Genomic DNA, 72089 nt, shown 5'->3' with positions numbered 1-72089 from the left:
CATCAATAGCACAGTGTAGAGATCAAGACTAGTGTCCTCGTGTCTTCACAGAACAGTCATCACAAACAATACAAGACATCCTAACCAGCCTGTGAACTGTGGAGGGGATATGAAGGGAAACAACAGAGAAAATTCAAGAGCATCTGAAGTTACACATTACTCAGGAAGCTGCAGGTAGGAAGGCAGTATACATGGTAACTTAAGTCGAACTGCACTATGCATTACAGGGGTCTAGGGTTATGAAAGTTGGGCTGAGGACTACAATTCAACACATATTTGCTTTATTTACGAGGGAAATACTTTTAAACTGTCACTTCTACAAGATCCTTAATTCACTTATATGCAGTTTTATGAGAAAGTTCAGTATCAGGTGGTTGTCTTGTTAGCTATTCTGCCATTTTAAATATAACCCGTTTTGATATTCATATATGTAGTCATATATTAAAGGGAAATTAGAATTTCTGAATGAGTAATAAAGATGTTAGCTGTTTTTTTCCTTTAAGGAGGACAAAGCAGAATCATTTTTATCTAAGTGATTTTTTTTTTTTTGGTTTTTTAGAGACAGGGTGTTGTAATAAGGCCACTCCTACTACAACAGGGTTTCTCTGTAGCTTTGGAGCCTGTCCTGGCACTAGCTCTTGTAGACCAGGCTGGCCTCGAACTCACTGAGATCCATCTGCCTCTACCTCCTGAGTGCTGGGATTAAAGGCGTGCGCCACCACCACCTGAGTGAATCATTTCTAAGTGATGGTTTTGGTATGAGCATAAATACACAGAAAAGAGGCTACTCTTCTCAGACAAAAACCAACAGCCAATTTGGTTCATTAAGATACATTTTACAGCCACGTTGATGTGTCTGACATTGATTCCAGAAAATTCTAGTGCTTCACTGGATCTCCCAGTTTGAGGCACCCCCATCACTGTCAGCTGATGAACTATGATGTTAGGCTCATAGAGACCACTGCACAGACAGCTTCCCCAATGCCACCTGGGAAAAAAGGAATATTAGCATCTTTTCTGCAAATGGCTAGTAAGCCTTAAAAGTCCTGTGATATACTTTTAAATCTGCTGGTTTTGGGGCAAAGTACTTTCACTAGTCATTGATTCAGCCAACTTGTCATGCTCCAACTGGCTTAAAAAGTTTTCACTCCTAATTTCACATCTCCTAATCCCCCCCCCCCCACACACAGCAAGGGGATAATTTCGACCTGGTCTCCAGTAAATTGGTGTGTGTGTGTGTGTGTGGAAACTAAGACTCTTAAAGTTTCCAGAGATCTGAAAAGCACTAAACACAATGAACCATGTTGAAGAGAAGTAACAGGCTGCTAGCTTGATAGGGTGGCTCTTGGCTGGTACAAGTATCCTCTCTCTCTTCGTGGGGTAGCCCTTGTGCCTAGAATATGTGTACAAACAGTGAAGACTATGACATGTAGTAATAAGAGTGGCGGGGGGCTGCGTCCCTGGCACCCCAGCCGCCTGCTCGGCTAGCTTATGCCCCGAAATAACAACACACAAACTGTATTCATTTAAACACTGCTTGGCCCTTTAGCTCTAGCCCTTACTGGCTAATTCTGATATCCTGATCAACCCATCTCTAATAATCTGTGAGAACTGGTCTTACCGGGAAGATTCTAGCCTAGTCCATCCTGGGTCGGAGCTTCATGGCGTGTGTCTGCCCGGGAGCGGGGCATGGTGTCTCTCTCAGGCATCTGCTCCCGAGAGGAGAGCTGTGGAGTCTGACCTCACTTTCTCTTCCTCCCAGCATTTTGTTCTGTTTACTCCACCCACAGGGCCAAGCCGTTTCTTTATTGCTTAACCAATGAAATCAACAGATTGATATATGACACTCCCACATCAATGACATATGTCCACTTTTCTGCCAGGAGTCAGGTGGATTTTGGTATAAATGTCTGGCAGAAAATGCCAACACTACCAGCTCTCAACAGAATCATGGGGTGTCCAGTCTATATGTACCCTTGGACAGACATGGACTTTGTGGGAAGTGTTCTTTGTGACCTTCATGGGGATAGGTATTTCTCCCATCTCTACCAGAGGTTTCCATATTTGCACGCTGGATCTGGGAGCCCTTCCAGAGAAATACCCAATGAGATGTGGTCTTAGGGCCTTGTGTCATTAAAATCAGAATGTTGTCTCCTACCTATTTTCTAGACCCAAATATAGCCCAAGCCTTAGCTCCCTGAAATACACTTACATTTTGCCATTTGCTCTTTTGTTTGAAAGGATCCAGTTGTTTTTGAGAGAGGTCTATGTATCCCTATGTATTGGCTGGTTTTGTACATCAACTTGACACAGAGTCATCAGACAGAAAGGCACCCCAGTTGAGGAATTGCTTCCATAAGATCTAGCTGTAAGGCATTTTCTCAATTAGTGACCAATGGGGGAGAGCACAGCCCATTGTGGGTGCTGCTATTCCCTGGGCTTGTGGTCCTGGGTTCTATAAGAAAGCAGGCTGATAGGCAGTTTGAATGCTCACCTTACGAGACCTGGATAGAGGTGGGCAGTCCTTGGGCTTCCCACAGGTCAGGGAACCCTGATTGCTCTTCGAGCAGATGAGGGGGGGGGGGACTTGATCGGGGGAGGGGGAGGGAAATGGGAAGCGGTTGTGGGGACGAGGCAGAAATCCTTAATAAATAAATAAATTAAAAAAAAAAAAAGAAGTGAAAAAAAAAAAAAAGAAAGCAGGCTGAGCAAGCCATGGGAAGAAAGCCAGTAAGCAGCACCCTCCATGGCATCTGTATCAGCTCCTGCCTTCAGGATCCTGCCCTGTTTAAATTCCTGTCCTGACTTCCTTTGGTGATGAGCAGCAATGTGGAAGTGTAAGCTGAATAAACCCTTTCCGCCCCAACCTGCTTTTTAGTCATGGTGTTTTTGTCACAGGAATAGAAACCCTAACTAAGACAAACTGGTACCAGCATAGTGGGATGTTACTGTGACACACCTGATCATGATTTTGGGAGGACTGTGGAAGGATGCTCACCTTCCTAGACCTGCATGGAGGGGGGAGGACCTTGGATTTCCCACAGGGCAGGGAACCTTGGCTGTTCTTTGGACTGGAGAGGGAGGGGGAAAGGAATGGGGGGAGGGGGAGAGGAGTGGGTGGAGGGGAAATGAGTGGGAGGAGGGGGAGGGAAATGGGAGGCAGGGAGGAGGCGGAAATTTTTTTCATTAAAAAAATAAAATAATAAAAAGGAAAAAAAGAAAAAATACAACAAAAGAGATTCCATTTAGAAAGAAGTACAGATCTATCAGGCAAAGATCACAACAGATTTAGTAAAGAAAAAGCAACCAAAAAATTGCAAGGGTTAGTTAGAATGGCTCTCTTTACATAATGGATACTGGACAACACAGGAAAACTTATGCCCTTACCTTGGCCTGTCCAATCTGAAAGGTTTCTTGAGTAGTGTAAATAACTACAGTTTCTGCTTGGCTAGTATGAATGAAACTCATTTCCTGTGGCATAAGTGAAAACCAGAACAATAGTTAGAAAAATCAAACTGCAACAGATGGAGATCTTTACAGAAAACCACAACCAAACAAAATTCAGGGCTGTGGAGACTAGTTCCAATGGATACATCTACCAAACACTCCCAAATGTAAGCTTCAGAGAACATTAAGGAAGGGGGTGTGTGTGAAGACTGTAAGAGCCAGAGGAACAGTGTGTTATGAGACTGTCTCCTAGGAATGTCACAAGTTATACTTATAAAGTATTACCAACATGACTGCCAAAACATGAACTGAACAAGGACAACTATAGATGAGTTAATGTGAATGAGGGTGGAGAAGCCCAGGATGCCTCAACCCAACACAAAGAACTAAGGAATGCAGAGAGTGGGAGGAGCACACTAATTAGCTATCCAATACCAAATGACCAGTCCTGAAAACATAAATGTACAAGTAACATTATACAGACTGTGTAGGTTTACAAATAACAACAACAATTAATGGAAAAAGGGGCCATGAATTTGAAAGTGAGTAAGAAGGGGCATATGAGAAGGTTTGGAGAGAGGAAAGAGAAGGGAGAAATGTTATAATTTCAAAAATTAAAAAAAGATAATTAAACCAAACCATAACTTTTCAAGTAACAAGTCATTAAACATTAGAAAAGAGGAGTGAAGAATTCTTCATACTAACAACAAAATGCATTCTCTGAAGTGAGGGAGAAGCTCAACTACCAGTGAACAGGTTACACACCTGACTGTGCTACTGAGAGAGAAATATCTCAAGCAGGATCCTGGTGATATTCTCAGTGATAAATTCGCCATGTTGTCCCATTTTTGATTTGGGAAGATTTCTAAAATATGCACTGACTATTCCTGTCCTCGTGGAACAAAAATTTAGGGCAGGGGCACTGACTCATGATGACAAGAAACCAAAAACACATTAAAAATTAATTCTACCACAATATAGTTTGTAATGATTCACCCTTAGAAAGACTTTAAATATGTGAATATGAAGTGGCTCAGCCATTTCCAAAGAGAAGGTGTAAATATAACTTTATTGTCAACTTGAATGGGTACATTTTCAAGTCCAAGTACTAGGATTAAAGGTTTTTATCAACACACCTGGCTCCCTGTCCAATTTTTATGTGAATTCTAGAGATCTAAATTCTAGTACTCATGCTTGTGTAGCAAGCTTTTTATCCACTGAGCCATCTCTCTAGCCCTATGGTAAGCTTTGCATGTTTTACAATCCTAATGCATTCACGTGCACAGTCACCTGTTGTTAGGGTCCCATGAATCCTAAGCTTGCTTAAAACTATTAATATAGCTGAAGGTGACCTTGAAATATTGACCTTCCTGGCTCCATCTCCTAAATGCTAAGATTTTAGGTGTGTACTACTATGACCAGTTTATATGGTGCAGGGGATCAAACCCAGGGCCTCATGCATCCTAGGTAAATACACTAGCACCCTCAGCATCTAGAACCAAATTTTATATTTTATGCTAGGAAAACAAACAGACAAAACTCTCATCAGTTCAAAACTAGTAGTAAAGCCCAGAAGCATTTTCTGATTTGGCATTCTTTAAACATATCTTAGGATTGGCTGCCCAAACAGCATGCTCTGTGGAGATGGCATCACTTGGATAGAAAACAGTGCAGTGAGGAATTGCTCAGAACATGGCCAGGTCTTCCAGGCCACGTGGTAAGGGTTGTCACCCCTTGAAAAAACCACAGACCAACAAAACATGAACACAACATTATCAGGAACCCACCTTCAACTCCATCATTTTTGAGAAGCTGTTACTCTTACTGCTCCAAAGCACCCTGTACTACAGCAAAGCCCTGCATGGTTCAACCCTTGCTGTAATTTGCATAACAATATTCCTTGAAAGCTCACTAAAATATTCTAGGTTAGACTATCAAATGATCTTTCAGATCAGATTTCAGTTGGCTGGTCACACAGTAGTAGTAGTAGTAGTAGTAGTAGTAGTAGTAGTAGTAGTAGTAGTAGTAGTAGTAGTAGTAGTACTGTTCAAGTTAATCCAATGCTCTTTTTTCCCCTAAATGTTACTGGCTGGAGTCAGCCCTGCCCAGTCTCTGATCCTGTGTCCATCTCTTCTTAAAAGCACCCTAAGGCATTTCTGGCATTTATTCTACTTCTCATCCTCAAGAAAACAGATTTTTCTAGATTGAAGTGTCTTATTCATTTTGGCAGGCCTTTCAAGTACCAGATAACATACTTTTGGTATACCCTAGGATGCTGCTGTGACTAAGAATGCTTTGAGTATGTGGGCTCAGTGTATAGAAATCACAATGTACTCTAGAGGGAGTCTATCTCTTCCTGGGAGGAGTGTCCTGTGTACACCGTGTTGCCTAGGACAACTGTCTAATCTCAGAAGTCCAGATCCTCTCTACATTAGATACACTTGTCTCTGTAGCTGTCCTGATTTTCAAATTCTCAATGAACCCAGTTTTGGTTAAAGATTTTAGGGCACTTTCTCAGGCTGCTATCCCTGCCCAAACTAAAGTGCTGCTATGTCTCAGCTGACTTGTCTTTCAGTTATACTTGTTCCCTGGACTACTGTTTGTGTCTCACTTCACATTCACTTAGCTATCTTCACAGCCAGCTCTAGCCAGAGCTACTTTCTACAGTTTAGTTCTCTGAGGTAGTCACTTGTGCAGTTCCTGAGTGTACATCAGCAGCATTCTAGCTGCAAATGTAAGCGGCCCAACTCTCTAGATGACTTGGCCCACAAGCTGAATCATCTTTCCCACGTAATTTCTGTAATTCATGAATAGGATTTCCTGCCATCTGTAAACCGAGAAACTCCTGGATACTTGTTTTTTTTCTTTTTATCTAACTCCAGATCCTTCCAGTAGTCAGCAACACTTATTCTTTTCTTACTCTTTCAGGACCACCTTTGCTTTTCTACTCTCTTGCTAGTTCCCACTTTTCTTCAATCCTATCTTAGACTTTCCTGTTTCCAACAATCCCTGGCAGGTTACTGATACTAGAATGAAGTTTTCATTAGCATAATTTCCTGCATTATATTCCTCAAAGGTTCCCATTGCACAAAGCAAAAAGGTGGAACAGCAATTCTGCTCTGCTTCAAACTAAATGTGTGTTCAGCTGGTCACAATTTTCCCTTCTCTCTACTCATGTTGCTTATTCCAATTAGCTTGTGACCAAACAGAGCACAGAAAGCAATTCTGGGATGTATGTGTCTCAGATCAATGTAATAAGATGGCCGTGGGTCAAGCCTGGGGCCTTCCCTGAACTGGAAATTGGGTGACAAAGATAAGGATGACACCCACTGCCACAAAATCCACAGTATGGTGATGGCAAGTGGAGCTTTTAGAACACAGAGGAAGGAACCTAAGTGCAAAACAGAAAATATAAAGCATTTTTATAGTCTTTGGTCTACCTGTGCACAAGTCAGATGATAAATTTTTTGAGAATATGGGTTTTTAACTATAAACACAAAAGCATTTGAGTATTCTAGGCAGTGCCAATGTTTGTGACTAACTTTCTGTCACTCTACTTCCCCTTGGCTAATATCTGTCACTCTATATACAGCAGGTTACTAGTATTCCATGGGGAGAATGTATTCTCCTACAGGATGAAAATCCATGCCAAAATGCTGCTGCTTTGGTGGGAGACACCTTGCTCCTAAGCTTCCAGACACACAAAATTTATTTGTTGCCACTATTCACCAAGGACAGGAGCAGATGTGAAGTGGTGTAAACCTGAGCCTAGGAGACAAACTGCAAGTGCTGCAGATGCCAGAATTCAGGAGGTGGAGCTACCCAAGCCCTCTGGAGCCAGAGGATTGTATTATGAGTGACTGAGATAATGGACATTGAGCTACAGGATTTGACGTATACTGCTTAATTTTAATTTTGGGTTTTGTTTTCACTGTTTCTATGTCCTGGTTCTCCCTTTTAGAGGAAGAAAGTATATACCTTTTTTTTTTTTTTTTTTTTTTTTACTTTGTAGGATCCCAGTTAAGAGACATTGATCTTTTAAAGAGACACTGAACTTGTAAAGTGTTGGAAGGTGACTTGTAAAGTTGTACTGTATTTTATAATGTGATATTAACGTGAACGCTAGGAAACAAACAAGAAAGGAAAAGTTATGGTTTAACAGTGACATGTTTGTGTCAAGTTAAGAGATGGAGCATGCTGGTTAGTTTTTATTGTCAAGTTGATAACTTAGTGTCATCTAAGAAGGAGCCTCAATTAAAGAATTGCCTCAGTAAGACTGACCCATTTCTATGTCTGATATAGACTATTTTGATTGATGATTGATTTTGGAAGGCCCAGCTGCACCCCACTGTTGGCAGTACCATCCCCAGGCAAGGGGATCTAGATTGTGTATGAAAGCTATCTGTGTATGAGTCAGAGAGGAAAGCAAGCCAGTAAAGCAGCTTGAGTTTCTGTTTTGACTTCTTTAAATGATAGGCTGTGACCTAGAAGTTGAAGTCAAATAAATCCTTTCCCCTGAAGTTGTTTTTGGCCAGAGTATTTCATTAGCAACAGAAAAACAGCTCGAGTAAGAAGCCCTGGCTTCCAGATGTCTTACATGCCCTTGGAGCACAGACCTACAATATCTCTGCTTCCTCCTAGCTGTGGAGCAAGAAGACAAATAAGTCTTAGGACTTCATCTTTTGGCATGGAGTCAGAGCCCCCACTCAGGAGTAGGAGATTATAGGACAGATTGAGACTGGGTGTGGTGCCAGTAAGAAGCCTGATGTGGCACAAGGGTCCAAAAAGGATTTTTACCCCCCATTTTTTGATATGCTATTTTTTGTAGCCCAGTCTGGCCTGGAGCTACACAGTTTAGGCTGGCCTCAAACTTGGTAATTTTCCTGTCTCAGCTGCCAGAGTGTATAGATTACAGGTATGTGTCATATCCAGATAGGGTTTTCTTTTTCTTATCAAGTACTATGCATTGAGAGGTACAACTCAGTGGTAGCAACTAGAATAAAGGTATGGACACTCCCACGGGGAAGAATTTGCTTCCAGGGAGTGCTTATCTTTGTTCCAGCACCAAGTAGTTTTCAAGAAGTTGTTCATACAAAGATCTTTTGGCTACTCCTCAGGCTTGCTTAGTTAAAAAAAAGACAAAGACAAAAACAAAATAAAAACAAAAAAAGAGAAAACTTGTGAAACTGAAAGCTCTTCAGTTTTGGGTTGATGCTTCTCCTAAGTCATCTTTAGTTTTCTGCAAGTTCAGCAAGGCAGATTTATTGAAGTCACCTACCTCTCAAAGCAGCACAGAGAAAAGTCCTTCGTGCCGTACATGTCATATGGCTCCAAATGGGCCTCACTAGAACAATTCTGTACTGTGAATAAAAAAAGACAACAAAATAGCAAATGGCCCATTTTAAGGGCCCATTTCAAAAGACATCTATTGCCATATGGTGCCTTTAAAGTGTAGTTTAAGAAGCAAGCATCAAGCAAGGTACACAACTCTAATTCCAGAACTCAGAGGTAGGAAGATAAGGATTTATGGTCAGTCTGGGTTACATGGAGTTGGAGGCTAGCTAGGGCGACACAAGCCCTTGTCTCAGAATGTAACAAAACAAAGAAAAACCCCACCCCTGAAAAAAACAACAACAAGCAGCAGTATTCCCCTGTCATGAAAGGCAAACACAAGTCATTTCTCACAGGCAAATGTGCGTACCTTGTACTTTTTTTTTTAATTTTATTTATTTATTTATTTATTTATTTAGGATTTCTGCCTCCTCCCCGCAACCGCTTCCCATTTCCCTCCCCCTCCCCCATCAAGTCCCTCTCCCTCATCTGCTCGAAGAGCAATCAGGGTTCCCTGACCTGTGGGAAGCCCAAGGACCGCCCACCTCTATCCAGGTCTCGTAAGGTGAGCATCCAAACTGCCTAGGCTCCCCCAAAGCCAGTACGTGCAGTAGGATCAAAAACCCACTGCGATTGTTCTTGAGTTCTCAGTATTCCTCATTGTCCGCTATGTTCAGCTAGTCCGGATTTATCCCATGCTTTTTCAGGCCTAGGCCCGTACCTTGTACTTTCATGTATAGCAAAAGAACACTGTGTCTTTGAACTAAACGCAGCAGTCATTTCCCTACCCTGACTGAATTCAACCAAGCATCAGAGATGCTGCGTCATGGCTTTTTATGCCTGAGGCACTAAAGGCTATTTGAGAGGCCAATGACTTCCCAATATTTCTCTCTACACAGTGATACACTCTTCTATCAGAGGAGCATCATGCACTTGGGCTTAGTTCAATTTGTTATTGATTTGAGTATTCTCTTCCTCATATGCTATCATATGCAGAACTTCCATATGCTTCACTCTATCAGAACCATCACACAGATTCCATTTTACTACCTAAAATGAATTTAGAGATTTATTTATTTATATACTTTATGTATATGGGTGTTTTTGTTGGCATGTACATGTAAACACCAGAAGAGGGCATCAGATCCCATGGAATTGTAGTTAGATGGTTGTGAGCCAACATGTGGATTCTGGGAATTGAATTCAAGAACTATGAAAGAGCAGTCAGTGCTCTTAACCACTGAGCGAATTCTCCTGCCCTTCCTTCCTTCCTTCCTTCCTTTCTTCCTTCCTTCCTTCCTTCCTCCCTCCCTCATTCCCTCCCTCCCTCCCTCCTTTCTTTTTTTCTTTTTTGAGATAAGGTTTTTCTGTAGCTTTGGAGCCTGTCCTGGCACTAGCTCTTGTTGTAGACCAGGCTGGCCTCGAACTCACAGAGATTCTGAGTGCTGGTATTAAAGGTGTGAGCCACCACTGCCTGGCTCTAAAATGAATTTCTTATAGGGGAGAGAGAACCTACTCCCTGAAAAGATTTCCCAACTATTCATTTGACAAAGCATTAACATTTGAAAGATGAGGAACTCAAAACTTTAGCAACTAATTAAACTGAGTAAATAATCTAAACAGATTTTTCAAAGAAAGAAGTGTGTAAGGCCAACAAGTTTATAAAAATATCGGCAGAGGCAGAGAGGCCAATCTCTGTGAGTTAGAGATCAGCCTGTTCTACAGAGTGAGTTTCAAGATAGCCAGGGTTACACAGCAAAACCCTGTCGTGAAAAAAAAATAGCATCATTAGTTACCAAGAACATGTAAATATAAACTACAATCATGGTGACTGATACCTGTAATCCTAGGATTCAAGAGGCTGAGGCTGGAAGCCAGCTTAGTGATAGAGTGTTGCCTAGCAGGTGGGTGATCAAGATCTATCCCTACCATCACAAAAATCAAACAAGCAAACAACTCTGATGAAATACCATCTCACCTCAGCCAAAAAAAAAAACAAAGCCGGAACTTGGGAGCTACTTTTATCAGTAAAGAGTTTGCCAATTACCACCAGAACCCATGCTTTAAAAAACAAAAAACAAACAAAACAAAACAAACAAACAAAACCCAAACCAAAACCATACCAAAAAAACAACAACAACAAAAAAACTGGAGCAACTTCTGTTTTATTTAATGATCTATCTACTTTAAGGTAAGATAGACAAGCTGGGTAGTGATGGGTACACTCCTTTAATACCAGCACTTGGGAGGCAGAGGCAGTTGGAAAAACCAAAAAAAGAAAGAAAGAAAGAAAGAAAGAAAGAAAAGATAAAATAGACTTGTAACAAGCATTTCTGTCTATCTACCTATCTATCTACTTATTTATTTGAGACAGGGTTTCACTGAGCATTTCTTTTAAAATGAGTGTCCTGGAACTAACTCTGTAGACCAGGCTGCCTTCCAAATCAGAGATCTATCTGCCTCTGCCTCCCAAGTGCTGGGATTAAAGGCATGTGCCAGTATGCTCTGCTAATATTTGTCTTCTTAAATCTGTTTCTCTGTATTTGATAAAATTAAAAGACATAAATAAACATTATTTGCTTCATTAAAAAAAAGCCTGGTGTTATACCCTGTAATTGTAACCTCAGCAGGGGTGGTGGTGAATAACATTAAGATGACAATGTGACTGTATTTAAGACCCATAAAACAAAACAAAATCTTGTGTCTTTTTTTCTCCCCCATGAGACAGGGTTTCCTTGTGTAGCCCTGGCTGTCCTGGAACTCACTCTGTAGACCAGGCTGGCCTCCGTCTCAGACATCAACCTGCCTCTGCCTCCCAAGTGCTGGGATTAGAGGTGTTTGGCACCACCACCTAGCTCAATCTTGTGTCTTAAAATGCAACTACATTGTCCTCTTAATGTCATAGTTCAGGTTTCAGTTTGCAGTGCTGGGGGCTAGGGTCTTGCCCGTGGTAGGCAAATAGTCTACTACTGAGCTGCACTCTGAACACCAAGGCAGAATAAAAAGGAAAAACCATGCAAAGTACTTTGTGACTACAAGGACAGAAAAACAGAAAACTGTAGTGATATTTTGTTTGTGTTTTAACAAATAAAGTTTGCCTGAAGATCAGAAGAAAAGCAAAGCGGTCAGCCACTAAAGAGTTCTTACTGCTACCAATGTTCAGACCAAAGGGGCAATCCCATCCTCTGACTGCATCTCCAGACTGTATCTGTCTCCACCAAACCCCAGGCTGCATCCAAGGTCCTGCCTCTTCCTGCCTTATAGTCCCCTCTCCTCCCAGCCATATCCCTTTCTGTCTCCACCTTCCTAGTGCTAGGATTAAAGGTGTGAGTCGTCACTGTCTGGCCTTTAGTAGCTTGGTTCTGCACTCTGATCTTCAGGCAAGCTTTATTTGTTAAAACACAAACAAAATATCACTACATAAAACATCCAACAGACTTGTGGAAATTAAATAATGAACTCTTATACAAACTAAAGGAAAAATATTACAAGGAAAATCAGAAACAGATGCACAAAAGCAAAAATCCAAAACCTATGCAGCAAAAGCAGCTCTAAGCAAAATGTAAAGCTAAAACTTATTTTAAATAATTTCTAATCAACAACCTAACTACAAAAGAACTAAACCAAAATCCTTTAAGAAAGGAAAGAATAATAAAGATCATAGCAGAAATAAAAAAGAGTGTAGCAAAAGAGGCAGAAAATCTAATAAACTAAACTTAGTTCCTTTTTGTGCAGTGATAATTATCAAGGCCAAGGTATACTAGGCAAGTGATTTGCACTGAAGTACAACCCACAGTATCCAAAGTTGGCTCTTGCAAAATATTAACAGAGCTTTAGCTAGACAGGCAAAGCTGTGAAAAGACTGAAATAATCCAGAAAATAAAAATGAGGCTATTCTTGTCACCCTTAAAGAAATGAAAAGGAATTTTTAAAAAATAATGTGGACAATTGTATCTTAAAATCTTGTTAATCAAAATAACTGAAAAAATTCTATAAAGAGAAAATCTAACAGGACCTAATCAGTATTAGGAAGCTGAATAGACATACAGCTAGTAGTTTAGTCATTGAAAAACTGTAGAGAAGTTGGGTATAGTTGTGCATGCTTTGCTTTAATCCCAGCACTCAGCAGGCAGAGGCAAGCGAATCTTTGTGAGTTCAAAGTCAGCCTGGCCTACACTTCAAATTTTAGGACAGCCAGGGCTATGTAGAGCAACATCTATCTCAAAACACAAATACCAAACCCCCAAACAAACAAGCCTCAAAAAGAGAGAGAAGGAGAGAACTGTGGACAAGCAGCTTTATAGTCCTTAATTCCAAATTTTGGGGAGGCAGGAGACTTCCTTGTATCCACTTCAGTACCAGTCTGGACTATAGACCCCTCCCTAACCTTTGTCAATATCGGTGCAAAATTACCTTCAACAAACAACAAACACCAGCAAATCCATTAACCGATTTTTTTTTTCAAGCCATCAACTACTTCTTTTGGAAAGCACACCTGTTGTGTGTTGCCTCTCATATTTCCTCTCCCTCCTCACCTCTTGGAGCACTACCTTTTCCCACAGAGCATGGTTTGTTTGTTTTTCACCCTAATATCCTGAGTAAGGGTCCGCTCGACCACGACCACCCCCAATTCCATTGCAACTTACACACAAAACTCCATTCCCTGCTAAAATGCCAAATTAGAACTACCCTAATAAATACCAGGAAATACTGCTCACTCAGTCAACCGAGTTCTAGATTTTTCCTTACTAAGGAGGTCTTGTAGGCTTCCAGAACCTTGGCCACAAAGTAGTCAGGGGAGTGCTCCTGCGACCAGGGCTGAAGAAGACAGTACTTCATGGGCATCTAGCAGCAGTAGGTGATCCCAGAAGGCAGAAAATGGAGGATAACGGCAGGTTCCATTCACCTCACAACTTCAATAAGGACCGGAAGAACTGCATGGTAAGGTACTCCCAGGCAGCAGGTAGAGGGACTTATGGCCCTGATGGAACAGATTGGCAGGCGGTTGGCCATGTCCCAGCATCGCGGGCCATCCCACCACCGGCCTCAGCTTCTGACACACTACCAAAGCATCATGCTCCGCAGCATTAAATGGCTGCCTCAGCCTGTGACTCTCTGGAACTAGCTGATCCCTCCGCACGTATGCCATAGGCTTATGCCTCAACTCTACAAGTCCATTCCTCCGCCACAAGTCTGTGACTCAGTTATAAGTCTATCCAGGTTATATATCTATCCCTCCAAGTATGTATATATATATCCCTCCACCATACATGTACTCTTTTGTTGTTGCACATATAGTCTTCTACCGCACTGCACGTGTAGTCTTCTGTTTTTGCACGTGCATTACCACATCACATGTATCCTTCCGCTTTCCACAGCTGCGTCTGCTTTTCACTGTAGGTTTATCCCTCCGCCACACGCCTATATGCTGCTTCTGTGTGGCCATTTCTAAAGAATTTTGAAATCTATCACTTGAATTTTCAGTTCTCTACAGACTAATTCTATTTTTTTAAAAATATTTTTCTTTGTGTTATCAATTCTTCTCCATGTTCAGGTAGAGTTTTTCTTCGGGGGTGATGAAAAAAGTTCTGTAATTAGAGGATAGTTGTGACTGGAGATGTAGAGAACATAGTGAACGTTGTAAAACTGAAGCTTGCAATTTAAAATAGTTATAATTGTGAACTCGATATTCACAATTTATCACCATATTAAAAAGTACACCTCGAAATGCCAACATTTTTGGGTGGTCACTCCTCACATACAGTAGCCCAGCCTCCAAGAGGTTTTTTAGCTGGTGATGTGAGCTGGCCATCATAAGACTTTAAGATGTTTCTGAGCTATTTTCCTTTTTAGAACGTTCTGTCCAACAAGCCCGGAGTGACTGTTTTTTTTTTATTTTTTAAATTTATTTATTTATTAAGGATTTCTGCCTCGTCCCCACAACCGCTTCCCATTTCCCTCCCCCTCCCCCGATCAAGTCCCCCTCCCTCATCTGCTCGAAGAGCAATCAGGGTTCCCTGACCTGTGGGAAGCCCAAGGACTGCCCACCTCTATCCAGGTCTCGTAAGGTGAGCATTCAAACTGCCTAGGCTCCCACAAAGCCAGTACGTGCAGTAGGATCAAAAACCCACTGCAATTGTTCTTGAATTCTCAGTATTCCTCATTGTCCGCTATGTTCAGCTAGTCCGGATTTATCCCATAGTGACTGTTTAGTCCAAATCTGTCCTGTAACTTGACCGTGGAGCCTGACTTGGGTGAGTTTCCCTTATAGTAGACTGTGTACACTTTTTCTGTGAACTTTTGGGACGAGTCTCTTTCACACCAGCATGGCACCCAGTGGTGTGCTGAGATTCAGTAACATGGGAGTCCAAATGCAGTATCTTGAAACAAAAGTTATGAGTTCCGGTGTAAGAGCTCCAAAGTTATCACCCGATTGCCACTGGACTTTGCTGTTCTTGCTAGGTTAAAAGATTCCTGCGTTTAATTTTCAGTAGATGCTGCCTTATTTAGCATGGTAAAGAATCTGAACTGATCTTATTTTCAGAGTATGTGAGTATTCTTTTCCTTACATTCTCATAACTACTGGATATTATTAGTGCTTTTAATTTTTGGCAACCTCATGGATAAGTGAATGGTATTTAATTAATGCTTTGATTTGCAAATTGCTAATCAATTTTTAGTGTTTTTAATTTTTTTTAATTTTTTCTGTGTATGAATGTTTTGCCTGCATATGTGTATGTGCACCCTATATATGTCTGGTGTCTGAAGAAGTCAGAAGAGGGCTTTGAATCTCCTGAAACAGGAATTATGAATGGCTGTGAGCCACCTTCTGGGTTCTGGGAATCCAACCAAGATCTTCTTTCTGTAAGAGTAGCAAGTGCTCTTAACCATTGCACAGTTTCTCCAACCCCCTTATTATTTTTTTTTTGTGAAGTATTTGTTTTTCATCCGAAGTTCAGCCTATCTGAAGTATGTGGTACTATCTTTTGATGTTTTATTGTTCTTAGATTACTAATTTGTATGATTTCCTTAAATATGATGTTAATTAATCCTTTACTACATATATTTAATCTTTGTCACTCAATCTATATCTGTTTTTAGTTTTTAATGGTAAGGTAGATATTTTATTTTTTTAAAAAAGTGAAAAAACCCTAAATTTTATCTTTTTTCTTCCTTCCATACAGTAGGTTATTAAGAGTTTTTAAGGTAATAAAATATGTAAATCTTTTTTCATGACATTTAGGCCTGAACATTGCTTAGAAAGGTCTTCTCTATTCAAAAATTGTAAAATGTTTATTATATACTTTTATTTTTAAATTATCCATTTAATTAATTTATTTTATGTGTATGAGAGTTTTGCCTGCATGTATGTGTTTGCTTCACATGCATGCTTAGTGCCTAAGGAGATCAGAATAAGGGATCAGATCCCCTGGAACTGGAGTTACAGATGGTTGTAAGAGTTACCATGTGGGTGTTGAGAACTGAACCCAGGTCCTCTGGAAGAGCAACAAATGCTTTTAACTGCTAAGCATCCCTCCACCCACCTCTTTAAAAATATTTTTAATACCTTAGTGGTTGTGTTTATTATGTTTAGTTCTTTATTCTTTCTGTATTATATTCTTGTACTATAAGTAGCACTCTTGAGTAGCCTAAGACTCTAATTCAGTATTTTTTCCCAATTTTCTTAGCTTCTTTGCATTTTCTCTTCTAAACTTTGAAATCAGTTAATTTAACTCTCAAGATATTCTCATTTGATGTTTTTGCTTATTTGGTTGGCTTTCTTTCTTTCTTTCTTTCTTTCTTTCTTTCTTTCTTTCTTTCTTTCTTTCTTTCTTTCTTTTTTTGAAATAGGATCTCACTGTGTGGCCCAGGCTGACCTTGAATTCTTTCTGCTGCCTTCGAAGTAATGGGATTGCAGGTATGTGCCTGCAATCTATACATGGTATACACTATACATGATACCATTTGATTTTTAATTGTCATTTCATGGAATGTAGAAATTAGTAAATGGCTGGGATATTTATAATATTAAGTAATCTCCCCAAGATCATGATATATAGCTATTTATAATTACAGTTTATTAACATCCTATTTTATATTTTTTTGGTGGTGATGGAGATCAAACATTAGGCCCCATAAATCCCAGGTAAGTGCTCTATTACTAAGATACATTCCAGCTCTTTAAAAAAATCCATTTAGTATGTATATGCATGTGTGTGTAGGTGAGGGGACAACTTTATGGAGTTAGCTGTCTTCTACTTTTTTGTGAGTTTAGGGATTTGAACTCAGGTCTATAGGCTTTCATGGCAGGCAACCTCACCCACTGAGCTGTCTTTATGGCTCCTCTTGTGGATTTTTTAAACACCTGGTTTCAGTAACCTAGGCTGACCTGAAACTGGAGATCCTCATTTCTCAGTTTCCCAATTGCTGGGGTTACAGGTGCCACTAGGCTATGCTTTCTTTTTTATATTTTTATTTACAGTGATATTACTACTACTACTTCTATTACTATTTTGTTTTTAGAGACAGGGATTTTCTGTGCAACAGTCCTGGCTCTCCTGAAACTCCTCTGTAGACCAGGCTAGCCTTGAACTCACAGAGTTCTGCCTGTAGTGCTGGGATTAATGGTGTATGCCACTACTGCTTGGTTTACACTTTATTATTATTATTAGTAGTATGGTGTGTGTGTGTGTGTGTGTGTGTGTGTGTGTGTGTGTGAGAGAGAGAGAGAGAGAGAGAGAGAGAGAGAGAGAGAGAGAGAGAGAGAGAGAGAGAGAGAGATATGCATGTGTGATGCATGTGTACATGCTTGCATTTGAATACAAATGCAGGAATATATAGATACACAAACACACATATATGGTGCATGTGTGCGGGTGTGAGAGGACAACTTTCAGTAGTTGGCTCTTTCTACTATAAGTTCTGAGGATCCAAGTTAGGTTGTCAGGCTTTGAAGCAAGAACTTTTACCCACTAAGGCATTTCTGCCAATCCTTACCCTGAATTTTTTTTGCTTTTACTTTTCTTCCTAATTATTTCTTTATTTCATGTGCATTGGTATTTTGCTTGCATTTATGAGGGTGTTAGATCCCCTGGAATTACAGTTGTGAGCTGCTATGTGGGTGCTGGGAATTGAACCCAGGTCATCTGGAAGTACAAGCAGTGCTCTTAACTACTGAGCCATCTCTCCAGTCTCCTTTCTTTGCTTTTTAAATTATAGAAGCAGGGACAATTTCTTAAGAGACAGTATACTTCCAAGGGAGAGGAAGCAGGGCAGAGCAAATAAAGTTTTAATTCCTTTCCTTTTTTTTTGTTTTATTTTCTTTGTGTTTTGTTATTTTGTTTGTTTACATTTAGGTTGAACTTTACTTTTGTTGATTTGAGACAGGGTCTAATGTGGCCAAGGTGGGACTCAAGCTGGCTGAGGCCAAGGTTGAGCTTGAAGTTTGCTCCTCCAGCTTCCTCTTTTTGGAGGTGCTGGGATTAAAGGCCTATGTGCCTGTATCACCTCATTTTAAGCAATGCTGGAATCTAACCCAAGGCCTTTAGTGTGCTAGATGGGCCCTCTGAGCAACATTCCCAGCACTTTCTTTTAGTTACTTATTTGTGTATGTGTGTGTGGGGTCATGTGAGTGTTCGCATGTCATACACAAAGTGGAGGCCAAAGGATAACTCAGTGGGAATTAGTTTTCTTCTTCCACCATGTAGGTTCCACGAATGGAACTCAGGTTATCAGCTTGGTGGCAACCACTGTTACCCTAGGAGCCATCTCACTAGCCTGTTTTTTAAATATAAATTTATTATTATTGTGTGTGTGGCAGTATGTACGAAGGTCAGAGAGCAATTAATTGGAATCAGCTCTTTTTTTCCACCTTTATGTGGGTTCTGGGGATTGAACTCAGATTGTCAGGTTGTACAGCAAGTGCTTTATACCCATTAAACCATCTTGCTGGCCTCTGTTTTGTTTGCTTTTTTGAGAAAAGGTCTTGCTATGTGCCCCTAAACTTCTAGGCTTAGACAACTGAGGGGCTGGGACTATACTGTGTGTACCTCATGACTGGTTCCTTTCTTTTTTCTGGACCAAGCAAGTTCCATTTTTTTCCTTCTTGATTGTTTGGATGTTATATATTCTGTTTCTGTTCTAGTAGTCAGTGATTACTTTTAAGTTTGTATGTGCGTGGTGTAGCATGTGTGGTACATATATACATATGCATTGTGTATATGCATATATGTGTGCATACAGTAGTGCATACACGCAAAGCTAGAGGAGGCTGTCTAATTTCCTGTTCTATCACTCTTCACCTTCTTTTTTGATACCAGGTCTTTCACTGAACCTACACTGGTGACCAGTAAGCCCAAGCGATCCTCCTATTTCCACACTTCCACAGCACTGGGGTTACAGGTACAAGTATGGCCATTCTCACTTTTTAACATAGGTACCATGATCTGAAATCAGGTTCTCATGTTTTTGTAATTACCCACTGAACCATCTCTCCAGTCCCTTACTTTGCATTTTTTACACCAACATATTTCTTCTCAATTTTGAGTCTTATATTGTGTCTATAAAATTCCCTCTAGAAAAGTTTATAAGCAAATTTTTATTCTTCATATTTACAACTCGCTCCTTGAGAAATTATTCAGTTTGTTCACTTGCCAAAGGTATACATGAACATAGTTTAAGTGTAGGTCAACAAAGTTTTCTATAAATAGCCAGATAGCATTTATAGAAAACTTAGGAGCCTTAGGTTGTGGGGAAGTAAATAAAATGGCTCTGGGAAAATAACTTTCTTTTTATGAATATCGAGGTTTCTTTCTTGATTTTCTTTTTTTTTTAAATGTAGCCCTGGCCATCCTGGAACTAGCTCTGTAGACCAGGCTGGCCTCGAACTCAGATTTGCTTTCTCTATCTCCTAAGTGCCAGGCTTAAAGGTATGTGCCACCACTATCCAGTTGAATACTGAGGTTTCAATGCCATGTAATTTTTATATGTTCTGAATTGTCCCATTTCTTTTCAAATATTTAAAAGGTATAAATATGAGCCATGCAGGAGGCAGAGGCAGGCACATATCTGTAAATCCAAGGCTAGCCTGTTCTACATAGAAAGTTCCATGGCTACATAGAAAGAACCTATCTCAAAAAAAAAAAAAGGGTATGCATGCCGTTAAAAACCAGGTAGTGGACCTATAGGGTAGATTTTGTCAATTCTTGGTGCTAGAGTTAAATATTTCTACTAAGCTTATTAACCAAAACTTAGCAACTTGATTTTTTAATTAAAGGATGATATCATTTAACATTAAAAATTAGCAACATCAAGGCTCCAACTACACCCTGTCCACTCTTCAGAATCAAACAATTTTCAACATTTTTGCTGTTTTACCTGTCACTTGCCTCAAGTTACCTAAACAATTTGATGATATAATCCTGCTTAATTGTCTTTTTGTATTTTAGGAACTGATGTTAACTTCTTAAAGAAAAGATGATGATATAGCTCTTTCACATACCTTCTCTCTATCCAACACACACTTCATCTTTGGCCTTCCTTCCTGCACAGTACACAGTGATGATTTCAGGTGCAACATTTCTTGGGATTTACATGGCCAAATCTTCAAATTCAAGGGGATACTAGTTAGAAATGAATAATTAGTGTGATTTATTCTCTCTCTCTCTCTCTCTCTCTCTCTCTCTCTCTCTCTCTCTCTCTCTCTCTCTCTCCCTCCCTCCCTCCCTCCCTCCCTCCCTCCCTCCCTCCCTCCCTCCCTCCCTTTTTGTTTTCTCAAGACAGGGTTTCTCTGTGTAGCTCTGGCTGTCCTGGAACTCACTCTGTAGACCAGACTGGCCTGTGCTTCTGCCTCCTGGGTGTTGGGATTAAAGGCATGTGGCACGACTGCCAGCTTTTTTTTGAATTATTTATTTATAGTGTTCTGCCTGATTGTATGCCTGCACTCCTGAAGAGGGTACCAGATTTCATTATAGATGACCCATCATGTGGTTGCTGGGAGTTGAACTCAGGACCTTTAGAAGAGCAGCCATTGCTTTTTACCTCTGAGCCATCTCTCCAGCATGTGATTTATTTTCTTTCCTTGTTTAACATTTTCTTTTCCTTGGAGTCAATATTTGTACCCCCTTCTGCTTGTCCCCTATTACCTGTATTGAGTTCAGCACTTCCACCAACTGTATATACAAAAATCTTCTACCTATGTATTAAAATTTTTCTGACATTCTACTCACTTGGTTCCCAGTAGTTCTCTGAAGGAACTTTGTTTGTATGTGTGCAGGCTAGGAGTAGATGTCAGGATGTCTTCCTCTATCTCTCCCCTATATTTTTTTATAACTTTTATTTAATAATTACCTTATGTATATGCATGTTTTGCCTGCTTGTATGTATGTGCACCATATGCGTTCCTGGTACCAGCAGAAGGCTGAAGTAGGCATCAGGTCTCCCGGAACTGGAGTTATGGATATTTGTAAACTATCATGTGGGTGCTAAGAACCGAACCCTGGTCCTCTGAAAGAACAAATGCTTTTAAACATTGAGCCATCTCTAGCCCCTCCGACTTCTTCTTAATTCCTTCCTTCCTTCCTTCCTTCCTTCCTTCCTTCCTTCCTTCCTTCCTTCCTTCCTTCCTTCCTTCCTTCCTTCCTTCCTTCCTTCCTTCCTTCCTTCCTTCTTCCTTCCTTTTTGAGACAAGGTCTTTCTCTCAACCTGGAGCTCACCAATTAGGCTAGGCTGGCTGACCAATGAGCCACTGCTATTCTTCTGTTTTTACCCCTCAGCACTGGGGTTACAGATGTTGGGGATCCAAACTTAGGCCCTCAATTTATCCACTGATCCACTTCCCCAGCCCCAAAGGAGCCTTTAATTTGCTTTCCAGGCCTGTTGCCCAATTATGAACACAGGCTCTCCTTTTGTCATCTGGGAAATAAAAAATGTTTGCTTTTCTACTTCCTCCTTCCCCTCTCCATCCCTTCATCTAGTACCCTGTTTTCTAAATCCCTTGTTCATTGTAGTGGTTCACTATATGTGTCAGAAAAAATCTGGAGAAAGATTGAAGAGGAAGTAAACTACTTTGGTTCTGTCATGTCTAAAAATGTTTCACTGTACATTCACAGTTAGGGTTGGGAATGTGAGCAACAAGTTTTACCTCATTTGAGGACTTGGGTTCAATACCTAGAATGGGAAAGGGTGAAGGAAAGTAGAGGTAGGAGAGACAACAGAAAAGAAGGCAAAGGAAATGGAAGGGAGAAAAGGAAGGAAAAGGGAAAAGAAGACTCCTTAACTCAGAGAATGGCATTGTTATAAAATCATTTACCTTTCAAGCTTTGAAGGCATTTCTTCATTGGCTAGTGGTTGTGCTGAAGACATTCTGATTTCCAATTCTTTGAATCTGACTTGATTTATGTTTCTCCAACAGCATATCTCTTACGGTACTGAAGAACTGTTCAGCCATATTCTTGATTTTACTGATGCTATTAAGAAGTCAGATTGCAGGCTAAACGTCATGGTTTTAAAGGTAATATGTTTTTACCTCTCTAATACCTTGTCTCTTGATACAGATCTATTTCTGAGTTTGTTTTGTTCTACTTGGAATTTACTAAGCTTCTTAATGTGTTTATTTGTCACCTTTATTAGTTCTAGAAAGTTTTTATGGATTACCTTGTAATATTCATTCTATCTTCTCACTCTGGTACAGTGAGAAGATTTTTATTAGGCCTCCCCATCCTGTCTTCTGTTTCTACTTCAAAAAGTTTCTGTTTCTTTATATCTCTGTGCTGGATTCCAGATACTTTTTTTCAGCTCTGTTTTACTATTTAGCAACTTTATCTAATCATATAAAATCTGCTATTAAATCCATCTATTGAACACTTAAAACATTTTTTTTAAATCGCAGAATCTGGCATATGCGCACAAAGGTGCAGAAAACATAAACATGTATCTTAAGAAATAATAAGTAACTGCTATCAAGCACCACAGTCTCCACCTGCCTTACAGTCACAATCCCCTTCAGGGAATTCTTCCTCCTGATGCTTGTACTCCTCATGACTAGGTTTTGCCTTTATAGTTTGTCGTCTATGTAGACATCCCTATACAACCTCACTGCATTTTGCATGTTCTTGAAATTTATCCAAATAGAACAAAGCACAATGTGGTTTTCTATTCAACATTATGCTTGTTAAGATTCCTTCCTGTTTCTCAAGGATGCAGTTTATTTCCTTTGTTGTGTAGTGTATTGCCCTCATTTGACTCCCTGGCTATTTTGTCTCATTAATGCTCAGAAAATAATGTGTGGGGCAAATGATTTTAAGAGTGGATAAACCTGTTAGCATAGAAATTTTTCTAACTACCATTTCCTCAGAAGTAGCAATACAGAAAGCCATATGGATTAATGGGAAGAAATTTACTGCTACTTTAAAAGAACAGCCCCTAATTAGTGAGAGACGTAACTCATAATTCTTGGAAGAGATAATAGGAAGATAGGTTCAAGGCCAGGTGAGGCAGATGTAGAGGACAAATTTTACCCATTTGAGTTTGTAGTAAGTTATGGGCAAGGAGTTAAGTGTTTAAAAGGCAGGAGTTCAGGGCCTAAGAAATGAACTCCATTTCCACACAGTCTGTGTTTGGTCCATCTTGAATACACAAGCCTTGTACACATCACTGTCTATGCACACATGCATTTTTTTCTGAAGTGACTCCATACATTTTCAAATCTTCTATTTGAAGCTCACAGAGGACCCGTTGCATATTTTATTGTTTCCCAATGCAGGTGGAAAGCAACAAGAGCTCAAGTGCAACCCTCCCTCCGAACATGCCCTCCTACAAGTCCCTGTCCTCCCGTGAGGATTGCCCTAGCAGTCACACCAGCTTCTCGGATGGTGAGCTTGCCCGTAATGTGACGGAAGGTGTCAAGCATCGAATCTTCTACCTCTCAGAGCAGCTGAGAGTGGAGAAGGCCAGTAGGGATGAGAATACCATGAGCTACTTCAAGCTGGTATCCAAAGCTGACCGACACCAGGCCCCACATATCCGGCAGGCCTTTGAGAGGGTGAACCAGCGCACCTCTGCCACTATTGCTCACATAGAACGGAAGCTCTATCAGTGCCACCTGCAGCTGAAGGAACTGGAAGAGGGCTGCAACCCTACAAGCTCAGTGCTGAATGTGGAAAATGCTGTGGACAATCATAAGCAGCCTGGTGAGAAGGTCACATATTCCAAGTTGTCCAAGACAGGTGGGAAAGATAACCTGCCCCTAAACATAGCTAGGCCCTCCACTCTGGAGAGTCACTTGACAGGCATGCACCAGAGGAAATTCTCAGACAAAACGTATGTGGCTCAGCAACGAAAGCTACTGTTGCAGAAGATGAAAGAAGAACTGACAGAAGCGAGGAAGGTCCATGCTGGCCTTCAGGTCTCCCATCAAAGCTTCAAGGAAAGTCATGTGACTGATGTTCGGGAGATACTGGAGTCCCTCCAGGAAAAGAAAACCAGGTGAGGAAAACCCCTTTTTACACCTTGACTCCCAAGACATGAAACAGTCGAGATAATCTGAGATCCACCTAAGAAGGGTTGAGAAGGAGAAGGTGAGAAAAGCAGGTCTGTGCTTCTCTTTGATGCCTGTTACCTATAGTGGAATGAGTGGTTCTTTTTGCCTCCTGCCCCACACCAACCTTTACCCCTTGCTGGTTAAATAGGCTGTAGCTAGGGTGCCTGCTATGCAGTCTGCTTGGTGCAATGGAACAATAGAGGCATCCATGTGCAGTGGGAGCCTGACAGACTGCTAGTATTAGAGAGGTAATGTCCCCTAGGTCCCATTTGCTAGAAAACTTTGTTGGGACTTAAATCTAAACTGGAGTATAATGTCAAGCACTGGATGTATTGGATATTCAGTTTGAAAGTGACTACCTTTTGTGGGTGCTTTCTCTTCAGTATGGTGTGGCTTGAATTTATTTTTACCTCTGACAAAAAAGGGATTTAACATTTTAAAATAGATGCAAACTATGAATTTGCTATCTTGTGCTTTCAAGGCCAGCCTTTGATACATAGTGAGACCCTGTCTCAAAACAACAACAAACAACAAAACATAAATGTAGACTTTCAATGGTTCCATTCCACTCCCATTGTACTCCTTCTTTGGTTCCCAACCAGCCTTGGATACCTTGACCCCTCTGATGTCACTGTCAAAACATTTATCATAGTCAATGACAAATTAATTCAAATACACTTAACATCCTAGCAAGAGAGGGAGAGGTTGCGTTCAATAATCCAAGAGTCCCAGCATATTCATGAAAATAAGGACTCTGTTGTCATTTTAGTGCCTACGCACATTAGGAGGAAAATGCAAATGGAACCATTGTCTTGAATTTTCCCAAGGACTACTAGGAGCATTTATTGTAACATGGACAAGCCTGGCTTGTTTGTTGTTGGGGTTTTCTGTCCCGCCCTGTACCCCACAACTGTTTAGCCCCAAAGAAAATCACACATAGATCTCTGTAAGTTATAAAGCTGATTGGCCCATTAGCTCTAGCCTCTCACTGGCTAACTCTCACATCTTGATTAACCCATTTTTCTGATCTATGTTAGCCATGTGACTCAGTACCTTTTTTCAGTGGGGCAGATCATATCCTGCTGCTTCAGTGGTCTGGGCATAAGTGGGAGGAGTCATCTTCCTCCTTCCCAGAATTTTCCTGTTCTTATTGTATCATTTTTATTTCCTGTCTGGTTTTCCCGCCTATACTTTCTGCCTGGCCAATAAGCATTTATTTAAAACATGATTGACAGAATGCAGACAATTCGCCCACACCAATTTATATATTTTAAGAATCTGTGAGTGAAAATTAGTGTCATAAAGAAGCCTATCATTAAGTAAGTAAACTAGCCACTGAGAAATACAGGTTTCATTATTATTATTTTTATTGTGTCTATTCATAGACACATATTTCTACTTTAATTTTACATATACATATGTGATTTTATGCATTTTTAGCTCTTTATTTTTTGTTTTTATTCTCTTCCATTTTTTTTTGAGACAGTGTTTCTCTGTGTAGTCTTGGCTGTCCTAGAACTCACTCTGTAGACCAGGCTGGCCTCAAACTCAGAGATCTGTCTGCCTCTGCCTCCCAGGTGCTGGAATTAAAGGTGTACACTAATATACATCTCTGTTTTTAGTTTTTTTTTTTGAAAACCTCCTAACTGATGATCTCCATAGTAGCTGGGACTAGTCTTATATTCCAACCAGAGATATAAAAAGAGTCCTTTTTTGTCCACATCCTCACCAGAATCTATTGTTATTTGTTTTGTTCTTCTGACAGTCATTCGGGGCTTTCAGTGTACTTATTATTTGCTTTGAGGTGGAATACCTTTTATATGTTTCTTGGCTATTTATGTTTTATCTTTTGAGAACCATCTGTTCATTAACCAATTTATTGAGTTGTTTTTAATGTTTTAATTTATGCATTTGTGGGTGTGTGGGTGTGTGCATGTGTGTACAGCACACAAGTAGAGGTCTGTAAACAGATTGTTCCCTGTCCCACCTGTCTGTTCCCAAATAATTGACTAAGAGGCTTAATATAAATTATAAATGCTTGGCCAGTAGCTCAGGCTTATTAATAACTAGCTCTTACATTTTAATTTAACCAGTATTCCTTATTTACAATCTGCCATGTTTTAGTATATTGTTAACATGACACGTTCATCTGCTCCCTCTACATCTGCCTGGTGACTCCAGATTCTGCTCTTCTCCTTCCCAGCATTCTCAATTTGGCTCTCCCGCCTAACTTAATCTTGTTCATCTATTGGCCAGTCAGCTTCTTTATAAGCCAATAACAGCAACAAATCTTCACAGTGTACAAAAGAGTATTCCACATTACTCTTTTTTTTTTTTTTTTTTTTTTTTTTTTTTTTTTTTATTTATTTATTATGTATACAATATTCTGTCTGTATGCCTGAAGGCCAGAAGAGGGCGCCAGACCTCTTTACAGATGGTTGTGAGCCACCATGTGGTTGCTGGGAATTGAACTCAGAACCTTTGGAAGAGCAGGCAATGCTCTTAACCACTGAGCCATCTCTCCAGCCCGCCACATTACTCTTACACTTAAATTAACCCATAATTCTTATCACTGCTTAGTCTTGTGGCTTGGTACCTTTCCTCAGTACAGCATTCTCATCTTGCTTCTCTGCAATTGCTGATTCTCTGACTCTGCACTTCCTCTTCCCAGAATTCTCAGTTTGGCTTTTCAACCTAACTTCCTGCCAAGCTACTGGCCTGTCAGCTTTTTAAAAATTTATTAGATTAAAAAAATACCAACCCAAGTTCCCACTCCCCCCTCCTCCCATTCCCTTCACAGCCCTCCCACCGCACTCCCATCAAATCCTCAGAGAGGGTAAGGCACATTGCTTTGGAGAAGGTCCAAGGCCCTCCCTACTATATCCAGGCTGAGCAAGGTATCCATCCAAAGAGAATAGGATCCCAAAAAGCCAGTACATGCAATATGGATAAATCCTGGTGCCATTGCCAGTGGCCTCTCACTCTGGCTAGCCATGCAACTGTCAACCACATTCATAAGTTTGGTCCTATGCTTTTTCCTTCCCAGTCCAGCTTGAGTTGGTGACCTCCTGTTAGCTCAGGTAAACTATTTCAGTGGGTGAACCCATCATGGTCTTGACCTCTTTGCTCATATTCTCATTCCTTCCACTCTTCAGCTGGACTTTGGGAGCTCAGTCCAGTGCTCCAATGTGGGTCTCTGCCTCTGTTTCCATCAGTTGCTGGATGTAGGTTCTATGGTAATATTTCAGATAATCATCAGTCTGACTAGAGGGCAAGTCAAGATCGGACCCCTCTCCTCTATTTCTTAGGGTTTTAGCTGGGATCATCCTTGTGGATTCCTGGGAATTTTTCTAAAGCCAGGTTTCTGCTAACCCTATAATGGCTCTCTCAATCAAGATATCTCTTTTCTTGCTCTTATCTTTGTCCTTCCTCCAACTCGACTATCCCATTCCCTCAAGTTCGCCTCAACCCTCCCCTTCTCCCCTCCTATTCCCCTAACCCTTCCTTCTCCTCCCACCCCTATGCTCCCAATTTTCTCAGGCAATTTTGTCTGTTTCCAATTTCCAGGTGGATCTATCTGTGTTTTTCATTGGGCTCACATTATTACTTAGCTTCTCTAGGATCATGAATTATCGGCTTAATGTCCTTTGTTTATAGCTAGTATCTACTTAAGAGTGAGTACATACAATATTTTGGGGTCTGGGTACTCACTCAGGATAGTGTTTTCTAATTCTATCCATTTGCACACAAAATTCAAGATGTCATTGGTTTTTTGTTTATCTGAGTAGTATTCTAATGTGTAAATGTGCCACATTTTCTTTATCCATTCTTCAGTTGAAGGACATCTAGGTTGTTTCCAGGTTTTGGCTATTACAAATAATCCTGCTATGAACATAGTTGAACAAAGGCTTTTATAGTATGATTGAGCATCTTTTTGGTATATGCCCAAGAGTGGTATTGCTGGATCTTGAGGTAGGTTGACTCCCAATGTTCTGAGAAACAGCCATATTGATTTCCAAAGTGGTTGTATGAAGGCGTAAGTCACAAACAATGCCACACCAGTTTGGAATTATGATTAATAGGGTGGTATTTATTTAAAGGGGAAAAAACTTACAGATCGCCGTCCCAGACAACAGCCCTCTATGCAACCAGGAAGGGAGTCGAGTCGCCAGCAGAGCAGGAAGTGAAGAGAGAGAAGAGAGGGAAGTGGCCGCTTTTTTAAAGGGAGAGAGACCACGCCCCAATGGGCTGGTATCTCAGCGGCTATAGGCTGGAGGAGTGGGAGGACCTCCCCGCAACACCTCCCCCTTTTGTTTAAATAAGAGAGTTCTAAACCTACTATGAAATTATATACAATAAGTACAAATATCCTATTCTAACTAGCTTAGGTCTTGTATAATAAATAACTTGGCCAAGTCATGAGAGAAAGTAACTACATTTATATAGTCTTCAACCCCATCAAAGATCTGAGAAGGGAAATAATGTTACCTGGGTAGTTAGGAAGTTCAGTAAAACAACTTCCAAAACATGCAACAAATCACAGAGACAACTAACTACCTGGGCAATCACCAAAAGTCACGTTAGCAGCGTTGAAGCGACCAACTTTGGCTAAGGCCTAACATAACTGACATACCATTTTCAAAGGCAAGCAACTTTTCAAAACTACCTTACCCTGTCTTGGCAGAATATGACAGTCCTGTTTTATCCATTGATGCATGCTCTGTATCTCTGTCAGTGGTTGAGGTATGGGCATTTCTTTGCCCAAAGGCCAGTTCTGCCAAAAAGAAAGGCTCCAGGTGGAGTGTCTTTGGTGCTCAACATTCTCTCCGAATAGAGTGGTGTTGCCAGGAGCAATTGTGTCTCACTACCACAAAACTCTGAGTTAGATTAAAGGCTATTTTCTACAGCTCTTTGAAGAAGTTGAAGATTATCTATACTGAGTATAATCTCTATATATCTAAAGAACCTGATTAGTCTAATTATAAATGACAAACTTAGATGACTATTAATCTATATAATTCTCAATATCTATCTAATTTAAAGACTAAGAAAATAAACGACTGTGAAACAAATGAGGACAATGACCTCCAAATATAAACAATGTACAAATATACATTGCAGTAGGTAAATATATATCAATACACAAACATTATATAAGTATCTTAATCAGAGGTAGAAATGTACACTGCAATATGGTAAATATTTACAATATCAATACAATATATGTCAATACATAAAAAATGTTTTAAATAGAGGTAGAAACATGCATGCATACAATAGTCAATATAATTTAACTTTGTATCAATATACAAGAATCAATACCAATATGTTTGTTTAAAAACAGTAACTCACAATTATAAATCTATTATCCCATCATCCCTCTTTTTTTTTTCAAAATGATCCCTGAGCTTATAAAATTCCTCCCCCAACCCTCAATCATATACTAATTATAATCAACCCCTAAATGATGTCCCTAACCCAAGGGCAAACTTTACTGGGAGAGGGGACGTCGTCCTCTAGAATTACTTCCAGCTGTTCTGGGTGCGACATTCTTTCTGGGGGATCCTGTGAAAGTAAAATGATGGTTAAATTTCAAGATCAATGTCTTTTAAAATTGCAAATAGTCTCTGAGTATTTTGTGCAGGTCTGGCCAAAATGTTGTATAAGATGTGCACCATTTCAGCTAACCAAGTTGGAACTGTCTTGTGCAGCTGGTACCCAAAGCAGGTCTTGTAGTAGCACTATCAGTATATGACGTCATATCAACCAGGTGGAGTTGTTGTTATAGGGCCCCATCTTCTTCCTGGAAACTTCAAATGTCACTTCAGGAAAAACTCATTGTTCATTGTGAAAAACTTAAGCATTAATCATATAGACATATATAGACATATATGTATATATTCACTGAAAGGCATGATAGATACATTCAATGAAAAGTATGATAGATATGAAGAAAAGCAAAGATGTTTTCTAAACTCATATTTCTTTCTGTCCCATATCATGGCTCTTGACATGAGACAGAAACTCCAGAAACTCTGGGTTTTTCTCTTACTAACAGGCTTGGAATTGGAGAGGGACTGAGCCAGAGTCCAACTTCAAAACCAGCTTTATAAATTTAGAAATATGGTTTAATATTACTTACACAACCCATTCAGTTTTCTTGATATTTCCTATTGGGCAGGTATTTTTCCATCTGTCAGTAGCCAAACATCCAGGGTCCCTTGAATTTTTCCAAAGATGAGTGTTTTCCTGTGGAGATAAGAACAGAACCCTGCCCCCATTCTATATGTTTTTCTTATCACCTGTATGAATATCATCATTGTGGATGAGTTGTCATTTCTCCTTTCCAAAAGGTTTCTCCTCTTCAAATAGAAACTTTATTAATTTTGATGGTATCCACAATTTTTCTTCTCCTGTGGAAACAAGAGCAAAACCCCTTCCCCAACGTAGCACATCTCCTGGCTTCCATTGAGAGGTCAGCACATCTTTGAAATAAATCGGTTGATTTAGTTCAGCAGACTTTTCCATTATCCAATGTCTTTCTGCTGTTGTAGTTCCTTTCTCATTAGCGTTAAGAAAATTCAAGGTTAATAAAGCATTATGTAATCTATTTCTGGGGGTATTTTCGGTCCCTTTCTGTTTGTTCAGCATATCCTTTATAGTACGATTTGATCTTTCTATAACTGCCTGACCTGTAGGATTATTTGGTATACCTGTAATGTGTTTTATATTATAATAATCAAAAAAGCGTTTCATTTTCTTAGATACATATGCTGGACCATTATCTGTCTTTATTTGTGCAGGTATACCCATGATGGCCATAACTTCCAATAAATGTGTGATTACTGAATCAGCCTTTTCTGAGCTCAGGGCAGTAGCCCATTGAAAACCTGAATACGTGTCTATGGTGTGGTGTACATATTTTAATTTACCAAATTCCATAAAGTGGAACACATCCATCTGCCAGATTTCATTTCTCTTAGTACCCTTTGGGTTACTCCCTGCAGGCAACGGTGTTTGATTATAGAAAGAACAAGTAGGACATCTCTTTATAATGTCCTTAGCTTGTTGCCAAGTAATGGAAAATTCTTTCTTTAGGCCTTTACTATTGACATGATGCTTCTTATGAAATTCTGAGGCCTGCAACACACTTCCAATCAATAATTGATCAATCTCAGCGTTGCCTTGGGCTAGAGGACCAGGCAGACCTGTATGGGACCGGATGTGTGTTATGTACATCGGACAAAGCCTGTTCCTGATTATGTCTTGTACATGGATAAACAATGAAGTCAACTCTGTGTCATCTGGTATAAATTCAGTGGTTTCAATATGCAAGATAACTCTTTCTGCATATTGTGAATCTGTAACTATATTAAGAGGTTCTTTAAAATCCCTTAGCACCATAAGAATGGCATATAATTCTGCCTTCTGGACAGAATTATAAGGGCTTTGTTCCACCTTACTCAATTCATCTGACTTGTAACCTGCTTTCCCTGATTTATTTGCATCAGTATAGAACGTACGGGCTCCAGTTATTGGAGCATCACGTACAATTCTAGGAAGAATCCAAGAAGTTCTTTTTATGAGGTTAAGTCTACCACTTTTGGGATAGTTGCTATTAATTTCTCCCAAAAAATTAGCACAAGCTCTTTGCCACGGTTCATTGTCTTCCCATAACTTTTTTTATTTCTTCAGTAGTAAAAGGCACTATAATTTCTGCTGGGTCTATACCTGCTAGTTGACGAAGTCTCAGCTTACCTTTTATAATTAATTCAGAGACTTTTTCCACATAAGTTTTTAATTTTTTACTTGGTTTATTAGGTATAAATATCCACTCTAAAATAATATATTCCCTCTGCATTAGAATCCCTGTAGGAGAAATTCTGGAAGGCAATATGACTAGGATGCAGCTAAGATTTGGGTTCACCCTATCCATATGTGCCTCCTGTAATTTTTCCTCAATCATTGTCAGTTCCTTTTCTGCTTCAGCTGTCAGTTTTCTTGGACTATTCAAATCTTTATCACCATCTAAGGTTTTGTTTAAATGAACTATTAGATCAGGTGTTATCCCAACAGCTGGTCGTAGACTGGAAATGTCTCCTAACAATCTTTGGAAGTCATTAAGAGTCTTTAACTGATTTCTCCTAATTTGTGCCTTTTGCGTTTTAATTTTCTCTAACCCTATTCTGTAACCTAGGTAATTAATAGAATTTCCTCTTTGAATCTTTTCAGGGGCAATTTGTAATCCCCATCTAGGCAAGACTTTCTTTTTTTTTAATTTATTTATTTATTAAGGATTTCTGCCTCCTCCCCGCAACCGCTTCCCATTTCCCTCCCCCTCCCCCGATCAAGTCCCCCTCCCTCATCTGCTCGAAGAGCAATCAGGGTTCCTTGACCTGTGGGAAGCCCAAGGACCGCCCACCACTATCCAGGTCTCGTAAGGTGAGCATCCAAACTGCCTAGGCTCCCTTCAACGGAAGAATGGATGAAGACTTTCTTTACTTCTTCAAACATCCTTTCTAAAGTATCTTTATTTGAATCAGATAACAAGATGTCATCCATGTAATGATAAATTATGGACTTGGGGAATTATTTACGAATTATTTCCAATGGCTTACTTACAAAATATTGGCACAATGTAGGACTATTGAGCATACGCTGTGGGAGGATAGTCCATTGATATCTCCTATTAGGCTGAGAATTATTATAAGTAGGCACTGTGAAGGCAAATTTTTCTCTATCCTTTTCTTGTAACGGTATAGTGAAAAAACAATCTTTCAAATCAATAACTATAAGAGGCCATCCTTTTGGTAACAGAGAAGGCAAAGGAATTCCAGTTTGTAGTGGGCCCATAGGTTGAATTACTTTGTTGACAGCTCTTAGATCTGTCACCATTCTCCATTTACCAGATTTCTTTTTTACAACAAACACAGAAGAATTCCAAGGGCTGGTTGATTCTTCAATATGGTGAGCATCTAGTTGCTCTTGCACCAGCTGTTCCAATGCCTGTAATTTATCTTCAGCTAGAGGCCACTGTTTGATCCATATTGGCTTCTCAGTTAGCCATTTTAAAGGTAGGGCTGTTGGTACCTCTAAAGGTTTGGTATTTGCTGTATGTTCTTGTACAGCCTGAATGGCTGGTGACCTTTTTCCATAATACCTCATCATATCTTTCCCAGAATTATGAGTTCCTGGAACTACAGGAATGTTAATCTGGGTATTCCATTGTTGTAGCAGGTCACGGCCCCATAAATTTATGGCAATATTGGCTATATATGGCCTTAGTCTTCCTATTTGCCCTTCGGGCCCTATGCATTCAACCCATCTTGTGCTTGGTTTTACACGAGATAGGGTTCCAATTCCCAGGAACTGAACATCTACCTCTTGACGAGGCCAATTTGGATGCCAAGATTCTGGGGTAATGATACTTACATCCGCACCTGTGTCTAATAAGCCTTCAATAAAAGTGTCATTTATACAGACTCTTAGCTTTGGTCTTTGATCATTAATAGAAGTCTGCCAAAATATACGTTTACTCTGTCCTACTGGGTTTTTTGACTCATCCTCCACACGTAATTCATCATTTAGACCAGTATTACTTTTTACAGCAGAAATTGGAGCTTTTAATTTTCTTGGTGAGGCACGTTTTCCACTGTGACTGGGAATGACTGGGCCACTGTTGGCTTGGGGGCCTGCGAGAGGCCCTCCAAGGAGTTTCCCGATGATATCGGATTGCCCCGTCTGTCTGTTGTTGACCTACATTCGTTGGACCAATGCTGGCCTTTACCACATCTCCTACATATACCTGAAGGCCGAGGTCTCCTATTTTTGTCATTCCCAGAAGAGATATTATTCCTAGAAATTCTTTGCCTGCAATACCTTTGCAAATGTCCTAATTTACCACAATTAAAACACCTGGCAGTTTGATGTCTCCTCATTGCTTTGGAAATCGCTTCTCCTACCCAAGATTCATTATAGCTAAACGTCTCAACATTCATCGTATGCTGAATCCATTCATCCATAGGTGCTGATCTAGACTTTAAAGGCCCAACTATCTTTTTGCATTCTATGTTTGCAATCTCAAAAGCTAGAGATTCAAGAAGTATTCGTCTAGCTTCTGGGTCTGTTACCCCTATGTCCAGAGCCTTAATTAATCTTTGCAAAAAGTCAATAAAGGGTTCTCTCTGTCCCTGCCTTATTCTGGTATATGATTCAACCCTTTTTGCTGGATCTTGTATCCTATTCCAAGCATTTAAAGCTGCTTGGTGACATAGACACAGTACTTCATCGTCATAAAGAGCTTGGACCTGTGGATCAGCATATTCTCCTGCACCAAGAATTTGATCTTGGGAAACCTCAACACCCTTTGCTCTTCCTTGCTGTTCCATATGTTTGGATTCTTCTCTGAAATAAATTCCAAACATCAAGGAAGGTCCATTATCTAAAACTGCAGACACTAACTGATGGAAATCTTGGGGGGTAGCTCTAGCATTAGAAGCCCAAGTCCTTATCATTTCCTTTACATATGCATTGTGCAAGCCAAAATTAACAACAGCTTGCTTAATTTCTTTCAGATCATTCATTGCTATTGGCATCCATCTAGCTTCTCTGACTCCCTTTGAGCCTTTAGAAGTTGATGCTTTGTAAGAATTAAGTATAGGGTATGTCGCTAGAACTCTGGGTAAGCCAGTTCTAATAGCTGGTGGAGGCATTGTATCCTGTCCTTGTGCCTCCTTACTCTGTTCACCAGCTGCAATAATTTCTCCAATCTTTTCAAATCTTTTTATTATTGTCTCTCTTAAATCCTGAATCTCCTGACCTGTATATATTTCCAGTGATTTCACTGAGGCATCAATTTTTTGGTCCCCATTCTGCACCTGTGATTCCAAAGCTTTAATTTTTTTCTTCAAAGATAACATGTCCTCCTTAAACTTTTCTTGTATATCATGTAGATTCCCATCTTGGAGGTACATTCTGTCTGTTACCTTATCAAAACTTTGTGTTAAAGTCTGAACGTCAAATTCAACAGCCTGAACCCTTTCAGGTAACTTTCTAATACCCTTGGATATGGAGTCAATTTTGTCTGTCATAGTATCCACTTGTTCAGATAACCTCTGATTTTCAATAATTTTAATCCTGTCAATTAGTTGTTCATTATTAGTTTGTAAAGATTCTATCGTTCTTAGGAGTGCCATATTCTTCTGTTCATTATTAGTACGTAAAGATTCAATCGTTCTTAGGAGTGCCATATTCTTCCTTAATGATAGAATATGGAAAAGAAAACTGAAACCTAGTAACAAGCAAATTAAGGTATCCCCATAATCATATAAACCTTGTATGATGTAATCCATTGTATTAGTAAATATAAATTTACTAATCCATTGTATTAGTGAAAACAAAGCAGTAAAATTTGCATTAGAAATGAAAACTGCAATATTACCTATTATCCAGCAGGTGGCGCTGTTGCCGAGTCGCGATGAAAACGGGGTCCTGTTTCAGTGCCTTAGTAGATGTTAAAAACTGGAAAATGCAAGTTTCTCAACAAAGTAAATGTAATTAAATCAATTCCAGAGACGGAACCAGAAACCCAGAATCCAGGGGTAGAGAAGAGCAACCTGGAAGCCGCTTATGCCTCCACGTGACAGAGTCACCCTGAGGAGGTTGCAGCTTTCAGCAACCGCATGCTCTGGTTCACGCCACTTAAGAGCTGTGCTTGCAAGGGAGATTTAAAAACGACTCAGAAAAGAGCAAACCACGTGGGCAGAGACTACGTAGGCCTGTGGAGTTTAAATCCACGTGGGGAGGTAGACGATAGGGTGCATGGGGACTGGAAGTATTAAGCTGCTGGCTCCATGCATAAGACACAGGCCACAAGGCTGCCGTCAACAAGGCCACTGCCAACAAGGCCACGGCTGAGGAAGGGAGGCTTGCGCCAAGCCGAACTCGCGGCCGGCAGCCGAGCGGGGAAAGGAGAGGTTCTAAAACCAAACGTTGGGTGCCAACTGAAGGCGTAAGTCACAAACAATGCCACACCAGTTTGGAATTATGATTAATAGAGTGGTATTTATTTAAAGGGGAAAAAACTTACAGATCACTGTCCTGCCACATCACTGAAGGTATTTATCAGCTATAGAAGTTCTCTGGTAGAGTTTTTGGGGTCACTTATATACACTATCATGTATATAATGAAAATTTGACTTTTTCCTTTCCAATTTGAATCTCCTTGATCTCCTTTTGTTGTCTTATTGCTATTGCTAAAACTTCAAGAACTATGTTGAAGAGATATGGAAAGAGTGGACAGCCTTGTATTGTTCCTGATTTTAGTGGGATGGCTTTGAGTTTCTCTCCATTAAATTTGATGTTGGCTGCCGGCTTGCTGTATATTGCTTTTATTATGTTTAGATATATTTTTTATATCCCTGATCTCTCCAAGACCTTTATCATGAAGGGCTGTTGGAATTTGTCAAATGCTTTTCCAGCATCTAATGAAATGATCACATGGTTTTTCTTTCAGCTTATTTATATAATGGATTACATTGATAGATTTTTGTATGTTGAACCAGCCCTGCATCTCTGGGATGAAGCCTACTTGATCATGATGGATAATTTTTTTTGATGTATTCTTGGATTCAGTTTGCCAGTATTTTATTGAGAATTTTTCATCAATGTTCATGAGTGAGATTGGTCTGTAATTCTCTTTCTTGGTTGAGTCTTTGTGTGGTTTTGGTATCAGAGTAACTGTAGCCTCGTAAGAAGAGTTTGGTAATGTCCCTTCTGTTTCTATTATGTGGAACACTTTGAGGAGTATAGGTATTAGATGTTCTTGGTAGTTCTGGTAGAATTCTCCACTAAAACCATCCAGCCCTGGGCTTTTTTTGGTTGGGAGGTTTTTGATGACAGCTTCTATTTCCTTGCAGTTTATAGGTCTATTTAAATTGCCCACCTGGTCTTGATTTAATTTTGGTATATGGAATCTATCTAAAAATTTGTCCATTTCTTTTACATTTTCCAACTTTGTGGAGTACAGAGTTTTTTTTTGTAGTATGATCTAATTATTCTCTGAATTTCCTCATTGTTATTATGTCCCCCTCTTCATTTCTGATTTTGTTAATTTGGATGTTCTCTCTCTGCCTTTTGATTAGTTTGAATTAGGGTGTATCTATCTTGTTGATTTTCTCAAAGAACCAGCTCTTTGTTTCACTGATTCTTTGGATTGTTTTCTTTGTTTCTATTTTGTTGATTTCAGCCCTCAATTTGATTACTTCCTGTCTTCTACTCCTCCTTGGTGAGTCAGCTTCTTTTTGTTCTAGAGCTTTCAGATGTGCTGTTAAGTCAATAATGTGAGCTCTCTCCATTTTCTTTATTTGGGCACTTAGTGCTGTGAACTTTCCTCTTATCACTGCTTTCATAGTGTCCCATAGGTTTGGGTATGTTGTGTCTTTATTTTCATTGAATTCAAGGAAGACTTTAATTTCTTTCTTTATTTTTTCCTTGACCCAGGGTTGGTTCAGCAGTTCACTGTTCAATTGCCATGAATTTGTAGGTTTTCTGAAAGTAGTATTGTTGTTAAATTCTAAATTTAATCCGTTGTGATCTTATAAGACACAGGGGGTTACTCCAATTTTTTTGGTGTCTGTGAAGGTTTGCTTTGTTACTGAGTATGTGATCAATTTTAGAGAAGGTTCCATGTGGTGCTGAGAAGAACGTATATTCTTTTGTGTTTGGGTGGAATGTTCTATAACTGTCTGTTAAGTCCATTTGATTCATGACATCTGTTAGTTCTCTTATTTCTCTGTTAAGTTTCTGTTTGGTTGACCTGTTCAAGAAGAGTGCTGAAGTCTCCTACTATTAGAATGTGGGCTTTGATGTGTGATTTAAGCTTTAGTGAAGTTTCTTTCACATATGTGGGTGCTCTTTGTAGCGGCGTAAATGAATGCAGACAGATTGTAAAAAATATACACAGCTTTAATGGGGAAATAGACTTACAGTACCACGGTTCCCGCGGAGAACAGGAAGCAGAGGGGCAGCTGGGCACATGCCCAGCAGATTTATAGGTAAACATTAGCCCAAGGCAAACACGCCCCCTAAGGCTGGGCTTAACCCTACATCTCCCCCTTTTGTCTAAATAAGACAGAACTAAACCAAATACAACTATATACAATAATAACAAATAGTAAATATAACAAACAATATTGAGAACAAAAGTTTTGCTAGACATTCTATCTCAAGGAGTCTAAATAATGTAGAGAGTAACTACACTTATATAATCTTCAACTCCGTCAAAGATCTGAGAAGGGAATAAATATTACTTAACAAACGAGAGATATCCAAAATGTGCAACAATTGAAAGAGACAACTGACTACCTGGACAATCACCCAAAGTCTCGTTTGCAATGTTGAGTCAACCAACTTTGGCTAAGGCCTAACATAAATGACATACCATTTATAAATGCAAAGAACTTTCTTAGAATTATCCTACCCTGTCTTGGCAAGATAAGACAATCCTGTTTCGTATCTTTGTCAGTAGTTGAGGTATGGGCTTTTCTTAACCCAAAGGCCAGTTCTGCCAAGAAGACAAGCTCCCAGTAGAGTGTCTTTGGTGCTCAACGTTCTCTCGGGAGTAGAGTGGCGTTGCCAGGAGTAATTGTGTCTCATTGGCACAGAATTCTAGGTTAGATTAAAGGCCATTTTCTACAGCTCTTCGAAGAGGCTGAAGATTATACTATCTATACTAAATATAATCTCTATGTATCTAAAAGACCTGATTAACCTAAAAATAAATATGACAAACATATAATTCTCAATACCTATCTAACTTGAAGACTAAAGGAATAAACAACTGTGCAATATATGAAGACATGATCTTCAACTGTAAACAATGTTATTATATAAATAATATCAGAGGTAGAAATGTACATTGTAATATGGTAGCTGTATCAATACAATATAGACAAAGTTATAAGCATACTCTTACACAAAAATAGAGGTAGGAACACTCACATTCATTATTCACTATATCAATATACAGGAAATAGTACCAATACAATTTTCTAAAAACAGTAATTCACAAATACCAATCTTCCCATCAAACCAGTTAATCCCTTTTTTTTTTTCGAAAATACCCCTAATTCCATAAAATATCTCTCCATCCCCTCAACCCTGAACCAACCACTAAAAGATGTCCCTAACCCTGAGGGCAAACTCTGTTGGGAGAAGGGACTTCGTCCTCTAAAATTGCTTCTAGCTGACATGGGGGTGACGTTCTTCTTAGGGGCTCCTGTGAAAGCAAATGATGGTAAAATTCCCAAATTAACCTTTGACCTAAGAAAATTATAACTAGTCTCTGAGAGTTTTGAGAAGGTCTGGCCAGAGTGTTGTCAAAAATGTGCACCATTCGAAATGGTGCAGCTGGTACCAAAAAACAGGTCTAATTTTAGCGCTTAAAAAAATATTCATGACGTCATAAAAACCAGACTGAGTTGATGTCGTGGGGCCCCATCTTCATCCTGGAAACCTTAATGATTACTGTAGGGAAAGTTGTTGCTTGTTATGGGAAATTTAAACATTAACAACAAGGACATATACTGACATATAAAAAAAAGGCACAGATATGAGGAAAGGAAAGAAAGTTTATCAAGTATATAATTATTCTTATTCTGTCCCATTTCATGGCTCCAAGAAGTTCTCTTTATGATCCTTTTCATATGACCCATTTTGCCACAATTAAAACATTTGGTATTCTGGTGTCTCCTTTTACCATTGGAAATTGCTTCTTCTACCCTTGCTTCAGTGCCATAGTCAAATGTATCAACATTCAGTGTATGTAAGACCCATTCTTCCAAGGGCGCTGATCTGAGCTTTAAAGGCCCCCAAATCCTTTTGCATTCTACATTTGCATTTTCATAAGCCAAAGACTCAATCATTATACGTCTTGCTTCTGGGTCAGATATCCCTATTTGTACATCTTTAGTTAGTCTTTGTAAAAAGTCACTAAAGGGTTCTCTCTGACCCTGTTTAACTCTGACAAATGATTCCATTCTCTGTCTTGGGTCTTGTACCCTGTCCCAAGCCCTTAAGGCTGCTGTAGTACACATGGAGAGTGTGTTTTCATCCAAATTAGCTTGTTCCTGAGGGTCGGAAAAGAGCCCTTCACCTAAAATTTTATCTAGGGAAATGTCAATTCCCTTCGCTTTTTCCTGCTGTTCTAAGAGTCTAGCCTCTTGCCTGAATAAGCATTTCCACTTCAATTGCGGTCCACTCTCAAGTACCGCAGAGCTCAGCTGAAGCCAGTCTGAGGGGGTTGCTCTGCTTGTTGTGGCCCAAGATTTTAGCATCTCTTTAACAAAAGAGGCTTGCATCCCAAAAGTCATGACAGCCTGTTTAATTTCTTTGAGATCATTCATACGGACAGGCTCCCATGTATCTTCCTTGATGACCCTAGGGTTTCTGGAACCAATCACCTTCTCTGTTGTTATTACGGGCAAGGCAGGTAGAGCTGTAGGTAGAGCTTTATGGAAATTGTCCCGGAGGGATTTACCTACAGATGTAGTTAAAATTTGCCTTTCTACCCTTTGCTCTTCTTCATCAGAATTTAGAAATTCCTCAATCTTTTCAATTTTATTCACCATTGCCTTCTGCAATGTCTGAATCTCCTGTCCAGAATTATGTTCCAAAGCCTTCATTGAGGATTTTAAAGTATGAAGTTTGTCCATTAGAGATAACTTCTCATCTTTGGCCATAATTTTTATGGCATAAACCGTGCCTTCTTGTATTGACAATCTTTCCGCCAATCTGTCATAAGCTTTAGACAAAATTCGATTGTCACATTCAGCAGTTTTGATTCTCTCAGTTAATGTTTCATTTCCTACAGAAAGGGACTGAAGCTTACGATCCCAATCAGCTGTTCCTTGTTCCATAGTAATGAATTTCTCCTTAACATCAGCCTGTACCTTTTCTAAATTTTGCTCAGTTGACCAAGTCATGTTAAACAAAGATCTGTTCTCTTCCTGGAGAACTTCAAACTGATTCTTGAGATGATTGTTGTCTTTCTCAATTGTTTTTAAGCGTTCAACCTCTGCCTTAAGAATCCTGGATTCGTCTTGTAAAGACTTTATCATATTTCTATTATCAAACCACATAGTACCAAGGAAAACTACGAATCCCAGAAAGATCCATAGATGTGGGATGACAGACACCTCCTGTAAAATTTCCCACATGGTACACTCAAAAATGCTGTTAAAGTCTTGAATAGTAACGTTTTTCAGACATTTTATTTATAAAAGAAAAAATTTTTTTACCTGCAATGACCGGTTCCTGCCAGTGGTGGCAAAAGAGTCCACTTGAGTCCACGTGTCCTAAGTCCAAAACACTTGACTCAAAACCGAAAGTTGGAGCAGACACCAGGCTGATAAATAGCAATTGGGGGGGAAGGCCAGGAAGCCCGGCATAGCCAAGGCCGAACTAAGCCACCCGCAGGGTGGGGGACGCAGAGCATTTACATTTAAAGTTGTTTTCTTCTACTTCTTCTGGGTTAGGATGATCAAGTCTTCCTGTTGTGTTACCACTGGGTTCTGGTGTTACCATGTTGTTTTTTAGGTTGCTGAAGGAATTCTTGCATTGACACCTACCCATGTCTTCCTTCAAATGTGGTGAGCAGTGTCTTTGATTCTTGGTCCAATCCTTGCAGTGGCTGTCTGAGTGTTTGGGAGTCCCCCCCCCCCCCCCCCCCCCCCCCCCGGTCTGCTCTGTACTGTCAATGTCTGTTTCAGAAAGCTTCTGAGGTCTCTATAGGCCTGGTCTCTTGGTCTTCTCTCCTGGTTTGCTCTTTTGGTGCTCTTTCTTAATCCCCTCAGTGTTACAGCTATTGGTCTCCTCAGTTTTATAGCAAGCTCTCAGCTCTTAGGCGGGGTGTGGTTAGTCACTTGGGGGGTCCATTGATTGGGTTTGGGTTTTGGGGGAGCCTAGCTGCAGGAAACTCTCTGCTGGCTAGCTAGAAAACCCAAGGGAGTTGGGGAGGGGCCTGGGGTTTTGTCCCACTGTGAAGGTCCTATAGAGTGGGGTGTCCTGATGTGTGGCTGTTCACTTGCCTCTTAAGTCCCCTCAAGCCGGGCGATGGTGGCACACGCCTTTAATCCCAGCACTTGGGAGGCAGAGGCAGGCGGATCTCTGGGAGTTCGAGACCAGCCTGGTCTACAGAGCTAGTTCCAGGATAGGCTCCAAAGCCACAGAGAATCCCTGTCTTGAAAAAACAAACAAAAAAAAAGTCCCCACAATATTGGAGAGAGATTGCAGGAGGATAGGTGGGTTTGGGGTGGGGTGTGGCTAGTAGTTTGGATGGACACTGGATGTGTTTCGGTTTTGGGGGAGCCCAGCTGTAGGAAACTCTCTGCTGGCTGGCTAGAAAAGCCGAGGGAGGTGGGGGAGGAGCCCGGGGGTTTGTCCCACTGTGTAGGTCCTAGAGAGTGGGGCATCCTGTCCTGTGGCTGTTTACTCACCTCTTAAGTCCCTTCAGTATTGGAGCAAGCTGTGTCAGAGTTCCACCAAAGCTGCAGGAGGATGCTGTCAGCTTTTTTTTTTTTTTTTTTTTTTTTTTAACCAATGAGAATAATAGTCATAGTTTGAAAAAGATTGTTCCACAGCAGAGGTCAGAAGACAATTTGCAAGAGTTTGTTCTCTTCCTTCCACCATGTAGGTCCCAGAGCTCCAATAGGGGAGTGCTTGTTTACCAAGCGCCCTCATCAACACCGATTGAATTGTTTGATTTCTTCTAAGTTTTTTTTTTTTAAATTCATTGTAGGCTGGGTGGTGGTGGTGCAAACCTTTAATCCTAGCACTTGAGAGACAGAGACAGGCAGACTTCTGTGAGTTAGAGGCCAGTCTGGTCTAAAGAGCTAGTGCCAGGATAGCCAGGGTTACTCAAAGAAACCCTGACTCAAAAAGCCAAAAAAAAATCATTGTTTATTACAGATACTAATCATCTGTCAGATGTATATCTAGCAAAGATCTCCCATTCTACAGGCTATATCTTCACTCAATTACTCTCTCTTTTGCTGTATAGAAAGCCTTTTAATTTTAAGAAGTCCCATTTGTCATTTGTTTACATTATTTTTTTCCAGAATTATGGTCTTATTCAGAAAGACCTCGACTATGTATCTTTTTTAAAAACAATTTATTTAACTTTATTTTATGTGCATGAGAGTATTATATCTCCTGGATCTGGAGTTACAGACAGTTGTGAGACACCATGTGGGTGCTGGGAATTGAACCCCGGTCCTCTGTAAGAACAGCCAGTGCTTTAACCACTAGGCCATTTCTCTAGTCCCCCCTATGTCTATGTCTTAAAGCATTTTCTTTACCCTTTCCTTTTGTAGTTTTAGTCTTATATTACGGTTTTTGATCTATTTGAGATTGACTTTTTAAAAACTGGATGAGAGATAGGAACCTAGTTTCATTATTCTAATTTTCACAGCACCATTTGTTGAAGAGGCTCTTTTTCTTTTCTTTCTTTTTTTTTTTTTTGGATTTTTCGAGTCAGGGTTTCTCCGTAGCTTTTGGTTCCTGTCCTGGAACTAGCTCTTGTAGACCAGGCTGGCCTCGAACTCACAGAGATCCGCCTGTGTCTGCCTCCCGAGTCCTGGGATTAAAGGCGTGCGCCACCACCGCCAGGCTAAGAGGTTCTTTTTCTAACATAAGATTTTTTTTTGCATTTTTGTCAAAATCAAATGTCTATAACTGCATGGGTTTATATCTGAGTCTTTTATCCTATTCCATTGATATCTGTTTCTATATGGTACCATCTTGTTTTTCTTACTATAGCTCTGTAATGCATTCCTTATAATCAGGTGTGGTGATACCTTCAACATTCTTTTTTTTTTAAATCAAGATTGCTTTGTCTATGTGGGGTCTTTCATACTTCCATATAAATAATGACATTGTTTATTTAATGGGCCAGGGAGATGGCTCAGTGGGTAAAGTACTTGCTGTTGAAGTATGAAGGCCTGAGTTCAGATCCTCAGCAATCAGATAAAAATCTGGGCATGGTGGTGCATTCCTATAATCCCAGTATTGGGATAACAGAGACAGAAGAATCACTAGGGCTTGGTGACCAGGTAGTGTTACAAAATCAGTGAGTTCTAGGTTCAGTGACAGACCCTGTGTTCTAGTTTATTTTCTGTTGCTATAAAAAAAAAACCCATTCTAACCAAAACTACCCTAGAGGAAGTAAGAATTCATGTGGCTTACATTGCCAGGTTAGACACAATCTGTCATTGAGGAAAGTGAGGGTAGGAACTCAAACAGGAGCTTAAAGCAGAAATCATGAAAGAATGCTGTTGTCTGTGGTTTCTGTCCTGCCCAGTTCCCGCAGCCGTTTAGTAGCAAAGAAATCATACAGAGGTCTACATTAGTTATAAACTGACCTAGTAGCTCAGACTTCTTATTAACTCTTTTAACTTATATTAACCCATTATTCTTGTCTATGCTAGCCATGTGGCTTGGTACCTTATTCAGCAAGGCAGTCACATCTTGCTTCTTCTGTGGTGAGGTCACAACTGCAGAGGAATGGGGTTCCTTTTCCCCAGAATTCCCTTGTTCTCATTGACCCGCCTCTACTTCCTGTTTAGTTGTCCTGCCTATACTTCCTGCCTGGCTACTGGCAAATCAACATTTATTTAAAATGTAATTGACAGAATACAGACCCCTTTCCCACACCAGAATGCTGCTCATTGACTTGCTTGAAGACTTATGCTATATGCTACACTGGCTTTCTTTTTCTTTTTTTAAAAATTTATGTGAATAGATGTCTGCATATATGTCTGTGCACCATATATATGCAGTGGACATGGAGGCCAGAAGACGGCATCAGATCCCCTGGAACTAGGTTGTTAACCACCATGTAGGTGCTGGCTATCTGGACATGGATCCTCTGGAAGAGTGGTTAGTACTCTTAACCATTGAGCCAGCTCCACTCAGCCCAACTAAAATTTTTTAAACTGAAAGTTCTGTAACATTTAACAAAGTTAAATCTGTACTCAAAAGGAGCTATTGTCTGAAAGGATTTTCTGTATTTAAGACTGGCCCCAAACTTGTAGCTGAAGATGATCTTGAGTTCCTGATCCTCCATCTCTACCTTTTAAGTGCTGAAGTTACACCACAGGCAACTGCAGCTACAGTAATGTTTATCATTGTAGTTGTTTTTCCTCTTATAATTTGGTATTAAGGTATCTGTTAAGTGTTGCCCTAAGCCAAGTGTGGTTGTTCACACTTATAATCCTAGAACTTGGGCACAGGCAAGATAATCACTATGACTTTGAGGCCAACTGGGTTGACATAGCGAGACTCAAAATGAAACAAAACCAAGAGTGGCAATAAGCTAAAATAACCATTCTCTAGGAGATGTTGGGGTTCTTGTGTCAGGGAATACCTAAAGAGAAGATGAAACTAAAATTTAGCAGAAAGCAGAGGAATTTCATTACACATAGGTGAGGTGTACTGGCTGGAAGTAGCAGGGAGCCAGCCCCTGACCCTCTGTGCCCTCTCTGGCACTGTAAGCTGATTGGTACTACACATGGCTTCTACATACCAGATGCCAATAGCACCATCCTACCTTGGCTTCCTTTTGTTGCCATCACATAATGCTCCAACTTGGTGCTTTAAATAATCTGAATTTATTCTCTCACAGTTTTATAGGCTAGACATCTAAAATTAGTTTTACTAAGCAAGGTTGCACTGCCTTCTCTGCTTTCTGGTGGTGCTACATACCTTAATTTGTGGTCATATCTCCAAGACTGGAATCACTCTTCATTTCTCTGTTTCCCCTCTCTATGTCTCTCCCCTCCTCTCCTTTCTTTTCATTTTCTGTCTTCCTTGTTTTGACTTTCTGAGACACAGTTTCACATCTCTCAGACTGCTCTTAAACTTGCTATGTAGTTGAGGATGACCCTGAAACTTCTGGTCCTCCTGCCTCTGCCTGCCAAGTTTTGGGAATAGAGAATACCGCTACACATAGCCCTTCAAAGTTCTCATTTCTTTGTCTTCACAAGACCTTCTCTATGTGTGTTTAATCTCTATCTTCCCAAGACTGCATGTGAACTAGTGGTTTAGCTTTATGGTAGAGCACTTGCACATCACACATAATCCTTGGACTCCATCTCCAGTGCTACACACAAAGAAAAGAATTCTCATGATTACATTTAGGGTCCACCCACATAATTTCCACATCTCAGTATCTTTAACTATATAATTTCTAGAAGGACTCTTTTGGGGATTAAGACATGGCTATCTTTTAGGGAACCATTTTTAGCCTGCCAGTTCTCTTCAGTTTGTGACAAGCAAAGATTTCTCCAGACATTTCCAAGTATTACATGAGGAACAAATTGCCTCCTAGAGCCATTACCCTAAGTATATGAGAAGAGAAGTTGTAACTTAACATTTCAATCTCTAGTTATTGGTGATGTCGAGCCTTTTTTATCTGCTTATGGCCATTTGTACATTTTTCTTTATCAAATTCCTATTGAAGTCTTTAGCTTATTTTCAGGCTGTATAGTTTTGTCTTTCTCTTGTTGAATTATAAGAGCTCTTTATATCTTTTTATAAATACTAATCCTGTCAGATAGGCAATTTGAGATCCCCAATCACTCAGGAAAGGATCCTGGATTTAGGTCAGGTCTAGCATCCTCTCTGCTAGAGCTGAATAGCTTTAGTCAAAGATTAAAATAGCAATACTTGTTTCCAAGCTGGTTTTTCTTTATTTTATATTTAAAAGCCACATATGAGTGAATATATATGATATTTGTCTTTCTGGGTCTGGGTTACCTCACTCAATATGATGTTTTCTAGATCGATCCATTTTTATACAAATTTCAAGATGTCATTCTTTTCCTCTATGTAGTACTCCAATGTGTAAATGTACCACATTTTCCTTATCCATTCTTCGGTTGAGGGGCATCTAGGTTGTTTCCAGGATCTTTTTTTTGGAGTTTACAGGATTCTGTTTTGAGACAGGGTTTCTCTGTGTAGACCTGACTATCCTGGAAGTTGCTCTGTTTTGGTGGTCAAAGGTTTTGCTGTGATGATGCTGTGTATGATTTTAATCACCTTCAGCCCTGCTTTTTAAATGTTGTTCTTTCTATGAATCCTTTGGTTTTCTTCTTGTTCTTTTGCTGATTTCTTCTACTTTCTATGACCTTTACAAGTGGGAATATGTCAGCCAAGTTCTGTAGCTCATTCTTCCTCACACTACCTCAAGATGTTACAAATGTTGCTTAATGAAATTCTGGATTTCTCAAACAAAGCTCAGTAGGCACAAGCTGATGATTGGAACATCTAAGACAGTAATGAGGGAGAAGAGAGAACAGAGAAGGTTGGATTGATTAATCTGCTGCCAGTTGACATGGAACCCCTATGTGGGGTAAAGAGAGGTAGCACAGTCTGGCAGGGTTATTATTCAGAGCCAAATGGGGTTGAAGGGACAAGAATCCCATTAGACACTTTGGACCTGACCTCTACTCCATTCCTGTTAGCTAATTGCACCATAGTCACAGCAGAAACTTTGCCAGCCCTTCATGATGTTTCGTTTTCCTGGCATCTTCAAGCTCTGAGTTATCTTGTCACTGCCCTTGCCTAAATTCCCAGAGTTTTTCATCCCTGTGTTATCTGTTCATTAGTCTTCATTAACCCACTGAGATCTTTATCTTGCCACTTCATAGTAATGATAATTTAGCAAACTTTTTAATTACTTAATATTACACATTGTTATCAATATTCTCACCCTTCTAAACACAAACTAATTCAATGACTTGTCTAACCAAGTGTTGGAGATACTTTATCCTATGGTGAAATGATCACAGAACCAGTCCTGAACCATTTCTCCAAATCTATCGATTTATTTTTATGTATTTTTCTTATTTATTATGAATTTATGTATCTTAATTATATTCATTCCTCACTATTTCCCCATCTCTTCCTAGATGCACTCTCTCTCCAACCCGTTGTTTTTTTTTCTTTTTTCTTTTTAAAGGAGAGACTATCTTGAATCACCCGTTTTAGTCCTCAGACTCTTAAAATTTTCTGCCACTTCTTCCACCATGTTCCCTGAGGCTTAAGTGTAAGGATAGTGTTGCAGTGTATTAGTTGGGGACAAGCACCTACCATCAGTTGATCTCTGCTTTTTGAGTAGTTGTGGCTTTTTGCAATGATCTGAATCTACTTCAAAAAGAAGCTTCATTAATGAAGGATAGGAGCTAGATTTTATTTTTTTATTTTATGTGTATGGGTGTTTTGCCTGTGTGAATTCCCGTGCATCATGTAGTGCAGTCTTCAGGGAGGTGTCAGATCTCATGGATTTGGAGTTACAGAGAGTTGTGAGCTACCATGTGGGTTCTGAGAACCAAACCTTGGCCCTCTAGAAGAGCAGATTGAATAGACTCTCTCTGACCTTGGGTAACAAGAGTAGTATCTGCTTTTCGAGCCTGTTAGGCTCCTTAGAGATATATTTGTTTTGAGACGGTTCTCATTATGTGACCCAGGCTGTCTTTTAAATTTATCCTACTGTCTTAGCCTTCCAAGTACTGGAATCGGAGAGGTGTGACACCACATGGGCTTGGAGATATTAGGCATCCTGTGTTTTTCATGTGACTGCCATTCCACATACTTTATTGGATTCTATTAGTCCACAGACAGACTACTGATGAGTTGTTTCCACCCACCCTTATGACTTTCTATCCAACCACTCCACCCCCAGTCTTCAGTTTTCCAGCCTTCACTCCGCTTCTCCTGTATAATCACCTGCCTCAGGCTCCTAAGTGGTGTTCTTCCTAGTCTTGTCAGCACTATGTCCATTGCTGATTTCACTATCCAGTTATATTTGATGCTTGTTATTATTATACCCTTTCAGACACCTTCTAACCTGGGCTCCTAGGTGAGTCAACTATCATGGGACCTCTCTTGTCTTACATGACTTTTCTTTTACTCCCTATGGCTTTACTTTGACCTTGGTTCAGAGTGACACTACTATGCCTGTTCTACATGGCCCTTTCTGTATCTAGCTTTCTGTTTTTAACTTGCTCCAGGGTGAAAGCCACTGGGTTCTAATTCAACATGCCAATAGCCAGTTCTCAGAAATGGCCAAGACTGTATTTCTGAAATAAATTGTGTTAGACAGAGTGATTTTTTTTTGAAAATTTTGTTTTGATTGTTTGTGGTACTAGAGATAGAATCCAGGGCCTAGCATGCAAGAGTATGACTCCCTTCCCTGACCTCACAGGGTGGCAACCCTGCCTTCCTATGGGCTTCATGGAGGAGTCACCAATTCTAACTCAGATCAGACTTTCCTTTGATCTGCCTGGAATGAAAGGATCAGGGAGTCCTCTTTGGTAGCCTGTTTTCTGTTTTCTGGCCTGTCCTTCATGGGGTCCAGAAGAGGAACTTCAAAAAAGTTTTTCTGTTGTAAATAAAATCTTAACACTTGCCACACATTTCCTTCAAAGCCTTTTAAAAAGAAGAAATAAAACTTCAAAAGATTCAGTTGTATGAGCTAGGATGTAGTTCAATGGTCAGGTGCTTGCCTAGTTTGTGCAAGACTCCAGGTTTCATCCACAGTAACACAGACACACACACACACAGACAGACAGACAGACAGACACACACACACACACACACACACACACACACACACACACACACACACACACACACAGAGAGAGAGAGAGAGAGAGAGAGAGAGAGAGAGAGAGGCAGGCACTCTCCTGGTATCTCTTACTCCAGGTCCTTTGTCTGACTTCACTACCCTCAATGGGATGCTAATCATTTCTCCTGGTACCTTTTTCTCCAGGTCCTTTGTCTGACCTCACTACCCTCAGTGGGGTGCTAATCTCTTCCATGCGTGCTATAATACTTTCTTATTTATGTTTGTATACATAACAGGTAGTATTTTTTTTTCTTTTTTTAACAGGTAGTATTTTTGCTTGTATTTTTTGAATATCTGTGTTGAGATATAATTTGCATGTCATAAAATGCACCATTTTAATTGCATTTCAGTGGTTTTCATTAAATTTACTGAGTTGTGTAACCATTAATACAATCCAATGCTTGCTTTTATTTGAATAACTTTATCAAATTATAATTCACATCCTTTTTATTTCATTCATTTAAAGTATACAATTCAGCTTGGTTTAGTCATACATGCTTGTAATCCCAGCACTCAGGAGCCAGAGGCAGGAGGATCACAAGTTCAATGCTAACCTAGACTACAGGGTGAAATTCTGTCTCTCCCACCCATGTACACAGTTTTAGTGGGGTTTTAGTATATTCACAGTTAATCCATTATCTAACCTCACTTTTTTATTATCTCTGAAAAAAATAAACCGTATTAGCAGTCACTCCTTGTCACCCTGATTCTTAGCTCCTGGCACCCACTTATTTGTTCATGTTTATGGACATTACATACAAATGGAACTTACTCTGTGATCTTTTGTGACTTTCCATGCTCTATAATAGATATACATTTATGGAGTAACTACTGCATCCTCAACACTGCTCCTGGTAATGTTTGGGGGATTTGATAGCTTAAATTTTCTTTTCTATATTTTCTAGTCTATGGAACATTTGATAAAACTGTTACTAGAGAGTAATTGTAAATAATATATAGTAGTGTAACTGTTCTCAGGCAGAGGTAGAAGAAGCAGTCATCTTTGACTGAGTTCTAGTGGGCAGTGTGGTGCGGGTGGGGGTAGTAAATCCAGCTGCAGTGTACTCTCTGCCAGCATGAGCTCTGAGTAAGCTACAGAGGGAATGTTATTTTCTCTCTTACTTTCTAGACAATCACTGATGGAAGAACAGGTGAATGATCACTTGCAGAGATACCTGGATGAGATCTGCCACCTTAAACAGCATTTGGCATGCACTGAAGAGAAAATGGCCTATTTGTCCTATGAAAGAGCCAAGGAAATATGGGTGAGGGAATCGGGGAGAAAGGGCTGGGGGAAGGGGGCATGTATGCTCCCAAGCCAAGGCAAGAGAAGATCTTCTAACTGTGCCTGCCCTGATGGAGCAGTAGTAACCTGCACCTTTGCTTTAGAACCTGTAGTGTCTACCTTGCATGTCTGTATGAGCTCCACTTCTCACCATGCAGCCAAGCTGCTTTGTGAACTTTGGACTCTGCTTCTGATCCTGTAGGGGAAATTACTAAGCCATAGTGTTGTGTGATATTTTGTTTGTGTACTGACAAATCAAGCTTGCCAGAAGATCAGAGGGTGGAGCTAGCCACTAGTTAACCATAGAAACTGGGTAGTGGTGGCACACACCTTTAATCCTCGCACTCAGGAGATAGGATTTTGTCTTCTTTGGACTGAGGAACAAGAGAGGAAGGAAACAACTGGCAGCTGCTCCTGGTTCTTTAATCTTCAAGATTTTTATCCTGATATCTGACTCCCGGTTTTTCATTGATTAAGATTAATTAGATTAATGCTTCACCATAGCCTGGAGTCTGTGACCTAAAGCTCAGGGGTAAAGCCTGACAAGCCCAAGGGTTACTGAGATATTTGTGATGCTGGTAGAGGGGAAGCTTCTGGGAACCTCCTTTTTGGGTCTAGCTTCCTGCCACTCAGTCCTTTCACACTCATAGCTCCTACCTAGGTCCTCAGTCTCAGCAATAGACAAGGACCAGGACCCCTGAGCCTAGCGCTCCACAGTAACTGTTTGTCTTTGCTGTGTATGTCCTAGAAGTTCTATCTTTCCTAAAAGATTCAACTCATTGGGTGGGATGGCACAGGCCTTTAATTCCAGGACTTGGGAGGAAGATGTAAGCAGATCTCTGAGTTTGAGAATAGCCTTCTCTTCATAACAAGTTTCAGGTCACCTGGAACTATACAGTGAGATCTTGTCTTAAATAAATAAATAAATAAATAAATAAATAAGAAAAGAGAGAGAGATAAAGCAGAAAAAGAAGTGTCTCAACAGTACTTTTTGAACACCCCTAAGCAAAGGAATTTACTAAATTAGATAAGTACATTTTTGTTCATTCTTCTGGTGAGAATATATGTTTGTTACCTACAGGATGTAATGGAGACTTTCAAGAGCAGAATAACCAAACTAGAAACTCTACAGCAAGCTACCCAACTGGAGATGATGGCCAGTGTCAGAACCCGTCCCAAAGACTTTCTGTTCAGATTCATAAGCCTGCTTCTCACACTGACCACTATCCTCTTGGTCTTGGTCTCTACCTTGTGTTCTTGTCCCTTGCCACTGCTCAATTCACGCCTGCGCGTGTTCACTCTGTTAGTGTTAATTGGCCTTGGGACCTTGGTGTGGCAGAAGCGGCATATCATCTCCATCACGGACTGGCAGGCCTGGATCCCCTTTAAGTGGAGACCAGACTTCAAGGATGCTAAGCCTCAATTAGATGTACACTGATGGGCAAGGTGTATCATCCACCTGAATTTGTTCATTACTTCCCTCTTTCCAGATGTTGAGGGCATCCAGTAAGCCCTCCCTAGAGAGCTACTTTGTTACTGTCACTTTTTTAATTCTGTAACCACCTGTCCAGTGTGATACATGCAGATGCCAACTTGCCTTCTCCTTCCAGTTTTCCATGATCTTTTCATAATATCTGTAGACATGGGGATTGGATTAAAGTGAAATAAACCATATGTTCTGGTCTCTTTATCTACATTGTACTATCTCCAGGTCTGGTGCCTGAACACCCAGTAGCTTAGATAACCCCAAACTGTAGTGGCCATCTCTGGGACTTTGATTGGGCATGGGGAAATTATGTTTATTTCACAAGGATGGAGGAGAAGGGAGGCCAAAGCTTGGTGGATGGGACAGGTTGGAGGCAGACCTCATGCAGGCGACACTGAAGAGACAGATGAGACTTCTGTTTTGGAGGTGCTGGAAAGTTCAGAGCTATCATCAGTCTTTTTTCCAAAGAGCTGTAAGATGCAGTTTCGAAACTAGAAGGACAGAAAGCATTATTCAGCAAAGCAGAAAGGGCTAGTGCACCATGCTAAAGGTGAAGCTTGGAACATGGTACTGTCACTTAGTGGATGTACACCTTCCCTTCTCCCATTGAGAATACTATGAGTGGGATGAGGAAGGCTCAGCTCATTCTTTATACATATGAATGCAGGAGTTATGCATTATCTAATTTAGTGGTTAATGGTGAGTCTAGTTGAATTGTGACCAGTCCTAAAAAATACCAAATCCTAATTACTGGAACCTGTGACTGTGCCTTTTTTGGAACTGGCACATATATGTTAATATGAAATCATATTGGATAAGCATTGTCATTAGTCCAGTGACCAGGGTTCTTGTTAGAAGAGGAAGATTTAGACAACACTATACATACAGAGAAATAGCTATGTGAAGAATAATATTGGGGTAGCATGTCTGTGAGTCATAGGACAAGGAAAACTAGACACAAGACTGCTACTGTCTTAGCACCCCCAGAAGGAACAATAATAATGCTGACTCCTAGACCCCATATTTCTCGCCTCTGGAACTGTGAGAAACTTAATTCCTATTTTCTTGTTTTGCTTGCTTGTTTGTTCATTGCACCACTAGAAATTTAGCTTAGGACTTTGTGTGTGTACTAGGCAAGTACTTTGCCACTGAGCTATAGGTCTGTTGTTTTAAGTCACAAAGCTTGTGGAATTTATTGTGGTAGCTTTAGGATACTTAGGCAGTGACCAAACCAATGCCATCTAAGGAGCCCAAACTACAAACAAAGCTTTGAGAGCCCAAACTAAAAATGTCACTTAATTTCAGTTCTATTTGTGACTATCTCCATTCCCTCTAACATTAAAGCTTTTGAAATGAAAACACGTGTTGACATTGACAACATTAGAGATGGGCTAAATAACAACATAGACTTGGCTGAAAAACTGGCAAGTAAAGCAAGAAATTCATTCAGCATTTACTTACCGAGTTCTCACTTCATGCTTGACTCTATTCTGAACAAGAATGGAATCCACTGTTCCAATATTCTTGGAATATAGCAGAATGAGTGAAAGCAAAATTTGCACACCTGCCCACCTTTGTTTCCTGTCTTTAACAAGCAACTCTTTCTAGGACTGCTTTCAGTTTCTGGCAGAGAATATCTGGGATGGAGCACTTGCCTGGCATGTACCAGGCCCTGTGTACCATCGTAAGCAGTAGAGGAAGGAAGACGGTAGAGGAAAGAGGAGTCAATTGGAAGGACTCACAGTCTGATGAAATGAAAGAACCCAGTGAACACTTCTGATTACTAATAACTCACATAGTAAATGTCCCTTAATGAAGTGCATGTGATGAATTCAAGGAAGAGGAAAGCAAATGGCATTCAAGAGGTGATGAACTTCTTCAGCTTTATCTGTAATCTAGTAGGAGGATCTAACAGTCATGAGCAACTTGTATTAAAGTCCAATATGGCAGCTAAGGATGGTTGCCATCAGACAAGACTTTGGGCAAAGCCATAGCACACTTTCTCTGAACTAATTAATGATCTAATAAAAGCATAAAAGCTCTTGACCTCTTAGCTAGTGTAGCCAAGAAAGTCTAAACTTTTAAGGAGGCAAATATCCCAAAGTCAAAGTTTGAAAATGGAAAAATTTAGAGTTGAGTTTGTAAACAGAAGAGGAACAGGACTAGCTAGGGTCATTGTGTGCTCACTGAGTGCTTAGTACATCTGAATTATAGTGGCCCCTTTAGAAGATTTCTGCCCATCGTTGTGGGGTCATCAGAAGGGAAGAACTTGCAGTGTCCTGCACCTGAGTAGCAGACTCAGGTGGAGACAGTGCAAAGATTCCAGAGCTCATGGTTGAGAGGAGGAATGGAGAGTGCGGGTTACATGCAGAGCCTTTCCACACTCATTTTCTTGGAGGAGCATCATCAACCCCAACCCCTAGGTTCTCCACAAGGCTTTCTCATTGATGACTTGATTCCAGGTAAGAACCTTCACTGAGTTATGGACCATTTTGATTTTGATCTCTTGCTTACCTGCCGGTTCATAAAGACATAGATAATGGGGTTGTAGATAGTGGCACTTTTTGCAAAGTAGGATGGTATGGAGGCCACAAGAGGGTGGAAGGCATAGCCAGGGTGGGCAGTAGCAAAGCATGCAAAGAAAGTATAGGGCCCCCAGCAGAGGCAGTACGCAAAGACCATCACCACCACCATGCGTGTCACCTCCTTCTCGGCCTTCTGGGTGGACTCAGATTCCTTCTGTTGCTTTGCCACCTAGAGAAGATAAGAGCAGTGAATGGGGGAGTCAGTTAGGGCTCTAGATCTAGAGGGACTATTGCTATTGCTCAGGTACAGAGTCAGGATATTAACAAGAAGAGGTAAACCTAGGGCTCTACAGGGAGTAGGAAGTGGTCCACCCAGTATCCCAACCCTGCCTCCCACCCTCAGTCAGAGAATGACCTGACTTGGGAGCCAGAGTGGTCCTGGAGCTTTGTAGGAGTTCCTGTAGGCCTTGAGGTGACAAGTGGCTGGCTTGGCCAAGATCAACCCTCAGACCAGACTTTTGAATCTGTTCTCTGTAGTTTCACAGAAGCTTGTGAAGGAGAACTAAGGAGACTAAGCTTAGGCTTTATATAATCCTTTCCAAGAAGATCTAGTTTTGTGCTCAGGTTTGAATCTGGAGTCCTGAGACTAGCCCTAGAAGTCAAGTTTCTTTAACTAAACATGGCCTGGCAGGGTGCCCAGTGGCAATACAAGAGCCAAAGTCACACTTCTCCCAGGCTTTCTAGAGGATAGGGGCCAGATATTATCTGCCGTGGAATGCTTGCTGATGGCAGATAGCTGGAAAAGGAACAATGAATGCTAGAATCCAGGGAGAGCTGCAACAGCAGTGATGGGTTTTGCTAGCCAAGAGCTAATTCTATGAAAACTTGAAAGAAACTCAACGGGAGCTAGCTAAATTTATTCTGATACAGGACCACCAACCCAGGGACCAAATTGTAGCCTTCATCACAAGACACTAAGGTGAGTAGAGCTTTCTGGTGGAGCTTGTGATTTTTTCCAAAAACAGCTTATAAATACCTGTTCATGCAGAGGTGAATATAAAGCAGAAAGTCCCTCCAGCTCGCTACACGGGCTCCCAGCAATGAATAAATGGAACATGAAGTAAATGGTAGGGGAATTGTTTGATAAAGGGGCAATTTATGCTGGAGATGGAGACCAACAGAGGAGCACAGAGCTCTCAGATACAGTACCCAGCTCATGCATCCCCTTACTATCATTTTTTGCAGGGGAATCCCTAGTGGTAGACTGGTCTGAATAGGGATGTTGGTGGGACAGGACTGCAGACAAAACTGGCTTCCTGAGATGGAGCACCAGACACAGGACAGTGGAGAGCAGTGGTTTGAATGAGAATGGCCCCATAGACTCATATTTGAATGTTTGCCCCTAGTTGGCAGAACTGTTTTGGAAGGATTTAGGAGGTTTGGTCTTATTGGAGGGGTAAGTGTAGTGGTCTATTATTTGTATTTTGATACATCTGCCTGAAGACCAGAGGCAAAGCTAAAGCCACTAGAGGTCTGACAATGGTGATACATGCCTTTAATCCCAGGATTTAGGGCATAGAGTCATATGGATCTCTGTGAGTTCAAGGCTACTCTGGGCTACACAAGATCAATGCAAAAATAAATCCAGGTGATGGTGGCCTACACCTTTGATTCCAGTACTAGGGAGTCATATGCTCTTAATCCCAGCACTAGAGGGAGTATAAAATGAGGGGAGAGAGAGGCTGTCTGTCTAGTTTGTGGTTGCCCAGCCTTGGTAAAGGTAAGGCTTCTTTAGTGGCTTGACTGCTTTGCTTTTCTGGTTTTCAGGTTGAAACCCAATTTCTGTCTCTTTTTTTAAATCATAAAAGACCATGCCAGAGTCTCTCTCTCTCTCTCTCTCTCTCTCTCTCTCTCTCTCTCTCTCTCTCTCTCTCTCTCTCTCTCTCTCTCCCTCCCTCCCTCCCTCCCTCCCTCCCTCCCTCCCCCTCCCTCCCTCCCTCCCTCCCTCTCTCTCTCTCTCTCTCTCTCTCTCTCTCTCTCTCTCTCTCTCTCTCTCTCCCTCCCTCCCTCCAATTTACAGATTAGGATGTAAGTTCTCAGCTATGCCTTCTTGCCTGCTGTCATGCTCCCCACCATGATGGTCATGGACTTGCTCTGAAACTATAAGAATCCCCTAACTAAATGTTTTCTTTTATAAGAGTTGTCTTGGTCATGATGTCTCTTCACAGCAATAGAACAGTGACTAAGACACAAGGGGGAATTATAAAACAGTTTAAGCCAGGTGTGGTGGTATACACTCAGGAGGCAGAGGCAAGTGAATCTCTTTGAGTTTGAATCTAGCCTGGTCTACATAGCATGTTTCAGGCCAGTCAGGACTCCAGAGTGAGGCCTTTTCTCAAAAGAAAAGTAGTTTAAGAGACCCAGGTGAGGCTGGGCAGTGGTGGCACATGCCTTTAATACTTGGGAGGCAGAGGCAGGCGGATCCCTGTGAGTTCTAGGCCAGCCTGGTTACAAAGCTAGTTTTAGGATAGGTTCCAAAGCTACATGAAGAAACCCTGTCTCAAAATGATTTGTGATCATGGCAGTGTAGAGGCAGGAGAATTACTAGGTGTGCCCCTGAGCTTGCCTGGACATCTTACTAGTACGGGATGAGGACAGGAGGGTGAAGGGCTTACTGCTCGGATGGCCAGCCACACTTGGAGGTAGCAGAGCACGATGATGCTGAGTGGGAAGATGCAGCACGTGACCATGAGGACCATCATATAAGACTGAACACCAGGGTACGAGGTGCCGCTGAACACATCTGGGCCACAGGATGTCTTCAGGCCATAAGGCCAGTACCTAAAGAGAAGGGCCAGCAGCCCATCCTAATTCAAGCTGGGGCAACCTCGAACCTGCCCAACCAGCCAGGGCATACCCCTGATTAGAGTCAAAGGGTTTTTACATGGGGAAGAAATTAACCACTGAGAAGTGAACAAGTCAATGACATTTCATATCTGCACTGTGTTGTATTTTCAGAACATTTTCATTACCTTAAAACTCTTGAGTAGGATTTTTAAATCATTGTCCATTATATGCTGCATTTCGTCTTTCTTCTCTTTGTGGCAAATTATGCGTAATATAAAATTTGCTGTTATGACACTGAAGACTTTTCCAATATTGTACAATTAGCATTACTACCTGGTTCCAGACTATGTAGCATTTAAAATGTTAGGACTTTTCATGACAGTGAGACACATTTGCTCCTGGCAGCACCAATTACTTCAAGAGGAAGATGGGCATTGAAAAAACTCCTTATGGAGTTTGCTAGCCATTTGGGTAAGAAACTGATCTTGCCTGGACTTCTTGATGAACTGGACATGCAGGACCCACAGAGAAATGATTGCTAAACTTGTCTAAAGGTGAGATGGTCCTTTAGGGTTCCTGCTTCATGAAAGAGTCTGCCAGACATTCTGCAGGACACAGAAGAAAGTAACTAACAAATTGCCAATATAGGCGAAATTGTCTTTCAAATGTCTTGCTCCATGAAAATGTCTGCTGGATACTATGGGCCTGTAGGCTGAAGATGGATGCCCCAACAATACAGAAGAACTTTGGGTGACTGTCCAGGTAGAGAGATGTCTCTGTCATTTCTAGAGTTTTGGAAGTTGCTTACAATGTACTTCCTGTTTACTTGGGTAATATTATATCCTTCTGGAGTCTTTGATGGAGTTGAAGAATAAATGGTTATAGTTATAGTTTTCCTTAATTATGATAAAAGATAAAATAGATATAAATATTGTAACTGTAATTCTTGATACCTGTTTTGTTATATGTAATTTTACTATGTTAAAGTTAAAACCTTCCTTTTTATTTAAAAAGAAAAGGGGAAATGGTGTGGGAAGTCCTTCTGTATATGTGTTGCTTTTATTGGTTAATGAATAAAGAAACTGCCTTGGTCTGTTGATAGGGCAGAGTAGAACTAGGTGAGAAAAACTATACTGAATGCTGGGAGAAGGAAGACGGAGTCAGAAGAAGCCACCACCAGAGATAGACATGCTGAAACTTTGCTGGTAGGCCACAACCATGTGGTGATACACAGATTAATGGAGCTGGGTTAGTTTAGGATATAAGAGTTAGCCAAAAATATGCTTAAGCTATTGGCTAAACAGTATTGCAAATAATATCATTTCTGTGTGGTTATTTCAAGTCTGGGTAGCCGGTAACAAACAAGTGGCTTCCTTACAACAATTTTCAAAAGAAAGTGAAGAGGCTTCACCTTTCTCTTACTTTTTAGAAACACCTATGAAAATCTGAATTTTTTCTGAGGCCATTATGCCAGGGCTGTAATGAAGGAACATTCTCACTGGGTAACCATGGAGATGAAATTAGATGATCCAGTCTGGGCCTCCATCAGGGTTAGCACTAGGACATTCTTAGTTTCTGGCAGCCATTGTGGTTCTGGAGAAAGACAAACTTTGTACAAGGCTTATTTCACAGAAAGAATGAGCCCCCGCCTGGCCAGGATATGATGACCTGGTGTACCTCCCAAGTGACCTCTGAAGGTGGTAAGCTAAAATATATGAGAGGCGTGGCACAGAACTTGTAAGAGGGCGCTGAAATCTAAATGTGCCCTGTATTCACTTACACTATAGCTCTAGGTTGGGAATTTTTAATTTTCTTAGTTTTCTTGTGAGATTCTTACACTTGAGATAAACATTTACATAGTCTAGGAAGTGGGCCATAGGGCCCTTTTGATAGCAAATATATCTACAATTCATGTGTATGTTGCACTGGGAACCTGGGAGAGTTTCCTCTCTCCTTAGAAGCAAGGTGCCATACAGGCCCAGAAACCAGCAGTGGCTTGACCTTCCTGGAGATCACAGTCTGACTCTCCCCACTTGGTCCTACAGGGCCTACTTTCCTCGCATCATTACACCCTTACCTGCTCCAACCAAAGATTGGCGGGGCTGTCCACAAAGCAGACCAGACCCATGAAAAGACAATTCCCACAGTAGCCAGCTTCGCGTCAAATCTCACATTGCCAAAGGGCTTGCAGACCACCAGCCACCTCTCCCAGGAGATGATGGCCAGGGACCAGAGGCCTGTGATGCCTATGGTGGAGAAGAGAAAGACCAGGGCTTCAAGTCAAACAAACGATTGTTCACACTACTTCGTCCTACTAGCCAACAGCTTTCAAGAGTCTCTGATAGCTACCAGACCAAATCCTTTGAAATGTTTTCAGGTCCAGAGTGAAGTGGACCTCTTGGTGAATTGACTTTTCTCAGTCCATTTTTTTTTTTTTTTTGGAATTTTCGAGACAGGGTTTCTCCGTAGCTTTTTTTGGTTCCTGTCCTGGCACTAGCTCTTGTAGACCAGGCTAGCCTCGAACTCACAGAGATCCGCCTGCCTCTGCCTCCCGAGTGCTGGGATTAAAGGCGTGCGCCACCACCGCCCGGCTCTCAGTCCATTTTTATGACATGTATGTCTCACCTTCTTTTCTCATCTCCTTCAGGCTCTTGTGCTTTGCTTCCCTGCTAAACTCAGTGGCATACCGTCTTTCCCTATGTCTTCCTACTCTCTTTCTCATCATCCTTCTGCTCAGGAACAGAATGTCCTAGCTCTCAGTTTAGTCTGAATCATAGACTCTTGAGGCTGGTACCTTAGAACTCTCATAGCTTTCTTTCCTCAACCTCACCTGCACACCTCAGCCCCCAAAAGAAGGAAAAAAGGCTATGGCCTTGTACTTATGTGTCCACTGGGGCCCTTCAAGAGCTTTTTGTCCTCTTGGCCCCTGGTAATTTCTTCCTCTGATGCCCTTGATAGAGTTCCTAGAAGCCCAAATCCATAATGCCGTGACCACACTAAGGTGTCATTGCTTCAAAGAAACAGAACATGTCATCTGTACCCTTCCTGCTTGTTTTCTTATGCCCAAAGGGTGTGCATGCAGGCTTCAGAGACCCATGAACCAGGATGGGGAAAAGTATTGTTCATTCACCTCACTTCTAAAAGACACTCTGTATTACCTTCTATTATGAACTAGGCAGTGTTAGAATACTCCTGACTCAGTCCGCTAGAGAAAGGACAGATGTTTTCACATCACTCTATTGAGGTGGCAGACATTATAAAATGTCATTCCTGTTCATTGTCACTTAACTGGATTTTTATTGGTAGTCAGATATCAGATCCTTATTTGAAATACGAGTACAGAACACTGTTGCTAGTGGTTTTAGTGCATAATTTTAAAAGATATATTTATTTTAATTTTGTGTATATTGGTGAACAAAGAACACTCTATGAGTAGGACAAAGGTAAGCCTAGTAGAAGCAGAGCCAGATATGAGGATGCCACTTGGGAAAGGCCATGCAACCACTAAGGTGCACATCTCTAATTGAAGTCACTGGAACCTGGGAGATAGACTTTCTTTACTTGATCTTTCCTAATGACTCTACTATATAGATTTGAGGTATTGTCCACTACTCTCTCTAGTCTGAACTTAATCTGCCCAATGGGTGAGGGGCAAGGAGAAACAATGGTGATGAACAAAGAGCAAGGGTCAGCTACTGGTAGATGCCTGCTGGGTACACAGCTACGCAAGTGGGGTTCCTACCAGGTCTGTTTGTGGGCTTCCCACCCCCAGTTCAGACCTCTCAAAGTCTCTGCTTATATACATGGCATTTAAACCCTCCATCCTCATATATGATCAGCAGAGCCTGTCTTCAAGACTAGATAATCACTCTTGGACTCTCCTTACCCATTTAGAGATAAGGTAAGAGAGGGGTAATGGAGACACTGTGTTGTTACCAACTAGTTATCGGGATTTTTCCAGCACAGAGCCTAGCACTCTGGTGCTTCTTAATCATTACTTTTTAGAGTGTTTATGTGTGTGTAGCCATGGAGTGTATGTGGAGGTTAGAGGACAATTTTTAGGAGTTTCTCTCTTTCTACCGTGTGGGTCCTAGGAATCAAACACAGCTCGTCAGGCTTGGCAGCAAGCATCTTTCCCCATTGAATAATCTCATCAGCCTTTAGCTACCTAACCTAAGCAAATCATAGCCAACAAACAGGTCTTAGTGATGGTTGTAAAGAAAGGTGTCAGAATCCAGTCAATATCTCAAAAGCTCTGGCGTCTTTCCCTGGGAACAGATCATCCATTATTATTAATCAGACAGGATGAAAACACACATATCTCTGATTTGGGTAGGAGTTCATGCAAGGTGCCCAGAGCCTGCTCTTCGTATGATTCTGGAATTCTCTGACTCATGATCTATCTCTTCCCACATGAGCCCCACAGTCTAAAACTGGGTACATATAGTTAGAGCCTGTGTCAATGTTGGACTCAAGCAAACAGTTGAAAATGTTTGCTCAGGTGGAAGAAGCCTTCAGAATTTTGTGAGCCTGTCCTCCAACCCCTGTGCTGCCTGTGATCCAGCTTTTACCATGAGTATATACTGTGCTTCATACATGTGTGAATCTTGGGGTTTGTAGTATGGGTTTTTTTAGGCACACCAGGTTGTGTCTCCTTCAGCTTACCACACAAGGAGACAACGTAGCCTTCCAATACGCACAGAGGGTGGCCCAGCACGAAGTAGCCATAGATTTGGTTCACAACACTGATACTGCTGGCAATGGTGGTCTCTGCTAGGTCAGCAACTGCCAAGTTCACCAGAATCCAGTTCAGAGGATGGCGCAGCTTCTTGAACCTCATGGTGGCTACCAGCACAAGTCCATTAGTGAAGACAGACGCAACGACCACAAGGATCATCCAGGTGCTGGTGAGGTGGTACACCCACCTGGGAGCAATGTGATAATTGGGGCCTTCAAAGGGACCTGGAGGCAAGAGGTACAGAATAAAGGAAGCACTGTACAAAACTTTAACAGCCACATCAGCATCTTGATCCCACTTTTCCTTGCTCTATGTGAGCCCTGCACTGTGAGCCCTAATTCAGAAGGACTGGTGTCCTTATAAAAGAGGGACATTTGCCACTGCTGCTTTTTGCCAGAATAATTGGACAGGGTCACAAGCCCCAATCTCTGCTACTGTATAATAAGGTTTCACAGCACTAGGAAAGTACACACAGAGGCCTATGCTTGCTAGAATTCTGCAAAATTCAGAATTTTGTGAGCCTGTCCTCCAACAACAACAACAATATCAAAGAAACAAGGGAGAGGAAACTGGGATTGCTATGTAAAATAAAAAAGAGTGTTTTTTAAAAAACAAAAATAATCTTGTTGATTTTCTAAAAGAACCAGCTCTTTGTTTCATTGATTCTTTGGATTGTTTTCTGTGTTTCTATTTTGTTGATTTCAGCCCTCAGTTTGAGTATTTCCAGCCTTCTACTCCTCCTGGGTGAGTCTGCTTCTTTTTTTTTCTAGAGCTTTCAGGTGTTCTGTTAAGTCTCTAATGTGAGCTTTTTCCGTTTTTTTTTTTTTTAATGTGGGCACTTAGTGCTATGAATTTTCCTCTTAGCACTGCTTTCAAAGGGTCCCATAGGTTTGGATATGTTGTACCTTCATTTTTGTTAAATTTAAGGAAGTCTTTAATTTCTTTCTTTATTTCTTCCTTGACCCAGGGGTGGTTCGGTAGTTGACTGTTCAGTTTCCATGAGTTTGTAGGCTTTCTGAGGGTAGTATTGTTGTTAAATTCTAACTTTAATCCATGGTGATCTTATAAGACACAGGGGGTTACTCCAATTTTTTTGTATATGTGGAGGTGTATGTCTGTCATTAAAAAAAAAATGGAACCCGGGCTGGAGAGATGGCTCAGAGGTTAAGAGCATTGCCTACTTTTCCAAAGGTCCTGAGTTCAATTCCCAGCAACCACATGGTGGCTCACAACCATCTGTAATGGGGTCTGGTGCCCTCTTCTGGCCTGCAGGCATTCACACAGACAAAATATTGTATACATAATAAATAAATATTTAAAAAAATGGAACCCTGTTATTGGAGGCCACTTGTTCATTCCCCAGCCATTCAGACTCCTGAAGTAACCACACAGAAAAACTGTATTAATTAAATCACTGCTTGGCCCATTATCTCTAGCTTCTTATTGGCTAACTCTTACATCTTAATTTAACCTGTCTCCATTAATCTGTGCATCACCACAAGGTCATGGCCTACCAGCAAAGTTTCAGTGCATTTGTCTCTGGTGGCTCCATGGCTTCTCTCTGACTCTGTCTTCTTTCTCCCAGCATTCGGTTTAGTGTTCCCTGCCTAGCTCTATTCTGCCCTGCTCTGCTATAGGCTCAAAGCAGTTTCTTTACTAACAAATGGTATTCACAGCGTACAGAGGGGAATCCCACATCAGAACCCCTGGTTATCAAAACCCAAACAAGTGAGCCTAAATGCACACATTCAGTCAGTAGCATGACTCCAGAGAGAGGGATTGAAGGCACAGTGTCTCAACTACACAACCTAATGACATATCCCCAGTGTGAAAGGACAGGTACAAATGTTACGTCTTTAGTAATCCTATTTACATTTTTTTTAAAAAAATTTATTTATTTTATGTGTGTAGATGTTTTGCCTGCATGGTGTCTATTCACCATGCTAATGTAATGTCCACAGAAGCCAGAAGAAAATCCCTTAGAACTGGATCTTACAGATGGTTGTGAGCCATTTTGTGGATGCTGGGGATTAAACCTGGTACCTCTAGAAGAGTAAACAGTTAATCCATCTATCCAGTCCCCTAAAAATTTATTATCACTTTTTTATGTGCATGGGTGTTTTGCCTGGATGTATGTCTATGTACTACGTGAGAGGCCAGAAGCAGATCTCCTGGAATTGGTGTTACAGGTTTTGTGCTTGTTTGTTTTTGTAAGAGAAAGGGTTTATCTGGGTAACAGGTCTGGCTGTTCTGGAACTTACTTTGTAGACCAGGCTGGCTTCAGATCCACAGAGATCCTTCTGCTTCTGTTTCCCAAGTGCTGGGACTAAAGTTATGTACAACTACCACTCAGTCAAGTACAGATGATTTTTAAGCTGCCATATGGATGCTAGGTAGGTCCCCTGGAGGAGAAATAAGTGCTTCTAAAGTTTGAGGTGTCACTCCAGCCCTTAGTCATCTTTTCTTGGTGTGTGTGTGTGTGGGGGGGGTAAGTACAAGTATCATATAGGTCAGGTTGGCCTCTGACTTGCTTATTTAGCTGAAAGTGGTTTTGAACACATGATTGTCCTACCTCTCCCACCCAATTTCTGGGATTCCAGATAGGTACCACCATGACCAGTAGATATTATTGTTTATAGTAGTGCTGGTATCACTCTTTTGAGATGAGTCTGTATGTGTTCTGACATAAAGAAAATGAGTCTCTCCCCATCTCCCCTTACCCCCATCCCACCCCACCCCCAAGATCCTAATTTTCTCCCCGGCAATTGGGTCTACTTCCCTTAGCCAAGAGGATAACTATATGTTTTTCCTTGGGTTCACCTTCTTACTTAGCTTCTTTAGGTTCACCTATTGTAGACTCCGTGGCCCTAATGGGGAATCAGGAGAATTGGGATAAAGGAAAGGTGGATAGGGGAGCACGGAACCACAATTCTTAGTTAAGGGAACCACTTTAGGGTGAGCAAGAGATTTGACCCTAGAGGGGCTCCCAAGTGCCCAAGATGAGGTTCCCAGTTAGTTCCTTGGGTAGCTGAGGATTGGGAACCTGAAATGACCCTATCCGAGAGCAATACTGACGAATATCTTGCATATCATCATAGAACCTTCATCTGGTGATGGATGAAGACAGAGACAGAGACCCACACTGGAGCACTGGACTGAGCTCCCAAGGTCCCAATGAGGAGCAGAAGGAGGGAGAACATGAGCAAAGAAGTCGGGACCACGAGGCGTGCACCCACCCACTGAGACAGTGGAGCTGATCTACGGGGAGCTCACCAAGGCCAGCTGGACTGTGACCGAAAAAGCATGGGATAAAACCGGACTCTCTGAACATGGCGAACAATGAGGGCTAATGAGACACCAAGGACAATGGCACGGGGTTTTGATCCTACTTAATGTGCTGGCTTTGTGGAAGCCTAGCCAGTTTGGATGTTCACCTTCCTAGATATGGACGGAGGGGGGAGGACCTAGGACTTACCACAGGGCAGGGAACCTGGACTGCTCTGTGGACTGGAGAGGGAGGGGGAGAGGAGTGGGGGGAGGGGTAGAAGGGTGGGAGGAGGGGGAGAAGGGTGGGAGGAGGGGGAGGGAAATGGGAGGCTGGGAGGAGGTGGAAACTTGTTTTTTGTTTATGTTTTTTTTCTTCTTTTCTTAATAAAAAAAATTATTAAAAAAAACTTAAAAAAAAAAGAAAAAGAAAATGAGTAAAATTATATGACATTAAGTTCTAATTCCTGGATAACAAGATTCTTATTGGGAGGAAAAGGAGAGAGATGTAAAACCTATGGTCTTTATTGGTGAACCAAATCACTATTGGAGAATGGAGAAATAAAAGAAAAGAGAACTGGGCATGGTGGTGCATTCTCAAAATCTCACACTCAGGAGGCAGTGGCAGGAGATTTGGTCATGAGTTTGAGGCCAATCTTGTCTACATAGTAAATTCTAGGCCAGCCAGGCCTATATAGGGAGACCCTGCCTAGAAGCTGAGGGGGAAGAATCCAGCATACATCCTACTTTTCACGCAAGCTCGAGTACTGGTCCTGTAGTGGCCTGGGCACTATAGGTGTAGTACCATATAGATCATGGTAGAGGGCAGGACCGTTTCGGCTTTTTACACTTTGTCTGGAGAGAAGCCTTTCTATTCAAGTTGACAGTGTTCTGCTTGAGTTGATGTCCCAATAAAGTTTTGCTATCGAAGCTCTTAACCCAGGGCTTGCTCTCACTTCTATTATTTCTGCCAAAGGATTTTGCCCCTGCTACCAGTTAGACATTCAGATCAACTATTTGCAAACAACTTTTTTTTTCTGGTTATAGTACTGCATGCCTATAATCCCAGGACTCTTGAAGCTGGGTCAGGGGATTATGAATTCAAGGCCACTGGGGGATATAAAGTCCCAGGATGGCTTCAGAAGCATAAGAATGCTCTGGCTCAAAATCAAAACAAACAAACACAGTATGGGTCTGTGGAGATGACCCAGTGTGTAAAGGCACTTGCCTCAAACCTGGCAATTTGAGTTTGGTCCCAGCGACACACATAGTGGAAGAAGAGAGCTCACTCTCACAAATTCTAACCTTTATGTGTATGTTGTATATGCCTGCTCAGATAAATAACTAAATTTATGTGTAAAACAAAACCAAAGCATAAACTTTTTTTGAGTCAAGGTCTTGAGAGCTATATATCATTGGCTGTTTTGGAACTTGCTATAGATAAGACTGACCTCAAACTCACAGAGATCCACATGTCTCTGCCTCCCAAGAGCTAGGACTAAAGGTGTGCACCATTACTACTAGCTGATTTACGTCTTTGACACAGGGTTTCATGCATGGCAGATTGGCCCCAAACTCCATACGTATCAGAGGATGACTGAACTTTTGATCCTTCAGCTTCTACATCTGAGGCATTGGAATTACAAGCATCTGCTACCACGACCAGTTGAAAGTAAGATATTTCTAACAACAACGAAGATAATGCATAATATCCAGGAAACATTGCTAAACTTTGGGTATTAGGATGGCATCATAGTTATGTTTTGTAGAGTCCTTTCATCTTAGAGATACATCCAAATTGCACACAAAAGAAAGGATATGATGCGTTAGATTTGTGTCTAAGATTCAGGAGGAGCCCATAAAGATTTGTGTCTAAGATTCAGGAGGAGCCCGTAAGACGAGTCAGTAGGTAAAGGTGCTAGGTGCCAAGCTGGACAAACTGAGAATGATCCTGAGCCCCACATGGTGGAAAGAGAGAACTGACTGCCCCAAGTTATCCTCAGACCTCTACACATATGTCCCCAGGTTGTTCTCTGATCTCCACATGCAACACACACTCTTCTCTCTCTCTCTTCCCCCCTCAATAAATACATAAGCAAGCAAATGAATAAATAAAATGCAAAACTAAAATAAAAAGAATCAGGAAGAAAGAGAGTGGAAGGATCACAGATGAAATAAGATAAAAACCATGGAAACTAAATAACAAGGACCTGACTTCATGATACTCTCCCTATTATTTTGAATATGCTTGAAGCTTTGCACAAAACAAAGCCCCTGGCATTAGAGAACAGGGGTGTTGTGCCTCACTGAAACCTGGAATCACACCAACCCTGTGGAGGTGAGGTACAGAAACCTAACTAGTCTGACCTGAAGTCCCTGTTCCTACAGTGGTGGCCCTGGCAACCCCAGAGCAGGGTGTTGCCAACTCAGGGTTCTAGGGAAGCTTTAAGGAGAGACCTGGTGCTGGTGGATGGGGCTGCCTTCAGTCGTTTGATAGTCCCCAGCTTTTTGCATACATAGCTTCTAAAGCTACCCCAATGAGTCCTCAGTTCCTAGGACTGCTCAAGATAGAAAGATCATTTGTTAGCTCTCCTCCTCAGAAGTGAACAGCTTTGGTGGTGTGCCTTGGGCCCTAGGTTGGATAATATAACTCTCACAACGTCTTCTAACATAGTCATTTGTCTTCTGCTACAGCCTTTCCAGTTTCCTTATCTGGTGTCCCGCACACTCAGATGCCTGCCAAACTTTCCCATTTCTTTGAATGGATCTATGTTCCCCAGACCACCTTTTAAACATCTTTGAGGCTTTAGAGGATACAAAGACAGACTCTGTTATTTCCCAAGGAGAAAGATCTTATGAACCCTTCCAAGGACACAGATTTCCAAAGGCTAGGGGAAGTGCGTGTGGTTTTAGGATGAGCGTTCTTTTATCTGTCCATGATGACATCATCATTAAAGCTGAGGGAGATAGGGTTATGTAGAAGAGAGAAATTAGGGGTGACTGGTAGCTTTTAGCACAGCCACCCTGGTCTGGTGACTGAACCTCCAGGGCACCTGTTGCTCACCTCTGGTGCTGTTGCTGTTCGTATAGGTGAAGATGCTTGCTTGAGTGCTATCCTCATAGTGGTCTGGTGTCTCTCCTCCTGTAAGCCTCTGGGTCATGGCTGTAGAAAACACTGTTCTTGGAATCTGCCAGAGTTGGCACATTGCATGTGGGGTTACAGAACTTTATATCAGCCTGCAGGATCAGTCCAGGACTCCTTACCTTAAGGGCTCCCAAACCCTTCACCATCTGATCTCTTAATTGGGCCTAGGACTTAGATTACCCCCTCCTACCCTCACTTCCCTGTTCCTGAGTTCAACCCACAGGGGTGGCTCAGGGCCATTTGCCCACAATGGAATCTGGATAATGCACACCACCACCCATTCCACCCCTAGCTTGCAGTAGAGTTTGTGGGAGTCTGTATGTCTCCCATTTCTTTCTCCTACTGTAGGCCAGGCAGGCCCTAGGATGGGGTTTGTAGACTAGAGTGTTGAGCAGGAAAGCAGCTCCAAAAAGCCCCTGGAAACCTTTCAGACAGAGGCCTGAAAAAGACTGTGTTGCAGGATAGAGGTTTTTGTTTTTTTGTTTTTTTTTTTTTGTTTGTTGATTGTTTTCTGGGATTGTGCCACAGTGTGTGTTAGCAGGACTGTTCCTGTCTGTGCATCTCTCTTTCGGCTTCAGTCCTTTTCCTCTACCTCTACCAGCTGCAGGTCTTACCATCACCAGGGGCCCATGTAGGTCTTACCAGAAGCTTGGCACAGCATTTGAAAGTGCCTACATCACGCCTGTCCTTTGACTACACCTGGCTGCTGCCTGCTTCTTGACAGTGTCTAGACAGGACACCTCACTGTCCTCCTTTGCTCATAGCAATGTGACTGCTACTGGCTCCACAATTAGCAAGAGCCACTAATTCCTTGAACATGGCCAGTTACAAGCAAAGCCTTCCAATTTCCTGCTGTGCCCTCCTCAGGAAACACATCTCTTCTTAAGGGTTCTACCAGCTCCTCTCTTCTTGGTCCTGAAATCCAGCTGCCTTGAGGAACCTTCTTAAGGTTGACTTTTGGGGCTCAGTAAAGTCACATGGGCTAGTGGACTTAATGTCCCATCCTCCATGATATCATTCTTCAGTACTCCTGGCTCCAAGCTTAAGGCTGGAGCCAGGTAGAATCTCTGTAATTAACCCCCTCCACTCCCAAGAATGGCTCTTGGAATTAATTGATGCACTCTGTGTCAGTACCAAGCTAGGGGCTCTGTGTGGAATTTAATTCCGGCCACAGCCTTGCCCAGCTGTAGTCTGAAAACCATATGTCTGTGCAAAACTCACACACATATGTGCATAGCAGCACTCTCCAGATGAGACTCAAAAGTCTATGAACAAATGAGCAAATCGGTCACACAAAGGAGTATCATCCTTCCATCTCAAGGAATGAAGTGGTTTTTATGCTACAAAGCAAATGAATCTTGAAATAGTATGCTAAATAAAAGAATGCAAACCCCAAAAGCCACATAGATTCTAGGATGGCAAATAAAAACAGAAGATAAATCTATTGAGACAGAAAATGGCTAAGTTATTGCCAGGTCACGGGAGGAGGGGAAATGGGAGTCATTTTTTTTTAAAACACTAAATCTTTATTTCTAAATTCTTTGGGAAGGGGTCAAAATTGATGTTACCTTTTCAATTGGAGGGCACTTGTGATACAGGATTTTGGAAAACACCACTTAAGAGGTACACGGAAAGTTACCCTAACTACTGCTCTGTATCTTTTGATTTTTGTTAGTCATGATAAATCTTTTATTAAGAATTTAAGGTCTGCAGAGATGATGGTTCAGTGTTTAGACGCAGTGGCTACTCTTCCAGAGGACCTGGGCTCAATTCCCAGCACCCACATGGCAGCTCATAACTGCCTGGAAATCCAGTTTCAGGGGACCTGACATCTTTAAACAGACAACATGCAGGCAAAACATGAATGTGCATGAAATAAAAATAAATTAAAAAATTAAAGCTATCTTAGTAGTATGTATTGATTTACATGTTAGAGGAATTAGATATAAAAGTTCCACACTGCTCAAAGACAACCTCTTTTGCCCACCCCTCTCCTTTCCCAATATACAGAATATTTTTAAAGATTTATATTTTGTTTTTATCTCCAACATACTGTTTTTATTAATTATTTGGGAATTTCGTACAATATGCCCCATCACACTCGATTCCCATTCCTCCAGGTCCACCCTCCCACCCTTGTGTTTCTCCACAAAAATACCCCAACAAGTCCAGTTTGTGTTGCCCATATTCTCACTGGAACATGGTTAAACTCCCAGTGGCCAGTCCCTTATAGAAAACTGAGTCTCCTTCACCCCTCCCAACCCCTGCTGGAAGCCATCCCAGTTTTTAAGAGCTCTCTTCAATGGCTTCCTGTTGGGACTGTTTCTTTTTTGTCTTTTAGGAGGGGGTAGGTTGTCACAGAAACCTTCAATGTCTCTCGTTCTCAGTTATGAGTCTGCAGTTATAGAAACCACTGTAAAAGAAACTTCCTTGCCGATAGCAGCCATTGGCAGCACAGATCACAGAAATCAACATGGCCTTAACAGCAGCATGGGACCATGGACATCAAACGGTCTCCAGCGGTAACTTGGATTACAGACATCCACATGGTTTCAGATGGAAGCACAGACCACAGATCATGGACTCAGAACTGGTTATAACTCTACTTCCAGGGGATATAATTCCCTCTTCTGGTCTCTGTGGGCTCTGTATGCATGTGATATACAGACATTTGCAAGCAAAACACTCATATATGTAAAAATAAATATTTAAAAAATGTTAAATTAAATTTATTTATTTGTTTGTTTATGTGTAGGGAGAGCACATACCATGGCATGTATGTAGAGGATAAGAGGAAAA

The 72089-nt window shown here is 41.0% G+C and overlaps 2 protein-coding genes across 2 annotated transcripts; one reads left to right on the top strand and one right to left on the bottom strand.

Annotated features, from left to right (window-relative positions):
* Positions 1-22276: 22276 nt before the first annotated feature.
* Positions 22277-52723, top strand: LOC121440261 (testis-specific protein TEX28-like). The gene is made up of 4 exons (XM_041641013.1): positions 22277-22288; positions 23540-24261; positions 51130-51265; positions 52367-52723. The coding sequence occupies exons 1-4, from the start codon at positions 22277-22279 to the stop codon at positions 52721-52723; spliced, it is 1227 nt and encodes a 408-aa protein (XP_041496947.1).
* Positions 52724-53151: 428 nt separating this feature from the next.
* LOC121440313 (medium-wave-sensitive opsin 1) lies at positions 53152-69306 on the bottom strand. The gene is made up of 6 exons (XM_041641125.1): positions 69210-69306; positions 62809-63105; positions 60221-60389; positions 57972-58137; positions 55286-55525; positions 53152-53262 (listed from the first exon to the last, which is right to left on the bottom strand). Exons 1-6 carry the CDS (start codon positions 69304-69306, stop codon positions 53152-53154), a joined length of 1080 nt encoding a protein of 359 aa, XP_041497059.1.
* Positions 69307-72089: the final 2783 nt, after the last annotated feature.

The sequence above is a fragment of the Microtus oregoni genome, unplaced genomic scaffold, assembly GCF_018167655.1.
Source record: "Microtus oregoni isolate MIOR12 unplaced genomic scaffold, Mior012 000067F_001, whole genome shotgun sequence".
NCBI lineage: Eukaryota > Metazoa > Chordata > Mammalia > Rodentia > Cricetidae > Microtus > Microtus oregoni.
Note: the sequence above shows the minus strand (reverse complement) of the source record. Positions and strands in the feature narration are given on the sequence as shown.

What these genes read in the sequence shown, in the direction of transcription:
- LOC121440261 (XM_041641013.1), top strand. An exon ending in CTCCAGGAAAAGAAAACCAG is followed by an intron (nt 24,262 to 51,129) that starts GTGAGGAAAACC and finishes CTTACTTTCTAG; the next exon opens with ACAATCACTGATGGAAGAAC. An exon ending in AAAGAGCCAAGGAAATATGG is followed by an intron (nt 51,266 to 52,366) that starts GTGAGGGAATCG and finishes TGTTACCTACAG; the next exon opens with GATGTAATGGAGACTTTCAA.
- LOC121440313 (XM_041641125.1), bottom strand. Translation starts at nt 69,306, where the DNA reads ATGACCCAGAGGCTTACAGGAGGAGAGACACCAGACCACTATGAGGAT. An exon ending in GAACAGCAACAGCACCAGAG is followed by an intron (nt 63,106 to 69,209) that starts GTGAGCAACAGG and finishes TCTTGCCTCCAG; the next exon opens with GTCCCTTTGAAGGCCCCAAT. An exon ending in ATGTCTTTATGAACCGGCAG is followed by an intron (nt 53,263 to 55,285) that starts GTAAGCAAGAGA and finishes CTGTCCTTCTAG; the next exon opens with TTTCGAAACTGCATCTTACA.